Raw genomic sequence first — 72,089 nt, 5'->3', positions numbered from 1 at the left:
AATAACAGACGCCTCACTCACGGGTTGGGGCGACCACGCCAACGATCTGACAATCAGCAGTCGTTGGTCTCCATCGGAGTCCAAACTACATATCAACCATTTGGAGCTGAGGGCAATCAGACTAGCGCTGAAGGCCTTTCTGCCCTCTGTACAGGGAAAAAAAGTCCTGATGATGACGGACAACACAGTGGCCATGTACTACCTCAACAAGAGAGAAGGCGTAGGGGCCCTAACACTGTGCAGAGAAGCAGTGCAGCTCTGGTTCTGGGCAATTCAAGAAGGAATCTCCCTATCGGCAATTCACTTAGCCAGAGAGGAGAATAATGCTGCTGACGCTCTGAGCAAGCAGAGCACAGTCTCCCATGAGTGAGAACTAGCTCAGGAAGTCCTTTGAGACATCTTCACCCTTTGGGGAACCCCTCAGGTGGATCTGTTCGCAACCAGTGTCAACCGGAAGTGCGAACTGTTCTGCTTAAGGGAATTTCCTCCAAGAAGAGCTATAGGAGACATGTTCACAGTGGACTGGGAATTACCACTCCTGTCATTCCCCATCTGAACAGGATCTGAACAGGAGGCTGGAGAAAGTTTGGGAAATCCATGATCCTAATTGCCTCGGATTGGGCCAGGAGGACATTGTACCCGCACTTTGTGGACATGTCCATCTGCCCTCCAACATGTCTTCCACAAAGAGAGGACCTTCTCTCGTGAGAGTAGAATTGGGTTCTCCATCCAGAGGTCAAGACACTCTGCCTTCATGCGTGGTTTCTGAGAGGCTGAGATAGAAGTATTGGGACCTCCCGGATAACGTAATGGAGATTTTGCTTTCGTCCAAAAGGCCAGCAATAAAATCCTTATACTACTGCCGTTGGAACAAATTCTGCAGCTAGTGTAGGGTGAAGGACTTGGACCCTTTTCAATGTGATACACCTACGGTGTTATCGTTTCTGCTACATCTGTAAAATCTGGGGCTCCAGATTGGAACAATCAAGGGTTCTCTAGCAGCACTTTCCATATTCAAGCGCACCTCGGAAGGGCATTCTACTTCAAAATGGTGGTGGCAGCAAGTCTCAGGAGAGGGGGGATTCACGTCTACCCTACCTGGACGATTGGCTGATCAGGGCACGTTCACCCGAACAATTCCAGGAACATCTCAGCATCACCTGCCACTCCCTCCACAGACTGGGCTTCTCCCTCAGTTACAAGAAGTCCCACATGATATCATCTCAGAGACTCCAGTTCATTGGAGCAGTCCTGGATGCATCCTTTGGAAAAGCCTCGCCACCCGAGGTGAGGGCTCAACACATTTTGCAGATGGTCACCAAGTTTCAGAGTGCTCAGCGTCTTCCGGCCTTTGACATTTTGAGGTTTGCTCGGCCTCACGGCATCCTGCATTTTTCTGGTGCCAGAGACCCGCCTGAGAATGAGATCTGTTCAATGGGTCCTCAGGACTCAATGGTCCCAATTCTCAGGGAGGATGTCAGACCTCCTTCAGGTTCTGAGCAGAGTCGCACAGGACCTTTTCTGGTGGGCTTGCAAGGACTACATTCTGATAGGAGAAACTTTTTGGCAACCATGGGCGGAAATAACAGACGCCTCACTCACGGGGTGGGGCGACCACGCCAACGATCTGACAATCAGCAGTCGTTGGTCTCCATCGGAGTCCAAACTACATATCAACCATTTGGAGCTGAGGGCAATCAGACTAGCGCTGAAGGCCTTTCTGCTCTCTGTACAGGGAAAAAAAAGTCCTGATGATGACGGACAACACAGTGGCCATGTACTACCTCAACAAGAGAGAAGGCGTAGGGGCCCTAACACTGTGCAGAGAAGCAGTGCAGCTCTGGTTCTGGGCAATTCAAGAAGGAATCTCCCTATCGGCAATTCACTTAGCCGGAGAGGAGAATAATGCTGCTGACGCTCTGAGCAAGCAGAGCACAGTCTCTCATGAGTGAGAACTAGCTCAGGAAGTCCTTTGAGACATCTTCACCCTTTGGGGAACCCCTCAGGTGGATCTGTTCGCAACCAGTGTCAAGCGGAAGTGCGAACTGTTCTGCTTAAGGGAATTTCCTCCAAGAAGAGCTATAGGAGACATGTTCACAGTGGACTGGGAATTACCACTCCTGTCATTCCCCATCTGAACAGGATCTGAACAGGAGGCTGGAGAAAGTTTGGGAAATCCATGATCCTAATTGCCTCGGATTGGGCCAGGAGGACATTGTACCCGCACTTTGTGGACATGTCCATCTGCCCTCCAACATGTCTTCCACAAAGAGAGGACCTTCTCTCGTGAGAGGAGGCTTGGGTTCTCCATCCAGAGGTCAAGACACTGCCTTCATGCGTGGTTTCTGAGAGGCTGAGATAGAAGTATTGGGACCTCCCGGATAACGTAATGGAGATTTTGCTTTCGTCCAAAAGGCCAGCAATAAAATCCTTATACTACTGCCGTTGGAACAAATTCTGCAGCTAGTGTAGGGTGAAGGACTTGGACCCTTTTCAATGTGATACACCTACGGTGTTATCGTTTCTGCTACATCTGTAAAATCTGGGGCTCCAGATTGGAACAATCAAGGGTTCTCTAGCAGCACTTTCCATATTCAAGCGCACCTCGGAAGGGCATTCTACTTCAAAATGGTGGTGGCAGCAAGTCTCAGGAGAGGGGGGATTCACGTCTACCCTACCTGGACGATTGGCTGATCAGGGCACGTTCACCCGAACAATTCCAGGAACATCTCAGCATCACCTGCCACTCCCTCCACAGACTGGGCTTCTCCCTCAGTTACAAGAAGTCCCACATGATATCATCTCAGAGACTCCAGTTCATTGGAGCAGTCCTGGATGCATCCTTTGGAAAAGCCTCGCCACCCGAGGTGAGGGCTCAACACATTTTGCAGATGGTCACCAAGTTTCAGAGTGCTCAGCGTCTTCCGGCCTTTGACATTTTGAGGTTTGCTCGGCCTCACGGCATCCTGCATTTTTCTGGTGCCAGAGACCCGCCTGAGAATGAGATCTGTTCAATGGGTCCTCAGGACTCAATGGTCCCAATTCTCAGGGAGGATGTCAGACCTCCTTCAGGTTCTGAGCAGAGTCGCACAGGACCTTTTCTGGTGGGCTTGCAAGGACTACATTCTGATAGGAGAAACTTTTTGGCAACCATGGGCGGAAATAACAGACGCCTCACTCACGGGGTGGGGCGACCACGCCAACGATCTGACAATCAGCAGTCGTTGGTCTCCATCGGAGTCCAAACTACATATCAACCATTTGGAGCTGAGGGCAATCAGACTAGCGCTGAAGGCCTTTCTGCTCTCTGTACAGGGAAAAAAAAGTCCTGATGATGACGGACAACACAGTGGCCATGTACTACCTCAACAAGAGAGAAGGCGTAGGGGCCCTAACACTGTGCAGAGAAGCAGTGCAGCTCTGGTTCTGGGCAATTCAAGAAGGAATCTCCCTATCGGCAATTCACTTAGCCGGAGAGGAGAATAATGCTGCTGACGCTCTGAGCAAGCAGAGCACAGTCTCTCATGAGTGAGAACTAGCTCAGGAAGTCCTTTGAGACATCTTCACCCTTTGGGGAACCCCTCAGGTGGATCTGTTCGCAACCAGTGTCAAGCGGAAGTGCGAACTGTTCTGCTTAAGGGAATTTCCTCCAAGAAGAGCTATAGGAGACATGTTCACAGTGGACTGGGAATTACCACTCCTGTCATTCCCCATCTGAACAGGATCTGAACAGGAGGCTGGAGAAAGTTTGGGAAATCCATGATCCTAATTGCCTCGGATTGGGCCAGGAGGACATTGTACCCGCACTTTGTGGACATGTCCATCTGCCCTCCAACATGTCTTCCACAAAGAGAGGACCTTCTCTCGTGAGAGGAGGATTGGGTTCTCCATCCAGAGGTCAAGACACTCTGCCTTCATGCGTGGTTTCTGAGAGACTGAGATAGAAGTATTGGGACCTCCCGGATAACGTAATGGAGATTTTGCTTTCGTCCAAAAGGCCAGCAATAAAATCCTTATACTACTGCCGTTGGAACAAATTCTGCAGCTAGTGTAGGGTGAAGGACTTGGACCCTTTTCAATGTGATACACCTACGGTGTTATCGTTTCTGCTACATCTGTAAAATCTGGGGCTCCAGATTGGAACAATCAAGGGTTCTCTAGCAGCACTTTCCATATTCAAGCGCACCTCGGAAGGGCATTCTACTTCAAAATAACCTTAATATCGCCATTTCTTAAAGGACACACAAATGTGTTTCCTCCTACACCTTTCCAAAATCCCAACATGGGAACTTAATTTGGTTTTAAAGTTTTTTTGTGTGCTCCTTTCGACTCGCTCCATTCCTGCCCTTTAAGGTTGCTAACTTACAAAACTATTTTGTTAGTTGCGATAACATCAGCCTGCAGGGTGAGTGAGTTGCAGGCATTCTCCTGTAAACCTCTGTTTACCACCTTTTACAAGGATAAAGTTGTCCTTAACAGGATGCCAGACCTCCTATTTGGGGTTTAAAGTAGTAAATGGGAAATTCGTATTATGTGTCCCAGGAAAGTACACCTTTATAAATATTAAGTATCATTCAGCGATTTATTATATTATTTTGGGTGTTGAAAACTGGCACTTGGTAAAGAATTTCCAAGTGGTCCAAAGGATTGAAAGCGACCATGATCCCCTTGTCCTGACAGTATGGATTGGGAATGATAGCCCTCCGTTGCGGGTCAGAGGGACCGAAACGATCGTGTATAATACATTGCGTTGGGGTAAGGAGGAGCCAGACCCTTTGGTGCCCACGGTGATGCACACCATTGTAGACAACCTGCAGAAATACCTGCACCCAGGTGACACTGATGAGAGCAAATGGTCGGCTTAGGGGGAGATATAATGCCAAAGATCACTCATGCATTTAGGAGAATTACCACTACACTGAAACTCGATCTGAAGAGACCAAAGTGGCTCAATGCAAAATGTAGGCTGGCAAAACAAACTCTTGCTAGCACGTAGGCGGCAAAGTAGAGACCAAGAAGAAATAACCATTGCCAGGGGATTTTACAAGTAAACGCTAAAGACCAGGAAATTGGAGTTGGCAGAGTTAGCATGGTCAAAATTAGAGACAGCAGTGACGCTGGGCAACCTGAGGGATTACTGGAAAGCTATAGCCGACAGATCGGCGAACATGCACGCCGACTTGGTAGGCGAGGCCAAGTGGATTAAAGACTTCCCGACGATACATGCCAACATAACTGCCACGAAGGAGGAGAGTACTTCAGACAGAATTGCTTGATGTTTTGTTCCCATTCCCGAGGTAGAAATGTTGTACTCCCGATATTAAGGGCACAGAGAGTAGTACATGTTCAAAAAGCCCTCAGGTTTCTTTCATCAGTCCCAGACCTATCGATAGTTCAAAGTATGAATTTTTACATTGAAAATGCCCTTTATGTTGCATAGGCAATCATCATTTGTCGACGAGGATGTTGATTTGGTAGTAGACGATGGTTTAACCGTTGACAATGGCATAGTCTTAGTAGACCGTTAGGTCGTGGGTGGTGTCCCCGTGGATGACCGCTTCGCCGACCAATGAGAAGAAGATAAAGAAAAGTCTTTACCTTATTGTTAATCTCCCGTCACCATGGCCTCCCGGGTTCTAGAGGGTTCATTAGAGGACTTTCCACTCCTCTTCTTGTCCTTGGCTGGTGGAGAGCCTGCTGTGTCAACTGAAGAAGCCTTTTGTGAGCTTGCTTCTCAGTATGCCTGGAGGAGGTTGATGGTGTACTCTTGCAGGATTCCTCGTTTGAGGACATTTGCCTGCTCTCCAGATATAAAAGTAGTCTTATGTGCCTGTCCTCCAGGATTTTCTTAGTGAATGTCTGGCAAATACTGAATGTTATTAGGGTAGAGACAGTAGATGCAGAGTTTGTGTGGGTCCCTCACAAAGATGACCTTCTTGCCACACTTGGAACAGTCTTTGAAGAGAGTAGTCTTCTCTGTGACAGTTTGGCCTTGTTCAGCCATGAGGAGAGGGGAGTGATCCAAACACACACTGTTTTTGGGAGTGTGTGGAAAAAATACAGGCTTCTGTGAGTAAGGCTAAGAAGCCCCTGTAAAAAGGAAGCTGAAAACTTAAATTGGTTGTAAAAAAACAGAATTAAACTATGAAGAATTTCAAAAAAGCTCAGGGAGCTGAGAGTATTCCCCAGTACTGTAAGACACAGTGAAAATTCTGAAGATGGCTGACTGGGGTGGAGCCTAAGCCTTGCCACCTCATTGGTTAGAGCCTAAAAGGACCAAAAGGAGGTGGAGGGACTCCACAAGTGAAAGGCTACACAAGCACTATAGGGCCCTGTGGGTGTAGCTTTCTTTTCTTTCCTAAGGGAAAGTTATAATATATTAATTTATATTATTTAATTTACTGAGGATTCCCATTCCGACGACGGGGAATATTCAAGCATGTGAATCTATGAAAGATCCAATGCTGAAGAAGTAAGTGATATCATTCACCTGAAGGAATTAATACCCTTTCGGGGCCTAGCTGTCACAAGGGTCGGCTATGTCCTCTTCCTCAAAAGAGGTCTCTGTCTCGTATCCCTCCCATTCCTCCTCACCTTTGTCTTTTCTGCTGGGTTACCTTTGTTCTTTGATTCCGGGTCTCTCCTTTTTTTTTGTGCAGGTAAGGACGGCCACAGAAGGATGCCACAGTGCCACCGTATAGGTGGGACGGTGGATGATCCCCAGTGACCGTCAGCAGAAGGGGAAAAAGTCAAAGGCACAAAAAAACCCCAGATGAAATCCTCAGGCTGTAGTAGAGAAGTCTGAAGTCCTCGGAAACCAAGATGAAGTCAGGTGCGGTGGGAGAAGATCCAAGGAATCCACGAGGGTAGACCAGAGGGAGCACTACAGGAGGCAAAGGCAGTCCAGTAAACAGGCCGGGTCCGATTCACAGGTAAGCAATGCGTGCACAGATCGGGAGGCAGGAGCAATCCAATAAACAGGCTGGGTCCGATACACAGGTAATAAATGCGGACACAGATCGGGAGGCTGAGACGGTAAAGTAAACAGGAAGGGGTCAGGGTACCAGTGGTAGCGGGAAATACAGAGGAAGAGAGAGTAAGCCAGGAAGAGGAGGAAACAGAAGCAAAGCGAAGGAAAGAGACGGACAGAAGTCCGAAAATGATGGGAAGGATCTCGGGAAGAACCCCGAGCGAGAGGAGGCAGGAAGGCTAGAAAAATGGGCGGGAGGAAGAAAAGGTAGAATCAGAGGGAGGCTAAGCGGGAGAGGGGGAGCAAGCCAAAGCGGGAAAAAACGCAAGAGAGGTAACACGGAGCGCAGGCAACCAAGGAGGAAACCAAGGAAACGTTGCAACGCGTCCGTAACCCGGAAGCAGGGGAATGAGTGCTACCGGTTACGTACGCGATGCAAAGAAAGCTAGTCCTGCACCCTGCGCTTGGAAAGTCGTGGAGGAACATTCAATGGCGTACCGCGACTCTGACCTTCCTACTGTGAAGGTCAGCGAGGAGCTTTTGCCACAACCAGAGGAGGTTTTAAGCATCCATTTGCAGTTCGAAGGCCTAGAAGGTGCGGTTTCCCTCTCACCAATCACTGAGATGAATGAACTGCCAGATATCATCTAACAGGAGGACTCCTCAGAAGGGGAGGGACATTTATCAGTTCAGTCGAAGGAAAATAGTTCTCATTGTGACCTACAATGAAGGATGCTGCAGACCCTTTCGACCCAGCGCTCTTACAATCCATGCGCCGGATTATGGAGGAATTCAACAGGAGGCAAAGGGCGAGACACTCCACACAGTCGTTCTCAACAGTCAGACCACTGCAAAGCATATCACGTATGCACTGAGATCGAGCAGCTCCCCTAGGGACAGCATGCCTCCCTGCTTACTACCACCTCTTCAGTCCACTTCAAGGGACAGCTACCAGGGGCCCCATCGCCCCTGAGATCTTCTCCTCAAAGAGCAAGATCAGCTCCCTCAATATTGGGTCCGGAATCTCCCGTTCACTCCGAAGAGGTAACTGAGGAACCATTCAAAGAGATCTCTGATTCCGACAGGCAGGAAGACGAGCCTGAGGAGGGCGAGCTTCCACAGGAATCGCCTGACACAGACCAAGATGACTGGGAGTCAGTGACCATTGAAAAACAAAGGAATCAGGACTCACCGGGGGTGGGGGTTCATCACCTCCAGACGATGTGGTATCCTTTCATACAATCATGGCAAAATCAGCTGCCATTTTTAAGATTCAGGTCGCCAGTGAAGAAAAAACGTCGGTTCTCTATGAACACAGGGACAAGAGGCGCTGCACCATCACTACAATCCCTATTTTGGAAACCATCTGGGATACAGGTGTGAAGATTCTTGCTACACCACTCTCCACCCCAATGTTAGTAGCTAGACCGGAGAAAAAATAGAAGTCTCCAGACTGCCCTTTTATGCCTCGGAGGCCATCCAAAACCGGACTCTGTCATCACTGTAGCAACAAAAAAAAAGACTGCAAAACCTGGCTTCCCTCCTCACTGCTCCACTGGACAAAGAGGGATGTAAGCTAGAGGCCATTGGCCGCAAGGTCTCACCACCGGAATCACTTACAGTTAGGGCAAGCAACGCCATGGCCATGATGGCTAGGTTTGACAGAGAGCTATGGCTCCGTATGTCTAGATTAGCAAAGCATCTCCCGGAAGAATTCCAGCAGGAAGCCAGTTCCATCATTGCTGATGGTGAGCCAGTCTCAGACCACATGATAGACACCTTCGTGGACACAGCTCACTGTGGTTTCAAGCAGAAGGCACACAGAACAGTACTTAGGCGCCAGGCCTGGAGCAAGGCCACCAGTTTTAGACCAGAAGTACAAACCCAAATCTTGGATGGTCAAGACTTATTCGTCAAAAAGATTGATGATCGTTTAAAGGAAATCAAGGCCGACAAGGACACAGCTAGAGCAATTAGCTCTTTAAAAGACAAAGACAGACGTTCCTTTCGTTCCTTTCGAGGTAACAGCGCCAAATACACGTCTTATGGCAAATCCTACCAGGGTCAGGCACCTTCCTCAAACCCCTACCAGTCGGGGAGCAGGTACCAACAGGGTTACGACCGTTACCAAAATCAGTGCAGCAAGAGAGGCTCGGGACAGCACAGGAGCCAGGCCAAAAAGAATTGACCCTTACCCAACGTTCCTCCGACATCCAACCCCGGTAGGAGGACGCGTTTCAAGGCACCTCGACCAATGGAACAACATAACGTCGGACAAGTGGGTGCTTCAAGTGATAAAAGGGGGACCCGCCATAGAATTCATACAGAAATGACCACCCCACCTGCCACCAAAGAAAAACGTGATGCGGCTGCAGCAGTTAAAATTAGAAACCACCAAACTACTGTGAAAAGCTGCAATAGAGAGGGTACCTCCTTCTCAAAATGGAAAGGGTTTCTACTCCCACTTCTTCCTAGTGTGAAAGAAAAACGGCCAGTGGCGCCTGATCCAAGACATGCGGCCCTCAACAAATTTGTACGTTGACAAAGTTCAAAATGATTTCCCTACAATTGGTTCTCCGTTGGTTCAGAAAACATGGTTTCATTGCCACTCTAGACTTGGAGGATGCATATTTTCACATTCCCATCCATCCAATACACAGAAAATACCTCCAGTTCACAGTCAGCACAACACTTCCAGTTCAGGGTGCTGCCTTTCTGTCTAAAATCTGCACCAAGAGTGTTCACAAAATGCTTAGCCCTGATAGCTGCCCATCTCAGGTGCTCTGAAATCCAGGTTTTTCCTTAGGACGATTGGTTAGTGAAGGGAACCTCCCTAAACACAACGTCGGCAGCAGTGGAAACAACAACTTCACTTCTGCAGGAACTAGCGTTCTCAATCAACGAGGCCAAGTCCTCGCCTATTCTTGCACAAACAGACCTTGACACTTGAGTTCCCAGAGTACGCCCCTCAGCAGACAAGGTGACTGCAATGCTAAATGGGATGCATCCCTGGGAAAAGCCTCACCACCAGAGGTGAGGGCTCAAGACATTCTGCAGATGGTGACAAAATTCCAGAATGCCCAGCGTCTACCGGCCATCAATTTTCTGAGGCTCACCTGAGAATGGGATCTCTGCAGTGGGCTCCCAGGACCCAGTGGTCACAATTCTCAGGAAGGATGTCGGATCTCCTACAAATCCCAAACAGAGTCGCACTGGATCTTCAGTGGTGGGGCTGTTGGGAGAACATCTTGAAAGGAGAACCGTTTTGGCAATCATGGCAACCATGGCCGGAGATAACATTAATGATGGACGCCTCACTCACGGGGTGGCGAGCCCATACCAATGATTTGATCATCAGTGATCGTTGGTCTCCATAGGAGTCCAAGCTACATATCAACCTTTTAGAGCTGAGGACAATCAGACTAGCGCTGAAGGCCTTTCTGCCATCTGTACGGGGAAGGAATGTCCTGACAATGATGGACAACACAATGGCCATGTACTACCGCAACAAGAGAGGAGGTGTAGGGTCACTACCACTGTGCAGAGAGGCAATGCTGGTTCTGAGCAATAGAAGAAGGAATCTCTCTGTCGGCAGTTCACATAGTCGGAGAGAGCAAAACAACAGCGGATGCTCTGAGCAGGCAGAGCACAGTCTGCCACGAGTGGGAAGTAGCTCAGGAAGTCCTTTTGGAGATTTTCACCTTTTGGAGAACCCCGCAAGTGGATCTGTTAGCGACCAGTGTCAACCGGAAGTGCAAACTGTGCTGCTCAAGGGATTTTCCCCTGAGAGGAGCTCTAGGAGATGCGTTCGTGGTGGACACATTTCCTCCAGTCCCCGTTATTCCTCACATGATCAGGGAGGTTGAGAAGGTTCGGTAAACGCATGATCCTAATTGCCTCGGATTGGGCCAGGAGGAAGTGGTACCCAGAACTTCTGGACATGTCCATCTGCCTTCCAATACGTCTTCCAATAAGACAGGACCTTCTCTCGAGGGAGGAGGGCCGGGTTCTCCATCCACAGGTCAAGACACTCAGCCTTCACGCAAGTCTGAGATACAAGGTTTGGGACATCCCGGATGACGTAATGGAGATGTTGCTTTCATCCAGAAGGCCAGCAACGAAGTCCTTGTACCATTGCCGTTGGAACAAATCCTGCAACTGGTGCAAAGACAAGAATGTACACCCTTTTGCTGTGCAAAACACTGCAGTGTTATCCTTTCTACTATCCTTAGCCAATCTGGGGCACCTGGTTGGAGCTATGTAAGGCTATTTAGTGGCGCTATCCATTTTTAAGCGTTTGTCAGAAGGATCTTCATATTTAAAAATTCCACTGGTGACACAATTTCTAAAGGGGCTCACCAATGTGTTCCTCATATCTCCCTTTTATGTTCCAGTTTGGGACCTTAATCTGGTAGTAAAATGGCTAATGTGTGCACCCTTTGAACCTTTACAATCATGTCCTTTAAGGTTGTTAACTTTTAAAACCATTCTCTTGTTAGCTTTAACTTCAGCCCATTGAGTGAGTGAATTGCAGCTACTTTCATTCAATCCACCCTTTACTATCTTCCATAAGGATAGGGTTGTTCTGATAAGCCTTAATTTTTACCCAAAATCATTTCTGATTTTCATGTAGGGCAGAACATTGTTTTACCTTCTATCTATCCTCCACCGCATCCTGGCAAAGAGGAGGAGGGATTACATAGGTTGGACCCACGCAGAGCTCTGAGCTTTTACATATCTAGGCTAACATAACTTTGTATTGATGATCAGCTTTTCATTGGCTATACAGGCCACAAGCTGGGTCAGACTTTTACTAAACAGACCTTATCCAGGTGGATCATTCTGGCAAATTTGGAATGTTACAAACTTGCAGGCAAGGATCCTCCTGAAGGTTTAAGGGCCCATTGCACCAGGGGCATGGCTACCTTTACAGACCTGCAAAGGGGTGTACCGATTAAAAATATTTGTGAGGCAGCAACGTGGTCTACTGTTCATACGTTCACAAATCATTACTGCCTTGAGTCTTCCCTCGGTCAGGATGGAAGTTTTGGTAAATCTGTCCTGAAGTCGGTTCATGAAAACTATTAAAAAATGTATTCTTCCCCCCACGCCCCTGCTGTGGAGGAGGAAAGCACGACAGTACCTCACCAGCACTTGAACTTTGTCTCGCTAAATGTGAAAGATCTGAAATCTCCAATAAAACAGAAATCTATCCTGAAGCGATTGAGGGACTTGGAGGGAAAAGTGACTTCTTTACAAGAAACCCATCTTCTCCCAGTAGACTATACCCACCTGCGGAGCAGAGATTTTCCTAACCAATGCTTGGCCTCTGGGGGGTCCAGAACGGGGGGACAGCAATCCTGCTGGTGAGGGGCATCCAGTTTGAAGAGCTGGATGTTATTCGAGACCTTGGAGGCCGCTATATTGGAGTGAAAGGTATGCTCTTTTTTCAAATATATTCCCTAATTTCGATTTATGCCCCAAATGAAGGACAAGAACACTTCTTTAGAGAACTATAATCGTCCCTCCTCCACTTTCTGGAGCGCCAGATTGTTATCGGGGGAATCTGAATGGCATCCCTGACCCTAACATCGACAGATCGCATGCCCCCTCATCCAAAGATTTCAAAATCGCCCTGAGCATTCTCCATTTGTTCAAATCCCTGGGAGTGGTTGACGCCTGGAGGGACTTACATTTTTTCTCACAGGTCCATCGTTCCTCCTCCCATATAGATCAGATCCTGGCATCCCAGCTCATGCCATTTATTGGTAAGGTGGCTATTGCCCCTAGGGTTCTCTCAGACCATGCCCTGGTACTTCTGCAAGTTAGGGCCTGGGATCCAGCCCTGCCTACCAGACCACAATGGCACCTATACGACCCAATCTTAAACGATATGGCCCTGAGGGATGGGGTAGCTAAAGCAATTAGAGAATATTTTTGGGAGAACCCCACTGAACTGACTTTCCCTGCTACGACATGGGATGCCATGAAAGCGGTTATCAGGGGAATTCTAATAGCCACAGCGGACTATCATAAGACTATCATAAATGGAGAAAAAAAAAACAGAGCCCAACTTGAACAAGAAATCTCAGAGATTGAGGGTAAATATAAGAAGTCTTGGTCCCCTAAACTCCATTCAGCCCTCCGCATCACCCAAAACAATCTAGAGGCCCTGTATGCTGAAGAGCCTGCTCAGTCTCTGATGTCTATCAAACAGGGATACTATGCCAAAGGCAATAAGGCCTACCGACTCCTAGCGAGAAAATTGGCTCATTCTAGAAAGCGCAATTTTATTATAGGTCTTAAAGATCAGCGGGGGTAATCCAACATGGGAAACAGGCTAAACTACAAATAGCAAAAGCCCACCTGCTGGAGACGGTGTTAGCTTCGGTTAGATCATCCTCAGCCCAAAGAAGGTACATTGAGGAAGCTGTCCTGCCTTGCCTATCTCGGATGGAGATGGAGGCGTTGGAGGTCCCAATTCAGCAGGAAGAGGTGGAGGCTGTAATAAGATCCTTGAAGTCTAGAGCTCCAAGCCCTGGCAGATTTTCACCAAAATTCTTAGTAGCCAACTGCTCCCTTCATTAACAGCTCTCTTTAATTCTTTTAGAGAAGTGGGTAGTGTGACCCCCTCCATGCAATCCTCTACCATGATATTCTTATTAAAACCTGGTAAGGATCCAAGGGAATGTGCCTCCTACAGGCCAATTACTCCTACGTTCCGTCCCCTTTCTTCCATACTTATGGGACATTACTCCGTCCTGTGGGACGGGACCGGAGCACTTTGTAAAAAGCATCACATTTTTCAAAAATGTGTCATTCCTCTCTTTTTACGTGGGGTACCGCATGTGGTTGTAACCCCGCCATTCTTAGTTCCTCCCAGCGCATCGCCCATCAGTCCTTTTCCCCGCTCGCTCGGGACTGGACGCACTTGCATCTTGGGAATATTTTTTCCTTCCAGGTCCTCCTCTCTTGCTCTGGCTTAGCAGTCGCGTGGTAGTCCGCCTATGCTGTTTCAGCTAGACTTTCCAAATTGTTGTTCTTTTTAGTGACGCTTCGCTAGGGCGGATCTCCATCCTCTGTGCTTAGAGTGTTTTTCGGGTTGGGACCACCGGTGGGACTCGTGCTTTTATTGCGACTCCCTTTCGGTCCGGGCGCTTCAACGTTGCTTGGAGCGGTGGGAGGAGGTGTTTCAACGTACTCCCCTGGTGCATTTTCAAACTTTCATCGACGGAAAAAAAGAAACAACCCACGAGTTCTTGATTTTTTAGGGCACCCCAGCCGGGAGACTCCTTTCCAGGGTCTTGCCGATCCGGGAGGTCCGTCAAAAGCTCTATTACCGGGGCTAGCCATGAAGTGCCTTCCAGGCCTAAAAATTCTACTGGAGTTTTCTCTGAGGGCATCCGTAAGGGGTCAATTGACACCAGATTACATTCCGAGGCCCCTCCTCGGGGGGCTGTTTGTGGGCCCAGTTCTACTGGAGCATCGGGTACCGGAGCTTGCTTCGAGGTCTCCTTGGTTGGAGCTTCCCATAAAATCACTGGGGTACGCCCTGCGACCTCAGTTGAGGTTGTTGACAGCGAACGGATGTTCGAGGCCCCTCGTGAGGAGGCTTTTACCAAATTCCGGTCCGAGGCCTGTCATTTAGCGGCTAAGGTGACCAACAGTTCTGAGAGGCCTGTTAAGGTCTTGTCAGTGAGGTGTGTTCCTCATTGTTCTCACTGTTGCGGAGACCCCAGTTCTGTTGAGGCGGCACGGAGTGAGGTTTTGGACCTTAATCCCTCCATTACCGGCAGTGCCGAGGTCCTTCCTTTGAAGGCTAGTTTGGCTGTTACGATGTCACAGAAACATTCTAGGCCACACAGTACCGGCTCGGCCGAGGTTCCTTGTGTTAAGGCTAAAATGAAGACCCCTGATCCACCTGTGGGGACCCCTGCTTCACTTTCACACGTGTTGCAGTTCTCCTCAGGTGCCGACAAAATGGCGGCCGTTCCCGCCAAGACCACAGTGGCCATTTTGGATACAATCCTTACAACTACGCCATCGGCCCTAGGTGTAGGGGGTGCTTTTTCAGGTGAACACCGGTTTCCTTGTGCACATCCGTTTCGTCCAGTTTGTGACTGGAACGCTCGGATGACTCTACCGCACAATGTGTCGCTTCCTGCGGCATTGGCACCCTTGATTTATGTGGACAACAGTGTGGAAGGGCCCTCTTGGCAACCCTCTCCCTTACACCCCTGGAATTACTCTGCTCATGAGAGGCCTCCTCCTGTCGCACCTAAATCATTGGCGGAGGACGCCTTTTTCTGCAAGTTTCAAAAACGGATGCGTTCCGACCCCATGAAGGAGTACTTTCGAGGCTTGTTCAGGGAGATATGCCCGCCTGCACCGACGGTCCCGGCTGCAGTGCCTGTGCCTCCGGCCACGCCGCCTTAACCGGCTGAGCCTCCCCCAACTCTTCCACCCCTGCCTCCATTGTCCCCAGTGGACAAGGCTATTGTGGTGCCGGATGTACATGGCGATCAGGACAACGAAGACCAGCCCCGCTCTGTCATAGCTTTTCATGACTGGGTACTGGACATGATGAGCTTCTTAGATGTTCCAGTGCCCGAGGCACCCGCTCCGCAGTAGGGCGTGCTTTCTGGGGCGTTCACCCTGTCTCCCTTGGAGTGTACTGGCCTGTTCTTGCAGAAGGACGTTCTTTCCGAGGTCCACAGAGTCTGGGAAAAGCCACACTCTGGACTTTTTGTCAATAAGAAAATTGACGCGAGATACAGGCTGCATTCTTCGGATGAGGTGGCCCTGTCGTCTTGTCCGCCCCCTTCCTCCACAATAGTGGCTGCGGCCACTTTGCAGTCCAGGCCTGCAGCATCCTCTTCCACGACGGCTACTCAGGTTCTGGGAAAGGAGGACAAGCTCCTAGACTCCCTTGGGAGGAAAATCTTCGCCAACTCGGCCTTGCAGCTCAGGCAGGCCATCGCCAAATTGGTATTAGCTGGAGCTAATATGCGGATGTGGAAAGGTCTGTCGCAGTTTGAGGAGTTTATCCCGGTCGAGAAGCTGGAAGACTTTAAAGGAGGCCTATCCGAAGCTAGGGTCTTGGCCCAGGATCTCCTGGAGGCTGCGGCTCATCACGTAGACACCTCGGCTCGGGGGCCTTATGCTGGGGGTTGATACCTCACGGCAGGCGTGGTTGCATGCAACTAAATTCTCAAAAGAAGTGCAGGACAAGGTGTTGGACCTTCCGTTCAATGCGAAGGAGCTTTTTCATTCTACAACAGATGTAGAGCTCACCAAGAGGAAGAATAGCACTCAGACAGCTAAGTCCTTGTCTGTCCTGGTTAAGACACCTTTCAAAACCCAGAGACCGTTGTTGCAAAGTCGACCTTCCTCCGTAGGCAACAACGGTCGCAGTTTTTCTCCCGCTCCTCAGCTTCCTCCTCAGGTTCAGGTTGCACCGCCACCGATAAAACTACTAAATTAGGGTTTTCCACGCTCGCACGAGACACCTGGTGGGAGGACGCATTGCGTCTCCTTGGGAGGCGTGGCAGACCATCACAGAAGACAGATGGGTCTTGTCAGTCGCTCGGGCGGGCTTCCGCTTACCTCTACCCCCTACCCCATCCCTCAACCCTCATATTCAGCTGTCGGGCTCGCCCTCCCTCAAAGCCGAGGTTCAGAAACTTCTGGACTTCAGAGCTGTGGAACCCGTTCCCCTTGGGGAGCGAGGGGAGGGCTTCTACTTCCGACTGTTTACGGTGCCCAAACCCAACCAGACTGGCCTGCGCACCATCCTAGACCTTTCCCAGTTCAATCTTTTCCTACCCCAAGAGAAATTCAAGATTTTTTTAACACTTTATTTTTGGTATTTGCAAAACAGAAAAAACAAAGTCATAACCGCCTCTGTGTCCTGACAATATGATACGTCTTGCAGCCATTGCTGAGCTGTCGGTATAGGTCCTTTTCCCCAGGCCATTGCTATTCTTCTACGTGCCAACAGTAGCAGCAGCCCTCCCAGCTTGCGTACTGCAGGGGGGAGGTATTTAGTGAGCCCTAATAGAGTAATCTTGGGGTCTGGTTCGATGAGTGTGTCTACAATTGCTGATGTTTTTTCCAATATTGAAACCCAGAAGTGTTGTATCGGTGGACAGGTCCATGTGAGATGGAGAAAGTCCGCTGACGGATTACCACAACGGCCGCATTGTGGGGGAGTCGCGGGATGGTAGTGATGAATTCTGGCGTGGGTATGGTATGCCTGGTGAATGAATTTCAGGTGAATTAGTTTGTATCTCGTGTTTAGTGATACCCTCTGCGTCTGTGTTAAAATATAATCCCAGTCATCATCTGGGATTGGGGCCTGGAGCACTCTTTCCCATCTCCCCCTAGATGCTGTCGGGTTTGGGGCGATATCTGCTACGAGGGACTTATACAGCATTGCGACCAGCTTACCTTCCCCCTGTGATTGGATAACCCCGTGGAGTAGCTGCCAGGTCTCGGGCTGGCGGGGAAACGAGGGTAGTATGGTTTGTAAGGCGCCGCCGAGGCGGTAGTAGATGATCGTGTCTAGGGCAGTGGAGGCCCCATAAATTTTGTCCTGTTGGGGGGTAAGGAAATGCCCGTCTATGAAGAGGTCTCCTATACACTTACATTTTAGCTTGTCCACCCATGTCAAATAGACTTTTTCTGCGGACTGCGGGACCCCGGGAATGAATTTTACCGGAAGTAGGGGAGAAAACCTGGTCTGGACTTTGGATTTCAGTGCTATTTTTTTCCATATGGTAATGGTGGTGAGCATCGGGTTTAGGAAGTGGTGTGGGGTTTGTGTCGTGCCTAAAATCGCAGCTCTGAGCAGATTCGGGGATGCCAAGGCCCGCTCAAGTTGGACATGGGGACGAATGAATTGAGTAGCATACCAGTGCCCCAGAAATTGGGCTTGTGCTGCCCATTAATATCGTTCTACGTCGGGAAGAGCTACCCCGCCTTTTTTAACTGGCTGAATTAATGTCTTATAGGCTATTCTGGCTGGTTTACCCACCCAGAGCAGTTCGAGAATCATGCTCCGTAGTCGTTGGAGATGTTTCTGGGGCACTAGTAGAGGGAGATTTACGAATAAATAAAGAGGTTTGGGGAGTATCACCATTTTTACCAGCGAAACCCGACCCCATAGAGTGAGTGGCAATGATTTCCACCTCTCCACTTTCACCTGCAATGATTGAAACACTTTGCCGTAGTTATCTTGGAACAGGCTTTGGTGATCCCTGGCTAAGTGGATGCCCAGGTAGCGCACATTAGAGTGTTCCCATTTGAAGCCATAGTCGTCTTGGAATTGTTGGGTCTGCGGAGTGAGTGGGAATATGACAGACTTACTGTGATTGACCTTTAATCCGGAGAAGTTGCCGAATTTTATTATATCACGTATTACTGGATTTAAGTTTGTTAACGGGTCACGTATAAAAAGGGTGATATCATCTGCGTATAGCGAGATTATTAGCCTATGGGGACCGAAGGACAGGCCTCTCTGTATATGCCGAGCCCGAAGATCTGACGCTAGTAGCTCCATCACCAGTGCAAAGAGCAGGGCGGACAGTGGACACCCCTGCCTAGTCCCCCTCTGGAGGTTGATTGCCCCCAATCTAGTTTTCCCTAGGATAACGTGGGAGCGGGGTTGATTATACAGCAGGGCTACTAGTTGGAGGTACCTTTTGCCCAGGCCCATTTTCTGTAGGATTTCAAAAAGGAATGGCCATTCGATGGAATCAAATGCTTTTTCGGCATCTAAAAGGACTGCCACCGTTTGGTGCGTGGGATCTAATGCCTCCATGACCCCAAACATGGGTCTTATACCAAACGTGGTATTTCGGCCTGGCACAAATCCGGTTTAGTCAGCCAGGACCATTGCTGGCATCAGGGGGATGAGTCTGGAAGCAAGGATCTTGGCCAATATTTTGTTATCTAAGTTGATCAGAGATATTGGCCTGTATGAGCCGCATTCTTCCGGCGGTTTGCCAACTTTATGTAGTAGTATCATGTTGGCTTCTTGGAGGGTCGGAGGGAGTGATCCGACCTCAAGTGCCTCCTCATAAACCTGTTGTAATAGTGGGGCAAGAATGGGTGTGAACACTTTATAGAACTCTCCTATCAACCCATCTGGGCCGGGGGCCTTGGTACTTGGTAGATCTTTAATGACCAGGAGGATTTCTTCTATCGTGATTGGTGAGTTTAAGGGTTCCCTTAACGTGGCCTCCACCCAAAATAATTCTATATCTGCCAAGTAGTGGGACAGTTCCTCCTGGGAGGCTCTGAAGTTGGTCCCATATAAGTTCTGGTAGAAGCTGCGGAAGGATTCCGCTATTTCATTTTCGGTATGCACTAGGGTGCCCTGGGGATTCCGAATCCGCTCAATTTGTGCAGGCTTACGGTCCGCCGCTATCAGCCTTGCAAGAAGGGCGCCCGGCTTCTGACCCTCCCCATATTGGCGGACTTGATGGCCTTGCGCTAAGAATTTCAGTTCTCTGTCTGCCGCCGCTCTGAACGTGTCGAGTTCGGTCTTCAGCGATGCCAGCACCTGCGGTCCCGGCGAGTTTAATTGTAATTGTTCAAGCTCTTTCAATTTAGCCTCGCTCTGTGCTAGTTCACGTCTGATGAGTTTCAGGATTCCTTGTTCTTTGGTAAGACAAATCCCTCTGATGTAGCATTTCAGAGATTCCCAGAGGGTCCCGGCGGATGATACTGAGCCCTGGTTGATGTCAAGGAACGATAACATTTCTGTGCGTAGTTCCTCGGCAAAAACCTGATCTTGCAGGGACCCCGGCTTGAACCTCCAGGGCCTCCTCCCCTCCGAGAATTCTGGTGGGGCGTATTCAACAGTGACGGCCGAGTGGTCGGACAAGGATCTGGGCAGTATTCGGCTGTTTGACCATTGATCTAAACTGTGTGTGGACACTAGGATGTAATCTAGCCGGGAGCTTGTTTGGTGGACCCAGGAGTGGAATGAAAAGTCACGAGACTCGCCATGTTGGCATCTCCAAATGTCCACGAGATCATAGGCCTTGCAAATCTCGCAAACCTGGAGTGCCGCCCTGGAGGGCTCTGTAGAGGTTGGGTGCGATTTATCTTTCTGAGGGTCGAGAGCGGTGTTCAAGTCTCCTGCCCATATGATTGTTGCAGATCTTGTCTCTCCCAGGTGTGTCATTGCCCAATCAAAGTTATTATGACTGTCTGTATTCGGTCTGTAAGAATTTATAATAATAAACTCTGTATTTTCCAGAATGCCATGAACCAGAAGTGACCTCCCTTCTTCATCGCTCTTGGTTGCAATCAGTCTGAATTTCAGTGTTCTGTTTATTAGGATTGCCACTCCCCTGGCGTATGAGGAGTAGGACGCAAAGTACTTGTGCCAGCCCCATTCACGTGCCCATCGACTCTCCGTTCCGGGGAGGAGGTGTGTTTCCTGAACCAAGGCTATGTCCACTTTGTGCCTCCGGAGGTATTGTGACATTTTCCTGGTTTTAGTCAGGTTATTGCCCCCTTTAATGTTCCATGTGGCAAGCTTGAATGTTGTGGATGGGAACATTTTGTTTGTTTATTGGCCAAAATGTCAGACTTAATTTGCTGCGCAGTGACCCAGTTATTTTGTTTGAATCTTCGGGTTCCGAACTGCGGGACTGCTTCGGTGCTTTCTTTGGGTGTCTCCAGGTGGCAGCGGCGGGAGGTACGACCCCCCAACAAGTACGCTCCCATAACATGAACCTTTTCCCCTCCCAATCATGGGCAACCCCTAACTCGCCCATTAGCTTTTCCCCCCCAATATCCCCTACCATAACTTAGCTGCGCCTGGGGCGCTAGGGAACTCCCAAGGTCCAGCGCATGTTAACTCTAATACGGTTTTCCTGAATCCGGGGGGACATTTCAAACGGCGCGGGGTAGCCGGCCTCCAGGTTTGGATGTGCCTCAGAGTGGGTCGCCATTTGCTCGGTCTCTCCTTAGTGATCTTGAATTGTCGAAATTTTGTTTGCACCCCAGTTTATCAAGAAACAAATTCGTCTCTTCGGGAGTGTTGAAAAATTGTGATCTGCCATCGTGTTGAACCCGCAATTTGGCATGGTAGAGCATGGAGTACGTCAATTTGTTGTCCTGTAGTCGTCGTTTCACTCCTGTGAACGTTCTGCGCAGTGCTTGGACCGAGGGGGAGAAGTCGGGGAAAAATTGGACGTTGTCCCCGTCATACTGCAGGTTCCCTTTTTCCCTAGCGAGGCGAAGAATAGTATCTCGGTCCTTGTAATTGAGCAGTCTCGCTATAATCAGGCGGGGGGGCCCTCCGGGAACAGGTCGGTTGGTTGGTACCCTGTGCGCTCGCTCCAACACGAATAGATTGGACAGTGCCGGGCTTCCAAATAATTCTCTGCACAGGTTTTCAACAAAGTCTTCCATTTGTCTCGCGGGTTGCTGCTCTCTTACCCCAAGGACCCTAATGTTGTTCCGGCGTGATCGCCCTTCTAAGTCCTCCTTTTGGTCATGACAGCTTTCATTTGTGTTTCCAATGTTGTAACCTTAGTGAACAGGGAGGCCATATTATCCTCTACGTCGGAGATACGTTGTTCGGCAGTGTCTAGCCTGTCCCCATGTTTGTCCAGCCGATGTTGTAGCTGGTCGACTTTGGTGGACAGGGAGTCCAGCTTACTGTCTATGTTGCCGATTCCCGCTTTTAACTCGAGCAAGATTTCTTTAATGTCTGTGCTATGTGCGGGTTCGTCATCCCTGGGCATGTTCTTCTCCGGTTGTTCTTGCTGCTTGTGTGCTTTAGGGGCTTTCACTATGGTTCCTGCCTCAAATGTTAGCTTCCGCTGAGACTTGTCTGATTTCCTCATCTCGTTGTTGGCGGTGTGATTGAGCAGAGTGTGTTGGGGTGATCGCCCCCCGCATGCAACGCTGTTTCAGAGCGGGATCAAATCACAGGGCACACTCGAGTGCTGATAATGTCCGCCCGACTCCCGCAGACCGGCACAGGAGCCCACCGGCCTTGACGTGCTGCATTTCGTTTGTGTTCTCCCCTCAGGGGGAGGCTGCGAAGCGCCATTGGCGCAGACTTCCTTCTCTCCTTTTCACCTGCCCTTCAGGCCGCCCCGGGCGTCCCCCGGCCACAGCCGTTCCCATGCCCCGCTGGGGCCGGACTCTCACCTGCGGGGGGCCGGATGGACCCCGAACCAGCTTGACACTCGTCGGCGTGGAGGGAAGCCGGGTCGTCCTCATATTGACTCGGCCCCCGAGGCCGCGCTGCTGCTGCCCTCTCCGCCGACGGGGCCACTGGATCTGGTCCCTCCCCGCCAGTCTTCGTGCGGGCCCGAGCCCGTCAAGTCTTCTCGGGCGCGGTCTTCCGCGGCGTCAGGCTCCCACGGGTGACCCCGGGGGGGGCCGCAGGACTCACCGCCGCTCATTCGAGTGAAAGCCCGGCCGCCCGCGCCGCCATCTTTCCCGCCCGCGGCTCCTCGCTTAGAATGCCGCCGCGGGCTGCAGCCGATCGGGGCCTCTCCCTCTCTCCCACTCCGCACCGGCTGGCCTCCGAGGGAATTCCTCTGTCTTACAGGGGGGGGGTGTCGGCTGACGCCTCTCGTGTTGGGATAGCTGTCCCACCGTAGGGGGGGTCAGATGGCCCCCGGGCCCGCGTTATTTTACAGGATTAATGCGATGAGCTGGCAGAGCTCACACCAGAGTGGCCATCTTGGTCATGCTCTAGCGCCCTCTATGAGAAATTCAAGATGATTACGCCCAGCCAGATACGCTCCTCCTTGCAGATGGGCGATTTGCTCAGTGTGGTGGATCTTCAGGATGCGTACATGTATATCCTGATTTGGACCCCACACAGGACATATCTCTGCTTCTCTTTGGGAGAGGAGCACTTCCAGTTTCGAATGCTTCCTTTTGGCCTCAGCTCGGCGCCGCGTGTCTTCAAAAAGATGATGTCGGTGATTGCAGCCCATCTTCGTCTCCAGGGTATCCATGTGTATCCATATTTGGACGACTGGCTCTTACGCAGCCCTTGTCCGCTGGCAGCAGCGGGCAATCTCCAGTCTCTCCTTCAGCTCCTGTTCCATCTTGGGCTGTCGGTGAACTGGCAGAAATCTTCCATGAGCGTCTCACAGGATCTGATTTTCCTGGGTTTTCGCTGGAACACGATCGACTGCAGAGTGTACCTGACTGGGGACAGAATGGCAGATCTGTTAGCCACGTGTCAGATGTTTGCGCAGTCGGAGAGCATGTCGGCCTGCTGGTTCCAGAGGCTTCTGGGCCTCATGGCCTCGTGTGTGCTGGCTCTTCCTCTTGCTCGTCCCAAGATGAGACGGACCCAGATGGCTCTTCGCAGTTCCTGGCGTCAGGCTGTGGACCCGGATTCCAAGCTGATAATGATTCCGGATTCCATGAGAGTGGACCTGTATTGGTGGTCATCTCTCAGCAACCTGTCGGTGGGTGCGGGGTTTCAGGACCCAGCTCCTATGGCGACGATCACGACGGACTCCTCCCTCCTGGGGTGGGGTGCAACGTTAGATCTCCTACAAGTCTTGGACCTCTGGTCGCCTCAGGACAAGCTCCTGCACATAAATCATTTGGAGCTTCTGGCAATCTTTCTAGCGCTCAGGGTGTTCGACCGGTCATTGCTAACAAGGTGGTCCGCATACGCACGGACAATGTGGTGTCAATGTATTAAATAAACAAGCAAGGGGGAACGAAGTCTCCCCCCCCTCGTGGACCTGTCCATCCAGATTTGGGAGTGGGCCGTGCTTCATGGTGTCTGGCTGCTTGCAGTGCACATCCTGGGCCAGCTGAATGTCACAGCAGATGCCCGCAGCCGGCGGACAGTGGTCAGCTACGAGTGGGAGCGAAGGGGGAGGTCCTCTCATGGATTTTCTTGCGTTGGGGCACACCGGAGGTGGACCTCTTTGCTACGGCGGTAAACAAGAAGCTTCCTCAGTATGCCTCCAGAGGGGGGCTGGGAGCCTCCTCTCTGGGGGATGCTCTCGAGATCCCATGGCACAACATGAGAGGTTATGCCTTCCCGCCTCTGCCTCTAGTTCAATGAGCAATTTGCAAGCTGAAAAACTCGGTGAACTGCTCCCTCCTACTCATAGCCCCCTGGTGGCCGGCCAGGTTTTGGTTCTCAGAACTTCAACACCTGTCGGTGACTCCGCCGATCAGGTTACCAGTGACCCCCGATCTTCATCAGGGGGAACAGCAGATATGGCACCCCTCCCCACAATCGCTCAGCTTGGCGGCATGGTGCCTGAGTTCAGGTCTTTAGAGCATCTTAACTTTTCTGCGGATAACATGCGTATTATCCAGGCAGCCAGGAAACCACCCTCGACCAGATCCTAATTCAGGAGTAAATGGCTCAGGTTCTGTCATTGGTGTTTGGGAAAGCAGTTGGATCCAAGGGTGGCTACGATTGACACTGTGCTGTCCTTCATGTCCTCTCTAGCAGAGTCAGGTGATCACGTTCTGTCCTGCAGAACTTACCTTTCAGCGGTCTCCGCTTATCTTTCTACAGACCAATGTTCCTACTCTCCGAGTAACTCGGTTGCCAAGAGGCATTTTGCAGGCTTGACACGCCTCTACCCTCCAGTTCGTAGTCTGCACCCACCGTGGGACCTAAATGTAGTCCTGACGGCGCTGTGCCATAAGCCTTCTGAACCCATGGCCAAGGTGGACCTCAAGTACCTATCATGGAAAGTGTCCTTTCTGGTCGCTGTTACCTCAGCAAGGCGGGTGAGTGAGCGCCAGGCCTTGTCAGTGGAGCATCCCTTCTTGGTCTTTCACAAGGACAAGGTGGTCCTACGGACAAACCCTGCCTTTCTACCGAAAGTGGTAACTGAATTCCATCTGAATCAGTCGATCTCCTTGCCGGTCTTTTTTTTCCGAACCCTACCTCAGAGGCAGAAAGGGTTCTGCACTGTCTTGATGTCAGATGGGCCCTTAAGTTCTACCTTGACAGGACTTCCGAGCTTAGGAGTTCTTCTCAACTTTTTGTGACTTTCGGTAACCCTCAGGGTAAGCAGGCGTCTAAGGCGACTGTTTCTCGGTGGATCGCCGCCTGCATTACGGAGTCTTTCACCGTCCAAGGGCTGAAACCTCCTAAGGGTATTCATGCACACCTGGTGCGGGGCAAGGCATCTGCGGTTGCTTTTCAGAAGTATTTCCCCTGGGAGTCCATCGCTGGGGCAGTGACTTGGGCCTCTCCATCCGCTTTTTGTAAGCATTATTGTCTTGACATGAGTTTGAGAGCTGATGCTCAGTTTTGTCAGGCTGTGCTGAAGAACCTTTTTCAATAAGGAGTATTTCCATCCACCCGTAGTTCCAGTTAGGAGTGCTTTGGAATCTCCCATAAGTATGGAGGAAAGGGGACGGGACGTAGGAGTATAACCAGGTTACTCACCGGAGTGACCACCTTACTCCTAGTCCATAGTCCCCTTTCCTCCATACGCCCGCCCGCCGTCCCCTCTAATAAGGTTCCTCTGTTATTGCTAATAGGTCTCTGACCTGGTGATAGATAAGGACTGATGGGCGATGCGCGGGGCGTAGCCAAGGTGGGTGGGTTTATGGCCGCATACCGGGCCCCGCGCAGAGAGAGAGGAAGGACACATTTTTGAAAAATATTTTTGGGATGCTTTTTACAAAGTGCTCTGGTCCTGTCCCACAGGACGGAGAGATGTCCCATAAGTATGGAGGAAAGGGGACTATGGGCTAGGAGTAAGGTGGTCACTACAGTGAGTAACCTGGTTATTCTGCGTTCTATCAAGTGTAAATATTCCCTCCTTCAACACCCTTTCAATCTGACAGAGATAATATATCGAATTTCTGAGTTTAGACGGCGGCTCCAAATGTTAGCCTATTCTACAATCCCTGTCTTCCTGTGTTGCCCTTGTCGTGGTTTCCAGGGGCACGCACGCCGCTGGCTGCGGTGGGGGTGATGCAGCGGGGCAGGGTGTGCACAAGTTTCCATGTCGCTCCATGGTTATGGATTTATTGGTGCTAGATGTACGATTGGGCTCATAGAAAGGTAAATGTCAATGCCTAGGATGTCCCGTGCTTAGATTATACTAGTTTGCCCATGTGTCGCTGATTCCAAGTTGTTACACTTTCTGGTCAGCGCGTAGTACATTGGCTTGGGTAGAGGTATTGCACAGGGGTGTCTCTTCCATGTGGGAACTCATATACGAAGAATGGCGGGAAGTATGTAAGTGGGGTAGTAATGGTTAATGGGGGAAGAATACCCTCAGTCTGGGTCAGGTAGGATCTCTGGGGACACAGCGGATATGGGGATAGGAAGGTTATAATTGGGCAAATGCAGTCCGGAGGGCTGAAGGGCAATTGGGACAGACGCGCTAAGGGTGATGACTTCTGCCCAAGGTAATAAGATGCCACGCTCAGTTGAGACCTGTATTTTTAAACTGCCTTTGGTGTTAGGTCTTACCTTCAACTCAGCTATTAACACTGCGGTGAACCCCTTGCTTGGGGATGATTGTCTGCAGGGAACTAGCAAACAGTCGTGTTCGCTCTGTTTCTAAATTATTGGTACCTGCCATCGAGGAAAGGCTTTTCTAATATTGATCTGTGGGGGATTCAGAGCAGTCTTGGTATGTATTTATGGTACCACTCGCTTTTTGCTGGAGGCCTGTGTAAGGATGGATTGGTGTAGTCTGATGTATTGCTGTCTATTTTGCACCGATATTGGCTTAGTGAATTACTGCTGACTTGGCAATGGATACCCAATGTTACTGTTGCTATATGTTGTCATTTCTGAACTGACCTCTCAGTATGCGGTGCCTGTTATTAAGATGGCTGGGTGTCTTGGTTTTGGGTCTTACTGACACATGGCTAGGAATTGAGTACAGATCCAACTGGTGGAGTGGGCGGTCCTTTCTTATTAGGTGTAACTTGGTGCCATTTTGTATTTCATCTCTGGTTGTTTTGGGGTTGCTTCTGCCTTTTGACTCTCTGTACTAGACTCCCTTTATGTGTATTGGTTGCTCTTGAATCTGGTTGGCTATGGATGTTGTACTTTTTTAGCCATTTCTTATGGCTGACGATGGGAATACTTTGGTTTTTTGCGCTTTGTTTACCATTGAGGTTATGTTCTTACAGGGTGTTGGGGGGAGGTTAAGGTCTCTTGTAATTCTTACTATCTGAGAGTTACTTTGGGTTTCTTCTTGAACAGTGCTGACTTGTTGCTTTCTCTTTTCAGTGTGTCGTCTATTTGTGGTCTGTATCTAGCTTTTCTGGTTACCTTGTGTCCTATTGGGGCATGGGTCACCGCCTTTTTCTCTTTCTTTTAATTTGACTCTTTCTTCTATTTTCGCTTGCCTTACTGCTTTTGGCTAACTGGAGTTCATACTTCAAGTTATATAATATATATGTTAATATGAATGCTAAAATTGTGGATCATCTGAACATTGTTTCGTGGAACGTTAATGGACTTAAAACTGTCACTAAGAGGACTAAAGTGTTATCTTATTGGCGAGCGATGTGTATGTACCGAACCTAGATGAACCAGTTTTCTATCATGAACTTGCGGCACTGCTTCAAAGCTATAATGTGGATTCAGTTGTTCTGGCTGGTGATTTCAACTTGGTGTTAGATCCTGCCTTGGATCGCTCGAATGGAGACCGCTCGAGAAATCCTAAAAAATGCAAGAGATCCTTGGATGATTTAATAAATGTATTCAACCTGGCTGATATATGGCGACTGGAGCACCCGTGTGAAAGGGATTATACATTTCATTCTCAGCGTCATGACTCATACTCCCGCATTGACTTTATTTTGACCTCAGGACGAGTGACTTCCAGTTATTGTGATTCTAAAATTGGACTTATTGCGCTGTCAGAACATGCCCCTGTGTCTCTGCATCTCTCTTTACAACACACTTTGATAAAGTCACCACGATGGAGGATGAACTCTAACATTCTTAAGAATGACTTTATCAGGGGAGAGATAAGAATGAACTTGATCACTTTATCCAGATCAACAGAACGGATGATGTCAAAATATCCTCAGTGTGGGAGGCGCTGAAGTGCATTTCCTGTGGACTCTTGATCGATAGAACTGGTAAACAACGGAGAATAAGTGCAAAGGAAATCCAAAGGCTCTCCACTGAGGCAAAAAGGTTGGATTCATAGTTTGCGTGTAGGAGGGGTGATAGTGTTAAAAATTATCTGAGGAGGGCCAAGTTTGAGCTTAATAAATTGATTTCAAGTCAGGTGGACCATGCCCTATTCAGACTACAAATTAACAATTTTGAAAATGGTGAACAGGCTGGAAAGTTGCTGGCATATAAGCTAAAGGTGATTGTTTCATTTCAGCAATTGCAAACCAGAACGGCGGAATGGAAATTAAACAGCGTGGAATAAACAATTTGTTTCGTGACTTTTATTCAAAGCTTTATGAATCAACCATGGGCAGTGATGAGTCTGGTATTGTTGATTTTCTTGCCTCTTATGACATACCCCAACTCTCAAACGATCAATCAGCAAGTCTTGAGGAGGATTTTACGGTGGACGATATCAAATTGGCCATTTCAAAACTTAAAGGGTGCAAGCCGCCGGGTGTGGATGGCCTTCCTGGTGAGTTCTACAAAATCCTACCGAATCTGCCATACAACTGTTATGTGATGTCTACAAGGAGGTCTTTGCATCTGCCTGTTGCCTGGACCGATGCGGCATGCTTTAATAACTGTTCTCAAGAAAGAAGACAAGTGCCCACATGGTGTGAAAATTATCGGCCGATTAGCCTGATTAATTGTGATTGCAAAATACTTGCGAAAATGCTGGCAATGCGAATGGAAAAAGTGATTACAACTCTAGTTCACAGAAATCAGGTTGGATTTGTTACAGGTAGGGCTGTGGCTGATAATATGGGTCGCCTACTGCTAACTATTGAAAATGGTCATAGGCAGGGGTTCCCGCTGCTGCCATTTCTTTAGACGCTGAGAAAGCGTTCGATAGGGTGGAGTGGGCCTTCTTGTTTTCTTGCCTGAAGAGGATGCGCTTCGGTGATAAATATCTGCAGTGAGTGCAGCTTCTGTATAGGTGTCCATCTGCTAGTGTGCTCACCAACGGTCTCATTTCTGATGTGTTAACACTCCACAGGGGAACAAGGCAGGGTTGTCCCCTCTCCGCTTTGCTGTTTATCTTGTCTATGGAACCGCTGGCGATCTGTTTGAGAGCCGATGTACACCTTAAGCCAATTATTGGCAGTGACCATGAACATTTGCTCTGGTTGTATGCTGACGATCTTTTGGTCACACTCCAGGATCCAGCTAGTGGCATACCCCACTTGATGCATGACATTCAAGCATTCTCAGATGTATCTGGCTACAAAATCAACTGGGGTAAATCTGAAATCCTACCACTACATAGTCTGTGTTTACATAGTTCTTGTGAACATTTCCGAATTAGGTGGTGTATCGATCAAATTAAATATTTGGGCATCTGGATTGCTGTGGATGTGACTAAGTTGCCAGCGTTGAACTTTGGATTACTCATTCAAACATTACAGTCTGACATTGGAAGATGGGGACTTTTACACCTGTCCATGTGGGGAAAAGTTAATTGCATTAAAATGAACCTAGCTCCTCGAGTGAAATATCTCCTTTCTAGGCTGAACTTTTGCAGAAGTTTATTTGGAACAATAAGCCACTGAGATTAGCTATATGGAAATTGCAATTGCCTTTGAAGAAGGGTGGGATGAATTTGCCTAATTTCACTGAATACCATCTTTCCTTTACAACTCGACATCTGTGTCAGTTCCTTGTTCCGGAAGTTGACAGTTCGCAGTGTGTGCAATAGAATGTGGTGCTGTATCCCAGTTGGAGCCTAGAGCCCTGTTGACTTCAAAGAAATGTAGAATAAAGGGAGCAAATCCTCTGACCAGTTTTCTTCAGGATTGCTGGTGTGACATTTCGAGGCGCATGGGAGCAGAACCCTACCTGCATTTGGATGCCTCAATTTGGCTAAATCCTGCCCTGAAAAGTCAAGGAAAGGTTGTTTTCTGGCCTGAGTGGTTCCTGGTGGGAATAAAGTACCTCCGTGACCTAATAGATGGTGGAAATTGGATCCCATACGCGCAGTTATGTGAAACGTATGATATGGCTGGTTGTTCATTTTCAGAGTACAGAAAACTGAAAGGTATTGTCATGGTTTGCCTTGGGGATGTTGATTTGTTAGAAGAGAATGTGGCCTGGTCAGTGTTGCAGTTGTGTAGGAGTGCTGCTCACCCGGCTTCCATGATGTACGGGTTTTTAAAATCATTCAGAAGGATTGACTCGAGGCTGCCTGTGATCTGGGCATAGGAACTTGGAGAAGACATTGATGATGCCTGCTGGCGGCGCTGCAGTGAGAGTACCAAGTTGGTGAGTCTGGACTGGGGTCTCAGAGCTTCACAAACAAAGCTGCTCTTCTGGTCATACTGGTCCCCAGTCAGGCTGTTTAAGGGACATCTCAAGGATAATGAACTCTGTTGGAAATGTAAAGGTGCTAGAGGCTCCCTCAGTCATCTGCTATGGTTTTGTCTTAAAACAACAACATTTTGGGGGGATGTCTGTGAGTGGTTGGGTCTGGTTTTGAGCAGTGTGATTCCCCTCTCAGCTGCCTTATTGATTCTTGGGGATGTGTCTGTGCTTGGAGATATCTCTTTTGGTCAGACGACTTGGATCCTACGTGCCAGTATGATTGCTAAGAGGATGATATTGAGGTCATGGAAGTCGACCAGCTCCTTCAACAATGATGAATGGGTGGATTAACTTTTGACTGTTTCATTTTATGAGATGGCAATTTACAAGCATTTGGATGATCTTGAGAAATTTTGGGACATTTGGAGTAGATTTCTGGAGGTTTATGGTTGAATTTTGCATTTTAATACACAATGGAATGTCTCTGTACTTAGAATGTATGCTTACTATGTTTATTATTACTTGTGATTTGTGATCTATGTTCCATTGAATTTACACTGATGGTTCTGTTGGTTTATCAATTGTTTTTTCTCCTTTTTTCTTTCTTTCTTTTCTTTCTTTCTTTCTTTCTTTCTTTCTTTCTTTCTTTCTTTCTTTCTTTCTTTCTTTCTTTCTTTCTTTCTTTCTTTCTTTCTTTCTTTCTTTCTTTCTTTCTTTCTTTCTCCTTTTGTCTTCCTCTGTTGGCTATTTCTTTCTTTTACAAAATTAGTTTTATGTGCACTGTTGATTGTATACCGGAGATATTGCACTCACTAGTGATGTTTATGGTTTGCACTGTTGGAATACAAATTTAAAGCAAAAGTATGTCCCCTGGGATGTCCATCGCGAAATCGGCTAATTGGGCCTCCCCATCGGCCTTTTGTAAACATTACAGCTTGGACTGGCTGTGCTGAAAAACCTTTTTCAGTAAGGGGGTTTCCATCCACCCGTAGTTCCTGTGAGGAGTGCTTGTGAATCTCCCATAAGTAAGGAGGAAAGGGGACGGGACCTAGGAGTATAACCAGGTTACTCACTGTAGTGAGCACCTTACTCCTAGTCCATAGTCCCCTTTCCTCCATACTCCTGCCCGCTGTGCCCTCTAATAAGGTTCCTCTATTATTACTTAAAGGTCTCTGACCTGGCGATAGAAAAGGACTGACGGGCGATGCGCTGGACGGAGCTAAGAAGGGCAGGGCTACGGCCGCGTGCGGTACCCCGCGTAAAAGAGTGGAAGGACACATTTTTGAAAAATGTGATGCTTTTTACAAAGTGCTCCGGTCCCGTCCCACAGGACGGAGGAATGTCCCATAAGTATGGAGGAAAGGGGACTATGGACTGGGAGTAAGGTTGTCACTACGGTGAGTAACCTTGTTATTCTCTCCTAAATATGGATGCAAATATTTACTCTAAGGTATTAGCATACAGCCTAGCCGCATTGCACGCTACACTGATCAATGCAGATCGAACGGGTTTCGTCCTGGGAAGGAAGACGGGATACATTAGGCGAGCCCTAAACCTTATAGAGTGTGCCACCGTGGATAAAGGAAAATTAGCCCTTCTAGCCCTTGACGCTAAAAAAGGCGTTTGACAAGGTCAATTGGTCCCTTATGCATATAACCTTAGAAGCCTTGCGTTTTGGACGCCAATTTAGAAGTATGATCGCGACCAACTATCCCTCCCCAAACACTTTACTCCAGGTTAACCGGGAACTCCCCAATCCCCCTCACTTGTGGAACAAGACAGGGCTGCCCCCTCTCTCCTCTCTTGTTCACCTTAATCATGGAACCGCTGGCACAACATGTACGTAGTAATGGATCAATTTGAGGGGTCAAGGTTCAGGATTCTCCCCACAAGGTGTGCCTTTATGCCGATGATGTGTTGCTTTCTATTACTAATTCGGCCTTCTCTCCAAGCAGCCCTTAAAGAACTCTGACCCTTTGGCTAACTAGCAGGCTTTGAAATAAATTATGGGAAATCAGTGGCATTGGGGGTGGGGTTATCCCCACAGGAGATCATTTCTCCCAGATTCACTGGGATACCAAAACTGTTACCTATGGGTGCGGCTTCCGGCTTCCCCAAAAGATCTTTTTATGTCAATCCCTCCCTCCCCCCGCCCATTAAAGCGCCAGAACATGACTTGGAGAGATGGGGAGGCCAGGAGATTTCACTGATGGGCCGTATCACAGCAATGAAAGTGAACTTAATCCCTCGCCTCTATTTTTGTTCATGCCACCTGGTAGAAATCCCCCAAAAAGTATTGGACCATCTCCAACATAAACTTTTAGGATTTATACGGAGGGGTAAGAAATCCAGGATCCCTAGAAAGGTGAAGTTGGGCGGTTCTCGGTTGAGGGAATTGGGGTTACCCGAAGTACATAAATATGCAGAGGCGGCACAGGTTTCGCACTTGCTGACATGGATGTTCAGTTCTCCCCAACCGAAATGGGCTGAGATCGAACAGTCTAAACTTTCTCTCCCCCTTCGTTTTCTACCCTTTATCCCCTATGCAACGTGAAAACAATGGCAGAATCTGCTCTTGTCCACAAAGGTCACTCTGAAGTCGAGGGATGAAGCTCTAAAACGGAAAAAGAACCCTAAAGGCACAGCCACACTATCCCCAATCTTCAGCAACCCTGCCTTCTTGCCGGGTATGCAATCAGAAGCTTTTGGGAGCTGGAAGCGAGGGGGTCTTCACACACTAACACAGCTATTCGAAGAAGGCCAGCCTCGCTCATTCGAAGAATGCAAAAAGGCATTCCACCTCTCGGAAACAGACAGGTTCTCATATGCCCAGTTACACACACCCAGAAACAAGGCAAAAGGCGACATCTACTTTGAGCCCACTTGAATTAACAGCCTTGGAGGGACCATGGGTGAGCAGGGTCTCTAAATTGTATAAACTCCTGAGGAAGATCTGCTGACCTCCCGTCCTGACTACATGAGCCGATAGGAGGCAGACTTCGCCCACCGAATGGAAGATCAAGATCAAGCGTGGTTAGATATTTGGGCCAGCGGACACTCGTCCTCCAGATCCGTAACCAACAATGAGTGTGCCTTGAAACTTCTATTTCGCTGGTATTATCCCCTAGAACGGATACATCACTTCCAGGCTTCGATTCTCCCTTCTTGCTGGTGAAATTGTGGGGCGCTAGGTTTTTACTACCACATGTGGTGGGACTGCCCCCTGATTCATTCCTTTTGGGAAACCATTGTGACAACCATAGTATCTATCACTGTCAGCAAACTCCCGACGTGTGCTAAAACTCTGCTCTTGGGGGGCCCTCATGAGGAGGTGTATCCTAAATCAGGGGTGTTGGCGAAACTATTGATGCATTTGTTGTTGGCTGCTTGTATCACAATTGTCCGCTGATGGAAGTAGGAAGAGGGCCTGCACCTCTCTTTATGGTGGATTAAGGTATTTATTTCGATTTATTTATTTATTTGGATTTGTATAGAGCACATCTGCCCAGGGGCATCGTGGCGCTGCTCAAGTAGGCTCACATGTCATATCAAGATGCATACTTTACCACAGGTGTGTGCTTTGAGTGGGTTATATACAATACTACCAGTATTGTTGATAAATACTGTTGTCACAAAAAAGCAATATGAACATTGTTATACACACATGTCACTTATAAACAATATGGAAAGAGCAGTTAGTTGAAAAGGGTGGTTTTTAGCTGTTTGCGGAAGGCTTGGTATGATTTTTCGTTCCTGAGTACCATGGGAATGGCGTTCTAATTTTTTGGAGCTAGGTGCTGGAAGCAGCTTTACTTCTTTTGAAGGTGGGTACATGGGTTTGGTTAGACAAATGTGATCTGGTGGGTCTGGAGAACGTGATGTAGGTGATCCTTTCGGATAGATAGGGTGTGGCATCAGCGAAGAGGCATCTGTGAGTAATAGCCATGGATTTGAAGAGGATACATTCTTTTATAGGTAGCCAGTGGGCCTCTTCTCTAGCATGGGAGATGTGTTCCGTTTTTGTGATACTCAAGGCTGCTCTTAATGTTTATTATGTTTATGTTTATTGAATTTATATAGCGCTTTACGCCAAAATGCTTTTCAGATTAACAACAAGATACAACATTTTGAGAAGCTTATTAAAAACGTGAAACAAACCAGAAGTACAGTATATGGAACAATTTACTCAAGGGCAGGGGAGGAGGAGGGAGAGGGGGAGAGGGAAGGTAGAGGGTATGAAAATCAGGGTCGATGCTAGCAGGGTGGGAGATGGGGGGGGGTGGGAGGAGGGAGAGTCCCAGGTGGCCTCTTGCCCTCTAGGTGGCAGTGTCCAGTGAGGTCAGTGGGAGGAGGGGGAGGTGGGTGGAGGGGGGTAGGAGTTTGGGGAGGGGATAGGGGGTAAGGAGAGGGTCAGGGAGGGGAGTGGAGAAGAAGGGATTTCAGGGAGGAGCGGAAGGATGAGTAGATGGAGGAGGAGCGGATGGAGAGAGGTAGAGAATTCCAGTGGAGGGGGGCCAGGAGTTGGAAGGAGCGGAAGCGCGAGGCGGCGCAAGGGGCAGGGGGTACTTTGAGCCCACTTGAATTAACAGCCTTGGAGGGACCATGGGTGAGCAGGGTCTCTAAATTGTATAAACTCCTGAGGAAGATCTGCTGACCTCCCGTCCTGACTACATGAGCCGATAGGAGGCAGACTTCGCCCACCGAATGGAAGATCAAGATCAAGCGTGGTTAGATATTTGGGCCAGGGGACACTCGTCCTCCAGATCCGTAACCAACAATGAGTGTGCCTTGAAACTTCTATTTCGCTGGTATTATCCCCTAGAACGGATACATCACTTCTAGGCTTCGATTCTCCCCTCTTGCTGGTGAAATTGTGGGGCGCTAGGTTTTTACTACCACATGTGGTGGGACTGCCCCCTGATTCATTCCTTTTGGGAAACCATTGTGACAACCATAGTATCTATCACTGTCAGCAAACTCCAGACGTGTGCTAAAACTCTGCTCTTGGGGGGGCCCTCATGAGGAGGTGTATCCTAAATCAGGGGTGTTGGCGAAACTATTGATGCATTTGTTGTTGGCTGCTTGTATCACAATTGTCCGCTGATGGAAGTAGAAAGAGGGCCTGCACCTCTCTTTATGGTGGATTAAGGTATTTATTTCGATTTATTTATTTATTTGGATTTGTATAGAGCACATCTGCCCAGGGGGATCGTGGCGCTGATCAAGTAGGCTCACATGTCATATCAAGATGCATACTTTACCACAGGTGTGTGCTTTGAGTGGGTTATATACAATACTACCAGTATAGTTGATAAATACTGTTGTCACAAAAAAGCAATATGAACATTGTTATACACACATGTCACTTATAAACAATATGGAGAGAGCAGTTAGTTGAAAAGGGTGGTTTTTAGGTGTTTGCGGAAGGCCTGGTATGATTTTTTGTTCCTGAGTACTGTGGGAATGGCGTACTAATTTTTTGGAGCTAGGTGCTGGAAGCAGCTTTACTTCTTTTGAAGGTGGGTACATGGGTTTGGTTAGACAAATGTGATCTGGTGGGTCTGGAGAACGTGATGTGGGTGATCCTTTCGGATAGATAGGGTGGGGCATCAGCGAAGAGGCATCTGTGAGTAATAGCCATGGATTTGAAGAGGATACATTCTTTTATAGGTAGCCAGTGGGCCTCTTCTCTAGCATGGGAGATGTGTTCCCTTTTTGTAATACTCAAGGCTGCTCTTAATGTTTATTATGTTTATGTTTATTGAATTTATATAGCGCTTTACGCCAAATCGCTTTTCAGATTAACAACAAGATACAACATTTTGAGAAGCTTATTAAAAACGTGAAACAAACCAGAAGTACAGTATATGGAACAATTTACTCAAGGTCAGGGGAGGAGGAGGGGGAGGGGGGAGGGGGAAGCTAGAGGGTATGAGAATCAGGGTCGATGCTAGCAGGGTGGGAGACGGGGGGGCGGGAGGAGGGAGAGTCCCAGGTGGCCTCTTGCCCTCTAGGTGGCAGTGTCCAGTGAGGTCAGTGGGAGGAGGGGGAGGTGGGTGGAGGGGGATAGGGGTTTGGGGAGGGGATAGGGGGGTAAGGTGAGGGTCAGAGAGGGGAGTGGAGAAGAAGGGATTTCAGGGAGGAGCGGAAGGATGAGTAGATGGAGGAGGAGTGGATGGAGAGAGGTAGAGAATTCCAGTGGAGGGGGGCCAGGAGTTGGAAGGAGCGGAAGCGCGAGGCGGCGCAAGGGGTAGGGGGTACTGTGAGAAGGTAGAGATCAGTGGACCGGAGAGAACGGGAGGGATGGTAAAATGAGAGGAGGGAAGAGAGATAGGGGGGCCAGGTCATGGAGAGATTTGTAGACAAGACAGAGGAATTGAAATTTCAGTTGTGAGAGGAAGGGAAGCCAGCCGAGTTGAGAGAGAGAGGCGAAGATAGAGTCATGAGGACTGAGAAGAAATAGAGTACGGATGGAGGAGTGGTAGATGGATTTTAGGGGAGTCAGGTGAGAGGCGGGGACCAAAAAGAAGAGAGGAGCAGTAGAAGAGGCGGGAGAAAATAAGGGAGGAAATTAGGAGTTTAGAAGCATGGAAGGTTAGGGAAGAGCGGATCTTGCGGATATTGAACAGGTGGTGCCGACAGGCGCGAGACGTTAGGGAGATATGGTTAGAAAAGGAAAGAGAGGAGTCCAGGTGGAGGCCAAGATTGCGAGCATGGGACGAGATGGGGAGATTGGAAGGGGGAAAGTAGATGAAAGGGGGGGATGGAGAGGTAGTGTAAGGAGGGAAGAAAAGTACTTCCGTCTTGTCAGTGTTGAGGGAAAGAAAGTGGGAAGACATCCAGTTTTTTATGGCCGTGAGGCAGGAAGAAAGAGTGTGGCGGAGGTCAGCAGTGAAGGAAGAGAAGGAGAGGAAGAGTTTGGTGTCATCGGCATAGAAGTGGTGAGAGATGCCGAAGGAAGAGATGACAGGGGCGAGAAGGGAGGTATAGAGAGAGAAGAGAAAGGGTCCAAGTACGGAACACTGAGGGACTCCGTAGGTCAGGGGGTGGCTGTCTGAGGTACGGCCACCCCAGGAGACGTGAAAGATCAGTTGGAGAGGTAAGAGGAGAGCCAGGAGAGGACAATGCCTTTGAAGCCAAAGGAAGACAGAGTGCTGAGAAGTAAGGGGTGGTCGACAGTGTCGAAAGCAGCAGAGAGGTCAAGGAGGATTAGAAGTGAGGATTGTTTTGACGTAGCGAGCAGAGAGGAGGGAATTAAGTACGTGAGCGAGGGCAGTCTCAGTGGAGTGTTTAGTGCGGAATCCAGACTGAGAGGGGGGGAGGAGGTAGTGGGAGGAGGCGAAAGATGAGAGTTGAGTATGCTAAGCACTCGAGGAGCTTAGAGATGAAGGGGAGAAGGGAGATTGGTCGGAAGTTGAAGGTGAGAAGAGGGTTAGCAGAGGGCTTTTTCAGGATAGGGATGTTGGTGGCGTGTTTGAAAGCTGAAGGAAAGGAGGCAGAGGAGAGACAGATGTTAAAGAAGGCGGTTAGGTATGGGATAAGGAGGGGTAGACTTTGGGGATGAGGGAGGTGGGGATAGGATCAGAGGGGGCAGCAGTGGGGTGAGTTTTGGACAGGAGATGGGAGACACAGGTTGGGGTGATAGGAGAGAAAGTGGACATAATAGCAGAGGTGGGAAGGGAGGGGAGGGGGGAACGAAGGAGAGGTGAGGATGGTCTGGCGAAGAGAGAGAATTTTGGAAGAGAAGAAGTTGGCAAAGTCAGAGGGAGAGAGGGGGGAGTTCATTGAAGGGTCAGAAGTAGGAGGGGAGAGAAGATGAGAGAGGGTCTGGAAGATACGGCGGGGGTGAGAAGCTTGTGAGTGGAGGAGGTTAGAGTAGAAGGAGCGCTTGGCGGATGTAAGGCAGGAGTCGTAGAGAGAGTGATAAGAGAAGTATGAGGATTGATTAGCCAGAGACGGAGATTTGAGCCAGCGTCTTTCAAGGCGACGGAGGAGGCGATGCATTGACTGAAGGTGAGAGGAGAGCCAGGGTTGGGAAGGTTTGTGAGAGGGTGAGAAGGAAGTGAGAGTATAGAGTTGGTCAAGACTGGAGGATATAGAGGAGGACAGGGAGGAAAGGGCGTCATCGGCGGAGAGTGAAGAGAAGAGAGGGAGGGGGGGAGAGAGGAGGTGCAGGAGTCGAGGAAGAGAGAAGGGTTGAAATTGCGAAGATCGCAACGTGAGAAGGAGGGGGATGGGGGAAGACAGAGGAGGAAGGAGGGGTAAGAAAGAAGGAGAGAAGGGCGTGATCAGAGAGATAGTTGGGGAGGGACGAAACAGGGGAGGAAGAGTGAGATGAGAGGAAGATGAGATCGAGAGTGGAGCCAGAGGAGTGAGTGGGGGGGGTTGGAAGTGGAGAGAGGAGGTAGGAGTCGAGTAAGGAGAGGAGAGGGGAGGGATGAGATGAGGTAGAGAGAGGGAGGTTGAAGTCGCCAAGGATAGAGAGAGGAGTAGGGGAGGGAGAAATGAGGGAGAGAAGATGGTCAAGGTCATCATAGAAGGAAGAGAGGGGGCCAGGGGGTCTGTAGATGATTAAGAAAGAGATAGCGTGGGGGTGAGTAAAGGATTTATAGAGAAATTCGAAGGAGGAGAAGGTGGGAAGAGGAATCGTGGGAGATGAGGAGAGGCATTTAGGGTGAAAGAGGAGGCCGACACCGCCTCTGCGAACGGAGGGGCGAGGGATGTGAGAGAAGGAGGAAGAAGGGGTGGAGGGAGATGCAGGAACAGTGGAGTTGAAGGGGGGAATCCAGGTCTCAGTGATGCAGAGGAAGTGGAGGTTGAGTCGGAAGAAAAGGTCACGAGCCGCGGTGGCTTTATTGCAGATGGAACGGGCATTCCATAGGGCAATGTTCATGATGCTGGAGGGATGGACAGTGGGGAGAGGGACGAGGTTGGAGCGAGATGGGATGGGGCGAGGGGGGAGAGGTGGGCTTGTAGGCAGGTAAGAGGGGGTGGGCATGAGGTTGGGTGGGAGGAAAAGGAGGGAGAGGAAGAGGGAGAGGGTGAGGGAGGGTGGCCGATGAAGGGAAGGGCAGAAAGTGTGCATGACAAGAGTAGGATGAGGGTGATAGCTGGTGGTCACTCGATAGATTAGCGACGATTGGAGGAAGTGTAGGGCGCAGGTAGGTAGGGGGTGGGTGAGAGGGCGGGGAGGATGAGGCAGTAGAGAGGGTGGGGAGCGTGGCAGGGTACCGTCACTCGTAACCAGTAGAACAGGTAGGTTGGGTCGCTAGATGGTTTGCGACAGTGTAGGCGGTCCAAGTGAGGAGGTGGGGTGAAGCGCTGGTGGAGCAGGTGCAGTTAGAGGGGTGTGAGGGCAGTATGGCTACAGGTGAGAGGGGTACAGCAGACTGAGTAGGGACAGTCAGAGGCTGAAGAGGTGCCAGGGAAAGTGGGTCAGGGCAATCCGTTGTAGGAGGGAAGCACGGCACGGGGGAGGGGTTGCTAGGGGGGGAGATGCCGGGGGCTGCAGTGCCAGTAGTAGGCACGGCCTCAGCAGGGGCCCCTCAGATGTCAGGGGCTGTGACTACTGGGCGCTGGAGTAGTCGCTGGTGGCGAGTAGGCGCTGGTAGGAGGCGCTGGTAGGGGCAGGTGAATCACTGGGTCCAATGGGGGTAGCCCGTAGTTAGGCTGATGCTCCGGTAGGCGCAACCGCGGCTGTGGAGTATCGAGCTGCCTCAGCCTGAGGGCCGTGCCAAGTATGATGCGCCGGAAGGTGGTATTGGATGGAGGCCTTGTCAAGACTTGGCGCCCGGTGAGGATGACAGTAGAGATGTCCAGTGCTGCAGTGTCAGCGGCAGGCACAGCCTCTGCAGAGTGAAGTTCCGGATGGTGGTGATGGTTGGAGGCCTTGTAAAGACAGGGCGCCTGGTGAGAGTCACAGTGGGGGAGAAGTTAGGTGCTGCAGATCAGTGGTAGATATGGCCTCTGCAGGGTAACGCGGGTGCCAGGTGTTGAGGGCTGTGGCGGCTGAGCGCTGGAGGAGGCAGTTTCTGCAGGAGTGGGCTGAACAGGGAGCAGAGATAAGGGCTGGAGGGGAGGGGTAGGCTGGAGTGTCTCGCTGCCAGTGGAAGGTGCGGCGTTACGGCACTCTTCAGGGAGAGATTGATGGAAAGATGCGGCTCCGGGAGGTCTTGATATTGGAATGCGTTGTTCTGACTGACTTTTTTAAATGTTTTTTTGTTGAGGTGCCCAGGAAGAGTGCATTGCAATAGTCCAGCGTGGTGCCTACTCTGGCTCTGGCTATTGACAGGCAGTTTTTTGTTGAGAGGAAAGGTTTTACCGCATTAATTAACTTGGTGGTAAGTGCAGCGGAAGACACTATGGCATTTGCTTGCCGTGACATGGATAGTGTTGAATCAAGATATACTCATAGGGTTTTTACAGCTGATGAGACTGTGATGGTGGAGTTATCGATTTTGAAGGTTTTGTATTGAAGTGGGAGTTTGTATAGGGTTTCTTTGGTGTCAACTATAAGGATCTCTGTTTTGTCTCTCTTTAGGCATAGGCCATTGGCTGACATCCAGGTATGGATGGCTGTATAAATCTTGGTTAGTGCCGCAGTGTCTTTTTCATAGATGCCTGAGAGGGGGAGTAGGACTCGAGTATCGTCGGCATAGTTGGTGTAGGCTATGTCTCAACGATCTAAGTCATTGAAAAGTGGGAGGATGAAGATATTGTAGAGTGTGGGGGCAGTGCATGAGCCTTGTGGGACATCACAGTGGATGGTGCTGGGGTGGCGCAGGCGGAGTTTGAGAAGACTTTCATGAGTCGACCTTCGAAGAAGTGTGTGACCAATGAGATGGCTTGCGGAGAGAAGTAGGCTTCGTCTTTGAGTTGCGTGCCTAAGATGTCATGGTTGACCAAGTCAAAGGCAGCATATAGGTCCAGCAGGAGCAGGAGTGCTGGTTTACCTTTGTCCATGATGTAATTGAGTTGTATTTTCAGTTCGAGTAGGGCCGACACAGTCCCGTGTCCTGGGCGGAAGCCTGATTGTCTTTTCCCCAGGATATAGTTTTCTTCCAGGTATTGTTGGATTTGTTTGTAGGCCATCTTGTCCAAGATCTTGAGCAAGAAGGGGAAGGTGGTGATGGGTCTATAATTGTTAGCGTTTTCGGGATCTAGGGTGAGTTTTTTGAGAAGTGGGCGCACCCACGCTTCTTTTAGGCTGTCTGGAACTAAGTTGGCGTTGAAGGAGGCATTTATGAATGATTTAAGAAATGGTGCCAGTGTTTCCACGCAGTCTTTCACTAGTTTGGCGCGGCAGGCATCACGTTTGCAGTTAAAAGGCTTGATTTTGTTCACAGTTTCTATTATCTCTAGTTCGGAAACTTCTCTACATTTGAATGGCGTGATGGTTTTTTTTTCTTTGACTTCAGACACTATTTCCGCGTGGGCGGTTGATAGGAGGTGCTGAGTGAGGTTTTTGTGGTGGGCTAGAATTTTATTCTGGAGGAGCTCAATTTTGTTAAGGGGGCGGACTGTATGGTGTTGCACCAGGTTTGATCTTTAACAATCTTTTGAGACTTGGTTGCAGGTGTGGATAGTTCCTTGAATATGGCGAAGAGTTCTTTAGATTCTGAGCTAGCATTGGAGATTCTGTCGTTATAGGAGGTGGACTTAGCTGAAATGATGGCTTTTTTATATTGGGTGGCCAGTGATTTATAAGATGTTAGTGAGGAGGCGCTAGGAAAGCTTTGCCAAGAGTTCAGAGCTTTGCATTTTTTTGTGCGTACTTCTTCTAGTTCTGATGAGAACCACGTTTTGGAATGTTTGATATTGTTTGATTTTTTCTTTTGAAGAGGGGCGATGATGTCTATAGCTGTACTGATAGTGGATTTGTAGATGTCCACCCGTACTGCTGGGTCTAGGGTGGCTGAAAGGTTGCTGGTAAGAGTGTCTAGGATCTTTTCTTTAGTAAGGTAAGTCCAGTAAGTCCAGTGTGCGTCCTTTGCAATGTGGACTAATGTAAGAACTTCTATCACTGGGATCAATAGATTGGAACATAGGAGTTTGGGGTGATGTCCTCTGTGCAGGAACGCCCCTTTGTTTAGGTGTCATGTTGTTCTTTGCCAGGGTTTGGGCTGATTCTAGCGCCATCTTTACAGACTTTACCTCCAAAATCGCTGCTGTGGATTCCTTAGACTTTGTTTTTGCCTCTTTATTCTTAGGCCCTTCCTGTTTCTGACCGACCAAATATCACTTCATACAGTTTGGTCCCCTGTTCTATTATCCATTCTAGTGGTTTTTCCCTGTCAAATTCACAAATTAACTGGGAGACCGTTTCTTTTTGGAGCCCATAAATGTATGCATTTTTAAATTCTACAGAGTTAGGGTTAAAGGTCACATACAAACAGGAAAATGCTCTTTTTAAGTTTCGAAAAAATTGGCAAGGGGACTCATTTTGCTGCGCCTTCATATTATAAGCTGCTTGCTGTATAGACAGGTAAGGTGAGAATTGGTGCCTAATCTTCTCAAAGTCTGCCCAAGACACATTTTCCTGTCCATTGAGTCCACAAATGATACTAGCAGATGCTGCTTCTAGAATGAGGTGAATGTACCGTCTATATTGTTCCCTAGGAATTTGAAGGGCTTTGAATATATCGGGAACGGCCTCTAAATGGTCTTCCATAGAACAATCCCATCACCTTTTGAATGGTTTGATCAAAGTCTTGATAGATTCATACTTTTTAAAGGACTACATGGTGCATTCTGGTATGTGTCATTTTGTCACTAATTCCTGTTCTCTTGTGGGCAAGAATGTGTGTGAATATTTGCAAGTGATTCAGACCCTACCATTGGGTTATAACCAGGTCTAGCCATGTGGACAGCTGCTGGTACATTCATTTGGCTAGGGCTGTGATTGAGTAGTTCCGGTGAATGTAGTACCCTGTCGCTTTTCCTGATACTTGAGATTAAATATTTGCTGTTCCTTGTTCTTGCACTGTCCACAAAGCTGTTCTTATTCAAGACAGAGTAGAATTCTCATCCCTGACTGTAAAGACTGGAGGGGGGTGTCCGTACTCCTGCTCTCTATATGGTAGAGGAGAGGCACAGAGGACCCCAGCCAAGATTCTCTATTGTTGGGAGCAATGGACAAGAAATCAGGCCTAGCTTCTCAGGAGGTGATGCAGGCTGGTTCTTAAGTACAGTGTAGTCCCCAAGCACCCACAAAGGAATGTCCACACACTGTATTAGTTAAAACACAGTCTTTATATACTTAAGGTTCAAGGTTATATACACAATCACAATAACTCAGTTTGTGCTCAGTAAATCTACAATGGCAAATATATACAGTTCTAAGTGGTACTACAATTATTATCAGAATTCATAAAAGTGCATCAACTGTACTCTAGGTAAATGTCACACAAATCACTTAATAAACGGATCTAACAATAGAAATAGGCGGAAAGCAGTTAGTTTAAAACAATTGGCAGAATAGTCCTTTAGCTACTAAGTCACAACTCTATATGAGGATCCCCCCACCTGGTTTACCTGTAAAGTAAAGATATACCACAAGCCCAGTCCATATATTATTCAATAAGTCTTATTTCCTTCTATAATGTTTCTACCACCCCAATGTACCTGGAATAACAGAGTTTGAAGACGAGTCGTCGACGGATCCTTCTTGAGTGGCTCCCTTTAAAGCAGGAGCCACGGATCGTCGAGATCTCTCGAAGAAAGTGAACTCGGCGTTGAGGCAGCAGCTTCGGACCCAGCGGTGCTCTTTGACGACGGAGCGAAGATGTCATGCAAGGAAGAGGCGTGCAGGGCACCTTGATGTCGATAGTTCAGGACCGCAAAGAGTTTGTGAAGAACTGTGGCCAGCAAGGGCGTTGAGTCATCCAGCGTCTCTACGGCCTTTGGGTGGGGGGGAAACCCACCGGCAGATGCTCCTTGGCGCGTTGACGCCCTGGCCTTCTCTGGCGAGATAAGGCAGGCGGCGGTGCGGGCGAGCGCGTCCATGAGTCAAAAGTCTTAGGCAAAGGAGCATTGTGGCTCCGGTCGTCGATGGCACGGAGTCAAGCGGTCCCCTCTTCTGGGCAACACGGCTTCGACGGGCCTCCAGCGGTTATAGCAAACCTGTGAACCCTGGTCGACGACGGTGGACGGAATCCGTCTCCGGTCGGCAGCCTGTCAAGGGTCTGACTTCCAGGGAGCTTCGGCAAAGGTTAGCAGTGCTCGATGGTCCCTCGGAGCATGGGAAGAGGGCACCTAACCAGGTCCTCTCTTGGATCAGTCTCGATGGCTCGCCAGCTTTTGGATTTCGGCGAAGGGAGACAGCAGTCAACCTTCTTATTCAGGCTTGGCTTTGTGATTCAGCTTCAGTTTCAATGTCAGTTTCAACTCCAGCTTCTGAACGAATTCTAGCAGTGAGAGGCCCCCAGATATACTAGTTGATCTCCCATTCATTCTTCTGGGTCACACTCAGGCAACCAATCACTCAGAAGGGCATTCAGCAGTCAGCCAGCCAATCAGGCATAGAGTGCTTTCAGGCCATTCTCCTCCATCTCAGACACTCACAACAAGGAATGTGTATTAGGACAAGTACCCAGCCATTCAACACTAAACACTGCATTCATACCAGTTTCGGGCAGGGCTGTCTCAGTCATTGTGTCAAATACCAGAAACTAGACATCCACAACAAGAAGTGTATATTGGTCACACACTCCATTCACCCAGGTCTCACCCATAGGGTGTACCCACAAGATACTGTCACTGGGAAGGCTCCAGCCAGTCTGGCCTGGACCTCACAACAACACCATATATCGAACTTCCAACCAACAGCCAGTCAGGGGGAAGGGACAGAGTCAGGGCTTCCCCGGACTTTGGGAAAACAAGGTAACAGGAAATAGAAAGCCGCAGGGGCCATCTTGTTTCCTATCATTAATCAACTGATTCCAGTGGCAGGGCCTGGGTATCCCCAAAATGGAGGATACTCAGAGCACCTGTCAAATTCAGCATGGAGCTGCCACCAGCCCATACCATGCTCTGTGGGCCACACATAGGTGCCCAAAAACATACACTAGGGGCACATGGTTGCACCCCCACCGATGGGTGCCATATGGGTATCCCATGGGTCTGTACACCAAACCAAAAATAGGAAGAGCTGCACTGGCAGGAGTCCCATATGGACTCCTGGGCAGAAAACAATATAGAACGCAAATGAAAAAGGATTACAGGACAAGGACAGGGAGGCCCTGTCCCTTCAATGCATTTCCAGCATCACACTGACCTAATTGATTGTGTGTAATTCTGTGATCTGTGTCTGACAATGATCAAGTGCTTTGGCTTTTTCTTTATTTCCATCCAGTAATTTAAATATCTCCTGTACCATAGCATAGGATTCCTCATATTTCTCCCTGTTATCTTCTCGAAGTGTTTGCATTTCGGAAACAGCAACATCTTTATCTTGCCTTATATCATCCAATATTGTTTCTAAATGGGCTGATTCTTGTTCACTCTCATCAATTTGTTTCTCTCTCTGACCCAATGGAGTAGCAAGGTCGCTACATTTGGCTTTCAGTTCCGCGTCTAGCTCCCTCCGTTTTAACTCTGTTTTTAATTGCTGCACCTGATCACATTCGTTGTACAAACTGCGTTGTAATTTGCTAATGACTTAACTGTCTTGCCCTTGCACCTGTATGGATCTGTGTAGCAGAAACCAAAGTTTTGTGCGCAGTCTGATTATGCAGTTCTTCTCCTCTTTGCGTTCTGCCTTCAGAACAGCCTAAGGAGACACACCTGCACAATGCTTCTTTCATCAAAAAATACCTTTAAATGTCTCTTTTTCTACTTCTGTGCTAATCCTGCTTTTCTATGTTGTCACATTTTCTGAGGACCAATTTACATGAGCATAAAGCTTGGCCTAAAGGTAATCGGAAAGTTCAGAACATTATGCCTGACCCTTTTCACAGTAATGGCATTGGGAGGTTTGTGTGGTGACCTCTGAACCACGGCACTCGGCGGAAGAAAAAGAATTTGGTGGCTTTGTTGCCTTTTTGTTCGGATTGTGTTTGAAGAGTAAGAACTTGACACAGTGACCGATCCAAGTTAAGACCCGTTACTCTCCGCATGGTTCACTCTCCGTTGGGAACAAATTTGGCTACCATACTTTTCAAGTGTTTTCTTACTCAATATCCATTAAAAAGTATTACTATTATAGGCAGCTGAAATCCGGCTGGATGTGATTGTATAATTGGATATATTGGATCCTTGTAATACACAGATCCCAGGATTTCATTAAGGATCAAGTTAAGATCCATGCCCACCAGGACTGGAGGGGACGATTACTCTAGATTTCCAAGAAGAGCTACCCCTGATGAATGTCAGACATCTAAGAGTCAACACACAGAAACATGTTGGGTTATATATAGTATGCAACAAATGAATTTTGCACTGATGTTTGTATGTTAAATATTGTTTTTCTAGTTAATGTGGTATGTTTTTTTTCATTTTACATTGATGTTGTGTTTGCAATCATCCTGTTTTTTGATAACCTGGTTTTAGGGTTGTTCCTTAATCTGTGTATGATTTAACACAGTTTTTTTAACGAGATTGATGTTTTCTATAATAAATATTTTTCTTAATGATTCTTAATGATATAGTTCCTGTGTGTCACACCTCTCTTTTCCCATTCGAATGTGAATTTGAACTGTTTTCTTCTATATTATATAATATTGTAAAAAAAACAGTAGGTTTTTGCAACAGACTTTGCTGTGGGGATTGTTTTGTTTTACTTTTACCTCATTTGTATTGCTGACTCTGGGACATGGCAGTACTATTGCCAACAACACTATAACAAGAGTCAAGTGAGCACAAAGTACTGCACTATCTCACAGCTCTAATTCAGAGAATTAGTGCACAATATGGTTATACTTTATGATGCAAGGCCACGCCCAGTAATAATTTTTTCTGCTTCCTGGCAAACGCATCAAAATGTTAGAGATCTTTTGTGGACTATATTTTTTGTATTTCGTGGTATTTTCTTTTGTGGCATGGTGGTATTTTGTTAGCTCTTGGTAAGATATTGTGGTGAGCTTGTTAGGGTATTTATATAGTGGTGAAACTAGCTTCAGAACATTACCTAATAATTATTTTATCAGGGACACTAACGCTAAACAAGTACTGGACTTAATACACTCTGATGGTTCGATAATGCCCTCCTGTGGTATCTTGTGTACAATACCACATTATGCCCTTTTGGCTGTGTTTGAAAATAGATTGATTAGTTCACAACACCAAACTCACACACACACACTCCTAACACTTCTGAAAACTCAACTCCTAAGAAAAATAATGCATCTTATGTTTTACCACATGTGGTAATGTGAATTACCACCTGCAGTAAAATAGGCTTACCACCTGCCGTACCTCAGTCTATGGGCCTCATTACACGGTAGGCAATAAACCATGGTGCTATTAGCACCATGGTTGCCGCTGGTACCATACCGGTACCACCATGGAGGAAAGGGGGATTACCACCCCATTCCAAGGCTGGCGGGGCGGTAATTCCCCCTTCCTTGATGGCCCTTCCCCATTCCCATTTTTGCCCCATAGGGCTCAATGGGAATGGGGAAGGAGCTAATTACGGTACCGCAAATTGTGGTACCGTAATTAGCACCAAGGTCCCTTTGCGGGTCGCAACTTTAACAGCTGGTCTACTCCAGCCGTTAAGGTCGGGCCCCGCAAAGGGACCTCGTAGTAAGGTGGTAAGGGTTTACCGGTACCGGTGCCCTTACCGGTACTGGTAAACCCTTACCACCTACCGTGTAATGAGGCCCAATGTGTTAACAATAATTCAGACACATAATAGGAGTGCTAATCCAATATGTTTTTCTCTTTTATTGCTTTATAAAATGTTAAAATTCAGACAATGACCAAACAGTTGCATTATGCTGTATTTCTTTACAGTGGCTTATACTTGAACATGGATTCAATGCATTTCATTAGAGAGCTCACACACATTAAATAGCTTTTCTAATAATAATAATTACACATTTGTTGCTGGCTGGCCAGCGCACAGGCTGATGATGAAACCTTGAATATTTCTCTACCAAGCCTTGGCAGTTAGGAGCCTGTTATCTTAACAAAAGCTCACTTCATATATGGGAATCCACCTAAAATATAGATTGTGAATTACTTTAAAAAACAAAGATATTTCTATCACAAAACCTGTAAGCATATCTCAGGTATACTACATGCTCCTCAATTACTGTATAATTAGCTACATCTGTTGGCAATATTCCCCGACCCGGCTTGGACAGGATAGAACAGGAGAATCCTTATTACTTCCACTCCCTTTCTGCCTTGAATGAATGCGTCAGCCTTTCAACTCCCCGAAGTCAGTCAGAGATAAGGGCCCTGTAGTCAGCTCTCTCTCCGCCTGTCCTTCTGCTACCTTCGCCAGGGAGTGAGTGAATAACCAAGCCCTTTCTGCTTCAAGCCTTTTTCTAAAACTCATGTGCCATTCAAAGAGAACATCCCCTTGACAAATCAGCCCATTAAACTAGCACGTGATTTCCTTTGTGCCCGTGACTGATACTCAAACTGCAGCACTGAAGAGAAAACGTTACATTCATCCGGCACTCTTCCTTCTCTGAAACAATGCAATTTCTTTAGCAGAATGGATCTCACATTCCACACTTTGACACCGCGCAGATTTAAGCCTGCACATTTAGTTTATTTCATTCCCAGATCACCATGCATTTCCATCAATCTGCACCAAGTTTGTGGGGGTCATTATGAGTTGGGCGGTAAGGGATACCGGACACCGGTAAGGAGACCGGTGCCGGTAATCCCTTACTGTCCAATTACGAGGTCCCTTAGCGGGAACCGCAAGGAACTTGTGGTCGGACCACACATTATTTATGGGTCCTGCTAAGGGACCAGGGCGCTAATTACGGCCCTGCCATTAGCAGGCCCGTAATTAGCGCCTTCCCCATTCCCATTGAGCCCTATGGGGGCTCAAATGGGGAATGGTCAGGTGAATGGGGACTTACCGGGTCCGCACAGGTCGGAATGTCCCGGTAAATCCCCATTCACCCAGACCGGACATGGGCCCGTGTTTGGAGGCAGCCATGACGCAAATAGAGCCATGGCTACCTCCAAACTCAGAATGAGGGCCTAGATCATGGACTGGTTTGTATTAAATGTTAGTAAGGGACCCTGTTATATGTTAAATGGTGAAGGTAAATTAGTATGTTAATTTTATTTTTAGTGCAACTCAGCCCTTTCTATGGTATCGTGGAGCGAAGTGATTTATTTCCTAGCATTTGTTTCTGTGCATTCCCAACATTGGCATCTATTTAGATTCAGCCTGAGTTTCATACCCTTGAGTCACACCTATGAGCTGACACCCTTGGCCCTAGTTAAAATTCAGACCTTTGCTAAAATGTGTATGACGAAATGCGGATCTACCTTGTATTTCCCTACAGTCATGAGTCAAGTTACTTCGATCATTTTTGTGGGCTGCAACTCCAATACGTGGATACTTCCAAAATATGCCCAGATACTGCTGTCATATGCTCAAATTCTGCCAGGATATGCCCAGGCAGTGTCACCATATGCCTGGTTCCACCTCAAAGGGCCACCTACAGTCACAAATGGCAGTTGCTTTGTATAATACACAAGTGCAGTCTCTATAGTTAAGGGTGTATTTCTGATATTGCAACAGTATTGCTGCTTATGCCCTATATAGCTAAATAAACGGTCAATCACAAGAACATTCTCATGTTGCCACGTACAGCAACAATATGCCCATATTCCACAAATATATGGCCAGAAACTGCCTTAAAATACCTGGGTTTTGGATCCATATGTACTACTATTACCACCATATGCCCAGATTGTAAAGTGCTTGGAGAATTTTCTGTAGGTTAACAAGAAATAGTTGGAAGAACTGAGATTTGTCAGAAAACGTTTAACAGTTTTTCGATGGTCTTTTAAAAGAAGGTGGATCTGATATTAAGAGGATGACAGTTCCAGAGGGAAGCTGCGTTGTTCGTATGGTGTGTGGGCACTCATTCGTGATAAATGAAGGAATGACTTCATGTATAGGTTAAGTAAGGCTGCCTTAAGTTTACAGTTGTCGATGTAAAAACACTTAGGGGCCCATGTTCAACAAATGTGTACATTTCACAGAGGGGACCTGATACATTTGAACTTAGGTGCAAAGAGGTATCCTGCATGGAGATTCTAAATGAGCGTAAAATGCCAGGAGGGGACCACTTACGTTTGCACCATGGCTACCTCCAAACTCGTAATGAGGCCAATTGAGTAAATGCAGTGTGCAATTTACGCACTGCAGTCAGCATTTACAATGGTTTCCTACTGAATTTTCCTGATTTAGTTTTGTCGTAAAAAGCCTACAGATTTTATAGGAATCTATGGATTTTACAACAGTATCAAAATACTGTGCTGGCGTAAAACCAATTGGTTTTTGGAAGCGCAAGAGAAACCAGAGGCAGAAATGTAACTCCTATTCCGTATCCGCCTCAGCCTCCAAAAATCACAAACATGCCCCGGAATGTGAAAAGGTTGTTGAGACATGCTTAATTCCTGTATGCCTGCCCTTAGCAATTTGTTTTATGCTCCAAGACTTGGCACATAAGCACCTTTGTTTTTTATTTATGTGTGCATTTGCCAGTGATGGATTTGTTGACGAATCAGAAGAGTTTAAACCTCTCGATGGGGAGTAACTGGAAAACCTTAGGTTTGACTTGATGGGTCCGTGTTTACACCAGCTGAGCTCAGCTTATATTACATCGTTCTGCATGATTTTAATGTTATGGCAGCAAGAGTCGAAAGACCAGTATACTAAGGGGTACAGTATTTGACGCTAAATCAGACAGAAGTCATTTTGACAGACATATTTTAGGGACAAAAAGAAGGCCAAGGATGTGACGATTTTGAAGGAGTGAGTGCAGTAGCTGTCAAAGATGACCCCAAGATTGCAAACTGTCATGAAGGAGAGGGGGAATTCTCACGATTTTCACTAGGAGGCCAGAGAAGCTGTTGTAAGACAAAAAGAGGACTTCAAATTATACACAATTAGGTCCATTTAGATAAAATGAAATGTTTTTCATCCAGACATTGATGGATTGGGAGCAATCTGTAATTTGAGTGTGTTACTCTATTTGAGAATGTATTTGAGTATCATCAGCAATGGACCAGAAATGATACTGAAAACCATTTATGAAAACATGTGCAACCATACGTCTAGGTCCGACCTCTTGTAACCAGATTGAATATATATGAGAGAGAAAGAGAGAGAGAGAGAGAGAGAGAGCGCGCGCGAGCGAGGAGAGAGAGAGAGAGAGAGTGAGAGAGAGAGAGAAATAATTAATAGGTGTGTGCGTGTGCAAACAAGTGATTAAAATATTCAGTGAACGCATGAGTTTTTAGGCCAAAACCTCAGTACGTCCTCTCAGATCTTTTGCTAACCTTCTTCAAACCCTGAGATTCAAGTGTAAACAAGCAGGAGGCTCAAGTTTCTTTGTTATTGCACCCAATCTGTGCAACTTCCTACGTAACCACTTCAAAACCAACCCTCTCCCACCACCTTCAAATCACTCTTGAAATCTTGTCTCTTCGACAAATATTTTTGTGGCCCGCTCCCGGACCACCAGAGTGTGCCATAGAGGTATTCGGGATCACCCGACATGGATCACCAGTGCTGCGATCACGCAGAAAACAAAGAGCAGGGGTCATCCTGCTAGCCCGGATCACTGGAGCATTCCACGTGGGCTGGGGGCACCCAGCTTACTGCAGCACCGGCCATGGGGGCACCCAGGCCGGGGTGGCGCCTTCAGCCATGTTCACATGGCCAGAACACTCAAGGGGGACGGAGTTGCCCAGCAGGGGCACCGTCCTCGTGCAAGGCCCCGTCCTTGGGCCTTCAGTACGCGGTGTTGCATCAGCATGGTGCGAAGAATAAACGACACAGGAGTAAGTTTTGGATTGACTGACGAGCCGGAAGCGGCTCGTCCTCTTTATTTCCTTGGTCACATGGTTGCCCCCATGTGACCATGACACACACTTGGGTGGTACCCCAGAAGGGGTGACATGCAACAAATATGACCAATTCTCCAAAATCCTCTTTGAGAGCCACCATATGCTGTGACAATGGGCCTCATTACAACACCGGCGCAAAACCATGACGCTATTAGCACCATGGTTGGTGCCGGTGTTGTAACGGGTCCGCCATGGTTCAATGGGGAATTACCACCCCATTCCAAGGTTGGCGGGGCGGTAATTCCCCATTGAACCATGGCCCTTCCCCATTCCCATTTTCGCCCCATAGGACTATATGGGAATGGGGAAGGCGCTAAGTACGGTACCGCAAATTGCGGTACCGTACTTAGCAGAACGAAATAAGTTCCTAAATGAAGGAACTCCTGTCCCCTGCACACTTTCACAAGCTCAATAGGTGAGCCAAACAGTTGAGGTTTGCTTATGAGCATACTCTAGGTTCAAACCAACAGATTATGGTCATAGATAGTAAACATCAAAACTTGATTTTGGATAATAATTCTTCTTTAGAAAACAGTTTTTCTTCAAGTTTAGTTTTTATTTTGCAAGGGGCCCAACGCGTTTCGAGAAAAACATCTCTTCTTCAGGGGCATATTACATTGTTCAGTTAATCACATCTAAATAAAGATTACAGAAAAACATATAATTACTTAAAATGTGGTGGTGTGTCCAAATAATTTACATTTCTTAAAGTAAAGATAATACCATCTCATTGGTTACGGAGTTTTAAAGTACCTTCGTGTCTTGAATAAATATATTGGATTCATTTCCTAAACAATTAAACCTCAATTGACACCCCTATCTAGCAGGCGTCATGATCATTACTTGTGTCGTTGGATTTAGTCAAAAGTTGGGGTACTGCATAGCGTTCACTGTTATATTGAACCAAATTAAATGTATACATACTCATTGCTCATTGCTCTAGATTGTACATTGTAGTGAGAGTCCTCATTTTAATGTTTGACATAGAACATACGATAACACATCTATGTATAGAGACAGGTTTCATTGTGTTAATAAAAGTTGGGAGGAGGTTATCACATCTTACCCTTTGTGTAGGTTAGATAGAACCCAGAAGGTGGTTAAATGAAGGTAAGGGATCATCTGAAAGGCTGGTAGAATAGGCAGTATGTCTCGTGTGTCCGTGGCTGTCAACTCAGCCACTAGTGATCTAAGAGAATCACAAATAATAATTTTAGCGTATGTGGAAGTCTAACTAGTCGCCTAGAGTAAAAAGGGCATAATTAGAGAGTATCCAGGTCTATAATGGATTCACGCTTACCTCTAGAGGACGAGTAAAGTGGAAGAAGATCCTGCAGCTGCCATATCCGTGTGTGGATATGGCTCACAAAAAACGCCAGCTAAATAGCGGCGCTGCGTTGTGACGTCATTACGTTTTAATAAAGTTTAAAGGCTAAGATGTGATAACCTCCTCCCAACTCCAAACCAGGTCGGGTCCCGCAAAGGGACCTCGTAGTAAGGCGCTAAGTGTTTAACAGCGCCGCAGCCTTTTACGGCGCCGTTAAACACTTAGCGCCAGGGTCGTAATGAGGCCCAATATCTTTTTCCACCAGCTGTGTTCATGTGCCGTGATACCTCGGGTTTGGATGCTACAGAAATGTAATAAATAAATAGGAATGTATGTGGTTGTGACTGACATAAGTGACCAAATCTTGACTTCAGCAACCAGCAATATTCCTTGCTTATTTAGGGTTGTAATTATGATCTGCCAAAGTGTTTAATTGCAAAATTGATTAAAGAAACATTGAAAAGTATTAGTTAAGGGGAGGTTTAGCTTTTCCACACAGCAAAATATCTCAGTTATTTCAGTAAATAAACTTTGCAATTCCTTGAAAAGCACAAGTTCAATACATATTTCGTTAATGATGAAAAACTTCAAAAGCCTGTAAAACAGCTTCTATCCAGAACTCCCTGGCCATGCGCCACTCGTGAATTTAAGCATGAGATCATAGATGAAATTGTAAATGTCACCATCAACAATGGCATCACATGCCACTTAACCAAAAGTGACATATTTCCTTACCATTGTCCACATTAAACAGGAAGAGTTGCTATCATGCTCACGTTGGAATAGCATAAGTGTGTTCACTAGTCAGGAGTATCATAGGTGTCACTGATTTATTAGCGGTATGAGTGCCTGTGGATGCATCGTAAGTGAGAAGATTGGTGAAAGGGACATGGGCTGTAGTGGTGAGCAGGTCACTCACATGAATATCCAGAGCATGTGTGCAGCGTCATGAGTGCCAGAAATATATCTGTGAGTACCTTATATGCTATAAAATTGTGCAAAAAGCATGCACGTTCCCCCAGGTCTGTGTGAAGGCGATATGACTAGCTAGTGAGAGTCCATTATACAGGTAAGTATAATATGATATGATGTAATTTGTAACGCACCTGTACACAAGTGTTTCTAGGAACGACAAGACAAGGTAGGGAGGACAAAACAAACGATCTTACTAGCCCTTGTGTCATTCAGACTGTGCATGGGGGTAGAGGAGATGTGCCAGGGGAAGGGAACGGGGAAGTGCAATCAGGGCAGCATAGCTCTAAGTAAGTGCAGCCAGGGCAGCACGGCTCTGAGTAAGTGCAAGGAGGCAGGGGACAGTAGGGTTACCAATACAGCCCCAAGTGCGCGGTAGGCCCGGAGGCAGTGCAGGCCTACTGCTCGTGGAGGAGCCTGATGCCCATTGAGATTCAAGGATAGCCAGGCAACTAGTCAGCATCGCAAACAGGTGGGCCGGCAGGGGAGGGAGAGGGAGGGAGGGAGCGAGGGAGGGAGAGGGAGAGAGAGAGAGAGAGAGAGAAAGAGAGAGAGAGAGAGAGAGAGAGAGAGAGAGAGAGAGAGAGAGCAGCAGAGAGAAGGAAGGTCTTGTGTTGTATTGCAGTAGTTCTGTAGATTTAAAAACTGGATGGAACTATTGATCACTATTTTGCGTAAATAATTACCTTTGTGTATTCAGTATGCACAAGGAAAGAAAGTTACAGACTAAGCAGAATGCTTGAAGTAGCAGGCAGAGAAAATTGTAGTTTGCGGCCATCTCACTTTCAGGGTTGCTGGTATAAAGCAACAGGCTGATGAGATAGAATGCCAAAGAGTATGGAATCAGCGTATAGGTTGAGCACCAGGTGCACAGATTAATGCACCAGCAGGTCACAGAACTAGGTTGCCATCAAAAGCAAATAGCTGTGAATTCATGTACATTTTCAAAAGTTTTCAATGGTCACTGTGATTCATCTTCCCCAACACAATTAAATCTAGTTAACACTGTCATATTTCGATACACTAACCCTAAAGGTTACTGTAAAGCATGTAGACAATGCAGTGTTTTACGTTAGAAATACTGTTATTATGCATTATTTAACAACTTCAAGTTTTAGGAATGGAACTGCATGACTGTTTCAAAAAAATTAATAAAGTTAGCACATACTAGCCTTTGCCAGGCAGGATACAGACCGCTTAATAAAAGTACCATCCTGATTACTTCTTGTTTTCAATTATTTGAAAAAGAAAACAAATTCTTGCCTAGCACTCCAACACAGGCCTTTAGCACTTAAGAGTGTCGGGGATGGTTACTGCTACACTCTTTCTCCCTTAGAACCTTTAAACTTGAAGTGAACAGAGAAAGGAGGTGGAGAGAGCCCCAAGGGCAACAGTGGAATGCAGGGTGAGCTGTGCTTTCATTGACCGGTGTAACTTAAATAGCCAGCTTTGCTATACAAGTCTCAATTTAATTAGCAAACCTACAGAATTGCATAACAAATTGCTATGCGACACTGCTTATTTTATGCCTTGCATATGCTATATGCCTTGCATATGCTATTAGGATCACTGCTCATCATAATCCCAGTGACTCCTAACAAAAGAAATAGGAGAATGACAGTCATTGCTTAGCGGGAGTGCTCAAAACTCCACGTCCCTCTTTTCTGTCCCAGTCCTTACTGAAAGAATTGTTCAATTATATATTTCGAATGGATTGTGACCTCCCACGTATTCCTCATCTTGTGATAATTCGTTATCGTCAGCTTCGCTGTTTCGGAAAATTGTTTTTCGGTAGAGGGTGCTTTTCCTGAGGTCGTGGCGTCGATTGTCCCTCGACGGGCTCCGTTCCGTGTCAATGTCACTGTTGGTATAACTAGCTTGAGCCGCGCCCTTTGGCTTTAGTTCCGTTTTTCCGATTGCTTCGCTCTCCAGAACGGCGCGCTTCGAGATGTTCTGTCAGAAAATGTCTTCAACATCAACTGCTTCTACACCCAAAACTGGGTTTAAGAAGTGTATCAACTGCTGGTCGAAGATGTCCATCACCGATCCTCACCGTATCTGTCTTTGGTGTCTGGGTTCGGAGCATCGAACCGGCGACTGTGGCTCCTGTCAGTCAATGACAGAGAAGGCCCTCCTTGAGAGGAAAAGTAAGTTAGCGGTGGGGCGGGAGGCATCAAAGGCCACTTCGAAGGCCTCCTCGAAAAAGCATAAGAAATCGTCCGATTCAAAGGAATCGGAACGTCATAAAAAACACTCAAAGAGATCCCGATCTCGTAGTAGATCAAGATGATCTTCTTTGTCTTTTTCTAAAAAAACTAAAAAGGAGACATAGATCTCCATCGTCTTCATCCGATACATCGACTGAATTGATTCGATGTCCAACAAGATCGGATTCCCCTACAAAATGGGAACATTTTAGAAGAAAAATTATGCAGGTCTTTGAGAATGCGGCCTCGACCCCCTCAAAGAATCCTCAGAAAAGCCAGACCCGGTCGCTCCACGGGACGACACAGGGAAGTCGGGAACTACGGCGGTAAAACCCAGTAGTACCCATAAAACCTGAGTCGACAAATCGTCGAGAGATCCTCGATGATCGAGTGTTTCTCTGATCCCTCATAAAAAGCAGAAGTTGTTGAAGTCGAGTGCAACTTCGTCTACGCCATCGGCACTGACAGCTTCGTCATCGAAGCCTATACTATCTTCAACGCTCTTATCGAAGACTTCGTCGAGTGTGTCGAAGGTTCCTTCGACCCCTTCGAAGAAAACACCAATTCCTTCGACAAAAAATCAGGAGGAAGAGAGAAGGTTTCCACCTTTACCCAAGTCAGATTTTTTTAGGTCCATGTCTTCAATTTTTGAAGAATCTGGCTCGGAGGATGAAGATGTCACTCCTTTTGGAGTAAAATATGGCACTAGACAAGTTCCAGAGGAACTTATAAACCCTGAAACTAAAATAAGAGACCTATGCGAAACTCTACATTCTGCTAGTGGTGTTGACATATCACCTGAATTAGAGTTTGCTGCACCTGATCCTGCAGAACATGCAGACTCAGGGTACAGAAGTTTGATGAACAGGGTGATAGAATATATGGGTTGGGGAATAGCCTCACCTACGTTTGAGCAAGATGATATGACGGACATAATAGTCTGAGGACCCCAGAAAGATCCAGTTCTCCCTTTCCATAGGGAACTTCAAAGGACAGGTGAAAGGAACTGGGAAAAACCTGATAGCATTGCTGATGTAGACAGCGATCTTCCAAAGAAGTACAGAATTTATACTTCTGATCCAGAATATCTAAATAGACACCCTACTCCAGAAAGTCTGGTTATTCAGGCTGTTACTACTTCGAAACAGACAGCATACCCAACCATACCTCCGGATAGGGAGGATAAGAAGTTTGATGCTTGGGCTCGTAAAGTCTTTACTTCAAGTAGCATGGCCTTGAAATCAACCAATGTCACCTGTACCCTGGCCAGGTTCACACATACCCTATGGGACTGTATTTCGTTGGCGGCTGAACATATTCCGGAAGCCGAGGAAAGGGAAGGCTTCCTGAATATAGTCAAAGACAGGAAGGAGGCAATGGGGGAGTGTCTCCAGTCTGGACTGGATACTGCTGATAGTATTAGCAGATCCATGGCATTAAGCACAGTGCTATGCAGATTTGCGTGGTTGAGAAAGTCGGGGTTTGCACCAGATGTGCAGATCAGACTTCTCAACATGCCCTTTGATGACTCGAGGCTGTTTGGTAGTAAGGCTAATCAGAGCCTAGAAAAGCTACAGACCTCAAAAGCGGCAGCTAAATCCCTTAGTGCCTCCATGCGACAGCTTCAGAAACCCTATTTGGGCTCATTTTCCTGGAGGGTTCGTCCTTTTCGATATTACTCTTCTTTGGGTAGAGGAAGAGGACAAGCTTCTCAAAGGAGCTAAAGGAATGTCACTCGTGGTGGACGAGGAAATACTACAAAGCCATCTTCAGGAACGGCATCTATGCCCTCTGCCGCTCCTGCAGCCACCTCCAAATCACTCTGAGGTCTTGTCATACAAAACACCAGTGGGAGGCAGAGCATTACTTCAGATGCTTGGGCACTGGAAACAGTAGCTCAAGGTTACTGCCTTCCCTTCCTAAAAAGACCTCACGATCTTCCACCGGGAGCCAACTCTACCAAGATTCCAGATCCGCTCCTTCTGCAGGAAATTTGAACCATGCTAGAGAAAGGTGCAATAGAACATGTACCTGTAGCGAAGAGGAACAAGAGTTGGTACTCCCCTTATTTTCTCATCCCAAAGAAGGACGGAGGACTGAGACCCATCTTGGACTTAAGAAAATTGAACAATTTCCTCAAGAAGGACAAGTTCAAGATGGTAACCCTTTCCCAGATCCTTCAGGCTCTCCAACTCCAAGACTGGTTGGTATCATTGGACCTCCAGGATGCTTATTTTCATGTGACAATCCATCCCAAGCCCAGAAAATACCTGAGGTTCACAGTTGGCGGTTCTCACTATCAGTTTCGAGTTCTGCCTTTCGGGCTGACCTCCGCTCCAAGGGTTTTCACCAAGCTGATGGCGGTAGTGGCAGCGAGTCTCAGGAGAGGGGGGATTCATGTCTACCCCTACCTGGACGACTGGTTGATCAGAGCATGTTCTCCAGAATAAGCTCAAGAACATCTGTCGATCACCTGCCACTTCCTCCACAACCTGGGGTTCTCCCTCAATTTCAAGAAGTCCCACATGATACCATCCCAAGAACTCCAGTTTATCGGAGCAGTTTTGGACACTTCCTCGGGCAAAGCCTCGCCTCCCGAGGTGAGAGCGCTCCACATCCAGCAGATGGTAACAAAATTCCAGAAAGCCCAGCATCTGCTGGCCTTCGATTTTCTAAGGTTGCTCGGCCTCATGGCATCCTGTATTTTTCTGGTGCCAGAGGCCAGACTGAGAATGAGATCCCTCCAATGGGCCCTCAGAACTCAGTGGTCCCAATTCTCAGGGAATATGTCAGATCTTCTGCAAGTCCCGAGCGCAGTTGTTCAGGATCTATTATGGTGGGCTTGCAACAACAACATCCTCAAGGGAGAATCTTTTTGGCAACCATGGCCGGAGATAACAGTAGTAACAGACGCCTCACTCGCGGGGTGGGGAGCTCACACCAGCGATCTGACAATCAGCGGACGTTGGTCTCCATCGTAGTCCAAACTACATATCAACCTAATGGAGCTGAGGGCAATCAGACTGGCGCTGAAGGCCTTTCTGCCCTCTGTACAGGGACAGAATATCCTGATAATGATGGACAACACAGTGGCCATGTACTACCTCAACAAAAGAGGAGGCGTAGGATCACTACCTCTGTGCAGAGAGGCAATGCAGCTCTGGTTCTGGGCAATACGAAAAGGAATCTCTCTATCGGCAGTTCACATAGCCAGAGAGCAGAACATTGCGGCAGACGCTTTGAGCAGGCAGAGCACGGGTGGGAGTTAGCTCAGGAAGTCCTTCTGGTGATCTTCACCCTTTGGGGAACCCCTCAAGTGGATCTGTTCGCAACCACGGTAAATCGGAAGTGCGATCAGTTTTGCTCAAGGGAATTTCCCCCAAGAGGAGCTCTAAGAGACGCGTTCGTGGTGGACTGGGAGTTTCCTCTACTGTACGCGTTTCCTCCTGTCCCCGTGATTCCTCAAGTAATCAGGAGGTTGAGAAATTTCAGGAAAACCATGATCCTAATTGCCCCCGATTGGGCCAGGAAGACGTGGTACCCGGACCTTCTTGACATGTCCATCTGCCCTCCAATACGTCTTCCGCAAAGAGAGGATCTTCTCTCGCAAAAGGAAGGTCGGGTTCTCCATCCAGAGGTCAAGACACTCAACCTTCACGCATGGTTTCTGAGAGGTTGAGATACAAGGATTGGGATCTTCCGGATGATGTTATGGAGATTTTGCTTTCGACCAGAAGGCCAGCAACAAAATCCTTGTACCGGTGTCGTTGGAACAAGTTCAGTAACTGGTGCAAAGATAGGCATGTGGACCCTTTTCAATGTGGCACCCCAATGGTGCTTTCTTTCCTGTTACATCTAGCCAATCTGGGGCTCCATATTGGCACAATCAAAGGATATCTTGCTGCGCTGTCCATTTTTAAGCGCTCCTCGGAAGAGGTTTCTTACTTTAAAATTCCATTAATCATACAGTTCCTGAAGGGACTTACCAAGGTATATCCGCCAATACCATTTCATGTTCCAACTTCGGATTTAAACTTAGTTCTTAAATTCCTAACTTGTATACCATTTGAGCCTCTGCACTCCTGTCCATTGTGGCTTTTAACACTAAAAACTGTCCTTCTTGTGGCATTAACATCAGCCCGCAAGGTTAGTGAACTAAAGGCTCTCTCATGTAAACCTCCTTATACCATCTTTTACAAGGACAAGGTAGTTCTTAAGGTTAAACCATCTTTCTTACCGAAAGTAGTTTCCGACTTGCATTTGTCACAGAAAATTATTTTACTGACATTCTATCCTCCTCCTCATTTGGGAAAAGAAGAGGAGAGATTGCATAGACTGGACCCCAAGAGGGCCCTCAGTTTTTACATTTCAAGAATGACAAGATTACGTCAAGATGACCAACTCTTTGTGGGTTACACAGGTCGTAAATTGGGATTGGCAGTGACAAAACAAACTATATCCCGCTGGATCATTCTAGCTATATTGGAATGCTACAGATTAGCAGGAAAAGACCCTCCGGATGGGCTACATGCTCACTCTACTAGGGGAATGGCTACTTCTACTTCTTTGAAGAGGGGAGTCCCTGCAAAAGCCATTTCCTCGGCAACATGGGCATCAATGCATACCTTTATCAAGCATTACTGCCTAGAGGCCTCCTCCTCCAATGAGGGGTTATTGGCCAGGGCGGTACTTCACTCCGTCCATGAAAACAAAAACTAGCACTCCCACCTCCAAATTGATCACTGCTATGGGAGTCTATCACAAGATGAGGAATACGTGGGAGGACACAATCCATTTGAAGAACAAGTTACTTAGCAACTGTAACGTTCTTTCGACTGGATGTTCCCTCCACGTATTCCTCATCGACCCTCCCAGCCTACCCTGCAGTACAGTTTACGTTTTCTTACACTTTCCTCTCACGATGGGCCTATCAGTCACAGCACACGCCTGGATGTTCCATGAGTATTTCCTCGAAAAAAAGGAACTGAAGCCAACGGGTGCGGCTCGAGCTACTTATACCAACAGTGACGTCGACACGGAACAGAGCCTGTCGAGGGACAATCGACGCCACGACCTCGAGCACAGCGCCCCCTACCGAAAAAAAGAATTCCGAAGCAGCTAAGCTGGCGATAACGAATTATCACAAGATGAGGAATACGTGGGAGGAACATCCAGTCGAAAGAACGTTACAGTTGGTAAGTAACTTATTCTTCTAAGCTTTTACTCTATTTGAGTGATGGCCCTCCCCTTCCACTCTAGTATTTAAAAGAAGAGTGCTCACTCATAATTCCACCTGTTTTGTTCCTGTCACAGACAATTAGTATGGTTCTGTGACCCCTACACAGCTCCAGCTGAAAAGGGGTATCATACAAAAGTAGGAATAGGAAAAGGTGGCTAAGCTGCACTAATGACTCCTAGGGGGCAGGTCAGGCTTAGCCCCTCGTTAAGTGCTTATACATTCAGGGATAGCATCTTTGTGTCAGGCTGAGTATTGTATTCATGAAGGACTCAGCGAGTGCAGAACAAGTGAGAAGGTGGAAGAGCAAATGAGGCCTCAAGCAGGAAACATCCTATCCCTGCACAGCAGTATCACAAATGATGTCTTTATTTCTCGTTGTTTGCCAAATTGGCAGGAGTGTTTGTTCTCGTGCATGCACAGTACGGCATTGTATTGGAGCTGTCTTCGGGCAGCTGAGCTTGGGACATGGTAGTGTGTATGTAACAAGAGGGGAAGGACATGTTGCAGGCAGTGTTTAATTTCGAAAATAAAAAGTGCCAATCGCTAAATATGTTCTGAAATGTCTGTGTAAACATGGAGCAGCAGCTCACCGTCCTCTGCTACCACAAGCCACAACTGTTCCCCATGGTGCCAACATGTTTGGGCGGCAGCTGCAACTACTCCAGTTTCATTCATTGCAGGTGATGTATGCTGTAGCCGATGTGCGTTAACGTAACTCAACATACTATGATTTCATAGATTGCAAGTGGAACCTGTTGACCATCTATTCACTGAAAATAAAGCAAAGATGTGTTTTCTTTAATAATGGAGTGATAGAGGTTTGTAGGCAAAATCATAACGGTCAAAACTCTGCAGCAATATCTAGCTCTAGACGTGCTGATAGCTGCTGAGAGGATGCCCTACTGCCCCGTAAGAGCATTGTTGACTGTGCAGCATTGATCTCAGCCACATGTTTGTGTGTGTTTAAGGCCCAGTGCAATGATTGTCTGTCACACACCTGCATATGAGCAACACCATGTTGACTGCATTCCAGAACATAAAGAGGCAATGCACAATTAGCAATGCCCTGCATGTGCCTGCTCAGTACTGTAATCTGCAACGGTTAGCAATGCCCTGCACGTGCCCTCTCAGTACTGTAATATGCAAATGCACAGTAGTTCCAGAGAAGTGACAGCGATACTGGGGACTCTGTATGCCCACATACCCTGAACTAGTTATTTGCTTCTTTGGCTGCCTGTTTGCTTCAGTACACTAGTAGAGCAGTGCCATTTTCATGCAGGCTGACTGGAGCTGTGTGCAGACATGGCTAGCGTGAGCATCCAACGGTGTCTAATTCCAGCTAATTGATATTCTTTAAAATTAATAATTAGCTCCAGTGTGGCTCATCCGGTTCATGAATAACAATGAGGCGGTTTGGGATGCAGTGACCTATGGTCATTACTGGCTATTAAAATGAAATAAAAAGTTGCCAGAGCACATCATAACCAAGTTGAGTTTGAGACCATAAGTGCAAGTGCTCCAGGGTACAGTCCTGACAAGCCCTCCCTCTGCCCCCTCACCTCAAATAGTAAGTAGCAGTGACATATTTTAAGTAAAGGGCCCTGTGGACAAAATTAACAGAGATCCATTGGTGTGTGTATCATGAAGGATGGAGCTAAGGGTAGTCAAAGTTCGTAGTGGTCGTGAAATCCACAATGCAAATTTTAAGGGTCTGATTTATGGACTTTTTGCACAATTCAAAGTGACTTTGCACTGCTGAAAAATGACTGCACTGTTGACACAAACCCTGATTCATGGAACTGTGCAAAGCGTATTTTTGCAGAGCAAATAGTAAGTTGCAGTGTCATATTTTAGGCGAAGGGCCCTGTGGACAAAATTAACAGAAATCCCAGGTGTGTGTATCATGGAGGATGGAACTACGGGCAGTCAAAAGTTTATAGTGGTAACAAAATCCAAAGTGCATACTTTATGGGCCCTTTTCATGGAATTTATGCACGGTTCAAAATGACTTTGCACTGCAGACACAGTCTTGATTCACGGAACTGTGCAAATTGTATTAGCCCCACTAACACAACCCTAAAACCTCAACTTCCACATACACCTCTTAAACACTAAACAAACACAACCCCTTCTCTGCACAGCAATCCGCAAGCACTTCACTGCAACAACAAAGCAAACTACACATAGTCCCGCACAACAGCACATGGAAATCTACTGAGCTGTAAATCGCAACCCAATCCCAGTGAATGGTGCAAACCAAACTGAAGATGTCCACAGTACATCACAACACTCGCTCTGCCTCTTCCCAATATGCCCTACTACCCACCACACACTCCAACCTTTTCAGATGTGCCAATGGACCACTCCAGTGATGATAGTGCGCAGTGTAAATGATCTTTAACATTAACATTTACCTAGGCGCTCCGGCACACCAGCTCAGGAAACTCAAAAAAATCCAAAACGCTACTACCAGTCTCCTACTTGGCCTCTCACCTAGAAAACATATCAGAGTCCTACTGTGGCTCCCCATCGGTCGACGGACTACCTTTAAAGCCATGTGCATCACTCACTGAGCGCTCCACAACATTGGACCAGATGTCCTCCAGGATAAACTCATACGCTATCAACCCAGCAGGAACATCAGATCTGGTTCTGCTCTTCTTCTCTTCATCCCCAATTACAACTCCACCAGCTGTGTAAGCTGACACAGGGGAGACAGTTTGGAATGTGGGGTTGGCAGCGCCGCCCACATCTTTGGCAAATCCACCTCATTGACATTGCAGTACATTTATACTTTAAGACATTTGTCCCTGCAATCTGAATAAGCAGTAATGTGATATTATGACAGTTTTAATGTGATTTTTGGACAAGCACAATACGACTATGTGCATCTCTCTGGCACGTGGTGAACTGAAATGGCATAAAAAAATGCAATTCTGGGGGAAGCATAAATGATACAGATATTAAACTTGGGGAAAATATGCCAAATACTATTATGCATATGTGTAGCCATTTCCAGAATTTTATGTTTCTCCTGAAAACTGCCAAATTGTTCCCAAGGACGAGGCAACATCGCACAGAATTGGCATGCAAACCGGCATGTTCCTTGTGACATATGGGATCTGCCTATCTGATTTTTATGATGGTGACTATTGTAAATATGAAGTTTTGTTCCATAGCCCACTTTTGTGAAAAATAGGCCTGTGAGACAAAGGGAGTCATAAAAGTACTGCCCGGGGGCTTCTCACTCATCCCCATTCTTTAGCCCAGTTCTACTCCCAGATTGGAATCCTTACACGCTTCTGTGTGGACTCTATTACATACTTCATCAATCATAGTTGAATCATCTAAGAAGAAAGACCAACAGTACAGTTTACATCCATCAGGGTTTTTTATTGCTCAGAGGCTTTTCCCCTGTTCTTGGGGGTTTAGCTCCTCGGGGTTCCTCTTAGGTAAGTTTCATTCCCTGCCAAGGTGGCCTCTGGGGGAAGCTAGACCCTACTTGCACAACATGAGGAAGAAGATACCCAAGGAAGGACCAATAGCAGACCACAAGAGATCAAGAAGGAAGACCATCACACTGTCCAAGGACAGTTCATCTGAAGGCCCATGTGAGGAGGAGGTTGGGGAGGCAGTACCTTTATCTGAGCCCAATGGCGTCCTTGGAGCAGTATCAGGAACTTGTTGCTGCTATGCAGAATCTCATAGCGGAGGTACAAGCCCTTAAGACTGAAAACGTGGCGCTGCGCCAACAGGTGGTCTTGCATAGAGACGATAGAGGAGACTTACCACCTATGGCACTGTCTTACGGGAAGTATGATGCTCATCCGGGAGGATTGAAGGATTTCCCAGACGCTTGCCAGGTTTATTTTACTTTCAGGCCACACACCTACGAAATGGCCAGATCCAGAGTGGGATTCATCATAGCAAATCTGATAGGAAATGCATTAGCTTGGGCAACCCCACTAGTGACCAACAATGATCAAGCCTTGAATGATTTTGACCACTTTGTAGGACTATTACGAGAGTGGTTTGATCGTCCAGAAGTGTTGTACTCGTTCGAAGCTATTTTTGATGCCAGACAAGGTACTACAGATGTCCAGACCTATATCTCCCGGTTTTTGAGACTGACAACAAAGGCAGATTGGCCGGACTCGGCCAAACAAACTTTCTTCAGAAGAGTGTTACACAACAATCTAAAAATGAGTTGGCTTGTATCGCTCGACCAGCTTCTTTCCAGGAGCTCATGAATCTAGCACTGCAGATCGAGTTCCAATTACTTGAAAGACGCCAAGAAAAGAGAAAACCACATCCTTTCCTTCCTTCAAGTCTCCCCCACCAACCTCCCAAGGAAGTTCCCGTTAATGAAGAACCCATGCAGATAGGAACAACCCGTGGTCTGCTGACACCTGAGGAACGCAAGAGGCGCAGAGATTCGGGACTTTGCATGTATTGTGGCTCATCTAGACATCTCCTCAGGAACTGCCCAGAGGTTCCACCTCGTCTGAAAGAAAACGCCAGCCCCCGAACTTATGCAAGGGAAGTGTCAGGGGATCAGCCAGTAGCACTTGCTACTTCACAAGACCAATAGAAGACAGCAAGACAATCGTCTCATGGTATTCAAGATACAACTGTGGTTGTCGGAACCAGAACCATTGGAAGTATTGGCGATGTTGGACTGTGGAGCCGCGGGCAACCTCATTGATGTTGAATGGGCCCGTAAAAATCAAGTGCCCGAACGACTCAAACCAAGGCCGATTCCGGTTGAAGGAGTGGATGGCCATCTGCTTTCTTCAGGTCCCATAGTCAAAGAATCCATTCCACTAAGGATGAGGTTGGGACAGCATCAATAACTCATTGTATTTGATCTTATTGGTGCTGCCCACTTCCCTGTAGTCCTTGGCATTCTATGGCTGAGGAGACATTACCCCTTATAGACTGGGCCTCAAATAGAGTGAGTTTCAACTCTTCCTACAGCCAAACTCACTGTATGGAAGTGTCCTGTTGCAAGACTAAGATGGAAGAAACATTGACACCCCGGAAGAAGACAGTATCTTTGATTCCCCTCCAGTACCAGCACTACACAGAGGTATTCAGAGATGTGTTGCCAAGATATTTACCACCGCACAGGGCAGAAGACTGTGCTATCGACTTGGTACCGGAGGCACAAGTACTTTATGGGTGCATGTATCATTTATCCTTGCCCGAAAGGAGGGCATTGAGAGAGTACCTGGATGCTCACTTACAGAACAGGCTTATTCAAGAATCCAGATCTTCCTGTGGGGTATCCCTATTTTTTATTCCCAAGAAGCAATCCTCTGAATTAAGGCCCTGTATTGACTATCAAGGTCTCAACCAAATAACTATTAGAGACCGATATCCTATGCCTTTGATCAGAGATATCTTGGGAAGCTGTACAACGATCAAGATTTTTCATCAAGCTCGACCTCGGGGGAGTTTACCATCTCATGAGGATCCGCAAGGGCGACGAATGGAAGACAGCATTTCAGACACCTTTAGGTCTTTTTGAATACAAGGTGATGCCGTTTGGGCTGGTCAACGCCTTGGCCATATTTCAACGATTTATGGACAAGAGTTTTTCAGTTTTACTGTTCATTTCAGTAGTGGTATATCTAGATTACATTTTAGTCTTCTCTCACACCCTATAAGAGCATCGGAAGCAGGTCAGAGAAGTGTTACACCGTCTCTACACAAACCAACTCTTGGTCAAACCGGAAAAATGTATTTTTGAGGCTGAATCAATGTCATATCTGGGTTTTATCCTCTCCAGAGAGGGAATACAGATGGACCCCAGTAAGATCCAGGCGGTCCTGAACTGGAAGGAACTACAGAATATCAAGGACATATACAGATTCCTTGGGTTGTCCAACTTTTACAGACAGTTCATACCAAATTTTTCTAATTTGGTACAACCCATTACAGCTCTTCTCAGGAAGGGAGTGGGTTTTGCCGTTGATAAAGAACAAAGGGAAGCATTCCACCAACTAAAGGAACATTTTACCTCGGCTCCCATTCTTGTGCAACCTAATCAAGACAAATCTTTCATCCTAGAGACTGAAGCCTCTGCGGGAGCGGTTGGAGCTCTACTCCTACAAAGGGCTGAGGATGGTAGGGAACATCCTGGAGAAAATAGAGATGGGTGTCCCCTATTCCATGGACCTGGGGAGCAAAATACATGAAGAACCAAAGAGAAGAAGTCACATGGAAAAGCACTGCAATTATTTAAGTACTCGTATCATGGAATGAATGTGGAGAAAGGGAAAAGGCTCAGTCAGGTAATCAAAAATAACTTCATATTTTAATTTTTATCAAAACCATTATAAAACTACATACTGCATTTGTGTGGTATCAACCTTAAAAATCATTAGATTAAACATTGATGCAGCAAATGTGTATCAAGTACCATTCAGAAAAATTGTTTTTTTTTAATCTATAATTTTCCTAAACATCACTTAATGAAATACATGCATATCCATTTCTGAGAAACATCAATTTTATTGAATAATGGAACTGCTTTTGTAAAAAGTACTGCAGGCAATGAAAGTGCTAAGTGCTAAAGTGCTAAATGCCAACTGTAGATACAAGATCATATAATATCATCAATACAACAGTTTTGGCGACAGAATTATAACTAGTTCACTACGATGAACTGATAGTCGCCTTCCTCAGGGTGCACTCTGAAGTACAAATCACATTGAAATATTCTGGTTCCAAAAAGTAATAACAACCATTTTTCATATTAGCATAATTCATAAAAGGCCCAGTAAATTCCAGAAGTAGAAAACATGGGGTTGTTCCAGACTTGATTGTAGGTCTCCAATCTAGTAGAAAGCATCAACCCATAGTAAACACATTTAAAATATGAAAGAAAGAGAAAGAAAACACAAAAACATTAAAATGAGAACACTGACTGAACCTCTTGCAAATCAACACATGAAAACCAAAGAAAAAGGACTATCAATGTAAAGAAAAAACAATGTCACCTAGATTAGTCTGTATGTGGCGTAGAATATCAATGTTTAGTAAACGCAGCCCAACAGAAAAGAGGATGCAAACTAAATGGCATCTGTAGAGACAGGAAAAAGTGGAGTTGGAAATATAAATAAATAATTTCAAACTTCTACACTAATGTACGGCTAACCGCTGACCCAAGTAATGAACACCACTATGTCTCACCAACACTACTGACCTCAAATTGTAGACTGTTTCCAAAATCTTCAACAAGGGCGGAAGACTGCTGTAATGCTACATGGGGTCCCAGTAGTAATGAACTACGGATGCGGGGAGCTGAAATGGGCTGTCTCTATAATTAGGAAGCCTAGCTTTCCGCACGACTTTCCTTTGCTCTACTGTGGTTCTATAGATTCCGTCCTGTATTTTCTATGTTACAAGGACCTTTGGATTCAGTCTGGTGACATTCAAACCTTATTGCTCAATCAAGTACGTGCCAGCATCCGGACCTCATCAGCCCGGGGGCTTCTCACTCATCCCCATTCTTTAGCCCAGTTCTACTCCCATATTGGAATCCTTACAAGCTTCTCTGTGAACTCTATTACATACTTCATCAATCATAGTTGAATCATCTAAGAAGAAGGACCAACAGTACAGTTTACATCCATCAGGGTTTTTTATTGCCCAGAGGCTTTTTCCCTGTTCTTGGGGGTCTAGCTCCTCGGGGTTCCCCTTAGGTAGGTTCCATTCCCTGCCAAGGTGGCCTCTGGGGAAGCTAGACCCTAGTTGCACGACAAGAAGAAGAAGATACCCAAGGAAGGACCAATAGCAGACCACAAGAGATCAAGAAGGAAGACCATCACAGAGTCCAAGGACTGTTCATCTGAAGGCCCAGGTGAGGAGGAGGTTGAGGAGGCAGCACCTTTATCTGACAAGTACACACACATAAGGTGAGGTTACTTCCCTGGAACCAATCAGCCCGCAGGGAGGAGGGGACACCCATAGCCTGGCCTATCCCATGCAAGAGGTAAGTCCAGAGTACTTCTGCCCAGAATTGTAAAATTCCATGATGTCACTCTGCCTATATAAGGGGTAGACAGGGAGGCACAGGGATATTCAGCATTCAGAATTCACCCTGTCAGATTCCAAGATTCCAGAGCCAGGTCCAGAGGCAGCTGATCCCATCCAGGCAGAACCATCTATTCAGAACCACCTATCTGGAACCACACTCATCCCAATAATCCAGGGAGAATGGAGGAAAGGCAGCTGATCCCTTTAGGAGAATCCAGTGACCAGACTCTTTTCCCAGCTGAACTGCATATCCCGCTCTTTTACCTTGCACCCTGGTCAAACCCTATTCAAATCCCATAAAAACCCTAGTAATTTCCCCAATGTCCCGTATCCTCTGTTCACCCTTTCCCTAGAAGAATCTGTTTAGTTTATATCTGTTAGCATATTTATTTTTCTATTTCCTTCAGTTACCTGTGTAAGTCCCTAGTATCATTTGGAATAAATCAATTAATTCCCCATTGAAAATTCACGCTCATTATTGTTGCACTTCGAAAGTAACAATTTTGTCAAGTATTTTTACTAATTATAACCTTAAAATATAGTTTCAGTAGAACTAATCATTGTGCTAACAAAGAACGATTTTACTCGTGTATTTTGCTTTCCTTTAAAAATATGACTTGCATTTCCCATAATAAAACCCATATCATCATCCCATAAGAGTAATCCCTTACCCTTAGTATCCTATCTGTTCTGTGTCTTTGTTTCCCATCCCAAAAACCGATTTTTGAGTTTGACTGCTAAGCCCATTTTCTTAGCTGTTTGCCAGTTTAAAGCCTGTGTGAAATAAGAAATTGCAATTCTGCCGCGTGTGATTTTTGTTGCATTGTTTTCCAAAATCGATTTTCTCACCTCTATTCACGTTGCTTTAGTACCCTGCTCAGTAGCCTGTCAGCTTCCTTGTCTCTTTAGTGAAGCCACACACATTTCTGTCCTTTCTATCCTACCGCAGATGTAAACTGATCTCTAAGTAACCAGTTAAATCTGACTATGCTATTTTGCTCATTTTGAAGGTTTTCATTTTTCAGTTTTGGCCTCCCATTCTGGGGTGGTAGGTTGAATTTTCCATCTTCTTGCTGAGTCCTTGCCACTCCTTTCCAGCCACACAGAATTTAGTTATCAGGTGTTTGGGGGAGTGCTGCAGGGGGAGTGCATAACCTATATGCCATCTATGCTTGTGAAGAAAAGGGATTTTATTTCCATTTCCATTTAAGGTTTATGTAGATGATGCCAGAAAGTTGAATTAATTGTATTATAACATTTTGCATTATATTGTCACCACACTGGTGATTGCTGCCCTAAGAATTTGTTTCACTCTGATTTTTACACACCAGCCTGGTTCATGGTCCACCACGGCACAGGGTTTTTGTTAAGGTGGGTTGGGTGCCTCTTCAAGAAAGAATCCAGGGTTCAAATAAAAAATAAAAAGTGTGTTTTATTGTGCGCCACCTTCAGTGTCAGTAGAAGTCTCTGGCTGGAGTGTGCCGTGCCATAAAATCCGTTACAAAGCACTAGCCTCACTCTCATCAAAACACTAACAAGTCACGTTTGCAGTGGATACCGGCTGTTGACGTGGTGCCCGCCCTGCACACATAAAAACACTGATAACCTCTTATACATAAACCAACAGGCGTATGCCGGCCACTGTTACGGTGGCCCACCCTACTCGCTCAACCCGAAGACCTCACTGTACACAATCACACATCAACCCTCCTGGCCTTCTTTGCTCTGACTGGTGTGCTCAGGCTACCTGTATAAAGCTCTTGACAATCTGATGGTAGCTGGTACATTGCCAAAGAAAAGCATCAGGATAGCCGCTCAGGGCACGAAATAAGCACTGAGTTCCC

The sequence above is a fragment of the Ambystoma mexicanum genome, chromosome 3p (genome assembly GCF_040938575.1).
Source record: "Ambystoma mexicanum isolate Mex_15411 chromosome 3p, UKY_AmexF1_1, whole genome shotgun sequence".
Lineage (NCBI taxonomy): Eukaryota > Metazoa > Chordata > Amphibia > Caudata > Ambystomatidae > Ambystoma > Ambystoma mexicanum.
This window is presented reverse-complemented; position numbering follows the sequence as displayed.